This window comes from Aethalodelphis obliquidens, unplaced genomic scaffold, assembly GCF_003676395.1.
Source record: "Aethalodelphis obliquidens isolate GAN/ISIS:26980383/991018 unplaced genomic scaffold, ASM367639v1 scaffold27, whole genome shotgun sequence".
Classification (NCBI taxonomy): domain Eukaryota; kingdom Metazoa; phylum Chordata; class Mammalia; order Artiodactyla; family Delphinidae; genus Aethalodelphis; species Aethalodelphis obliquidens.
The window spans coordinates 8,155,030-8,227,118 of NW_020837971.1; the positions used below are offsets into that span (position 1 = coordinate 8,155,030).

At 41.7% G+C, this 72,089-nt stretch overlaps 1 protein-coding gene across 3 annotated transcripts; it reads right to left on the minus strand.

Annotated features, from left to right (window-relative positions):
• Window positions 1–1,591: 1,591 nt before the first annotated feature.
• Window positions 1,592–27,246, minus strand: SYPL1 (synaptophysin like 1). Of its 3 annotated transcripts, none has more exons than XM_027123887.1 (6): window positions 27,092–27,246; window positions 11,798–11,890; window positions 11,196–11,320; window positions 9,674–9,881; window positions 4,765–4,953; window positions 1,592–3,184 (listed from the first exon to the last, which is right to left on the minus strand). In XM_027123887.1, exons 1-6 carry the CDS (start codon window positions 27,158–27,160, stop codon window positions 3,050–3,052), a joined length of 819 nt encoding a protein of 272 aa, XP_026979688.1. In that variant the 5' UTR covers window positions 27,161–27,246; the 3' UTR covers window positions 1,592–3,049. The 3 variants fall into 3 exon arrangements, with proteins under 3 accessions (XP_026979688.1, XP_026979690.1, XP_026979689.1); XM_027123889.1 differs by having other exon boundaries at window positions 11,798–11,858; window positions 27,092–27,205; XM_027123888.1 differs by lacking the exon at window positions 11,798–11,890 and having other exon boundaries at window positions 27,092–27,243.
• Between the last annotated feature and the right edge of the window lie 44,843 nt (window positions 27,247–72,089).

A 72,089-nucleotide genomic window follows, 5' to 3' on the forward strand; every position in this document is an offset into this window, starting at 1 on the left:
AGTGAAATCAGTATTACGATAAACTTTTGTATGACAAAAATCACAAAGTGAAAATACAAGCTATGGACAGGAAGAAGACATCTGCAAAGGATTAGTATCCAGAATAAAGAGCAACTCACATCAATACGAAAATGACAACCACAACGGAAAAATTGGCAAAGGATATGAATAGGCAGTGCAGAGTAGGGCAAACCTAAGTGGCCAATAAATACAGAAAGGGACCACCAAACTCAAATAGTAATCTAAGAAATACAAATTTAAAAACATCAAAGACACTATCTCAAATCCATCATACTGGCAACAGTACAATAACATCAAGCATGGACAAGAATACAGGGCCACAGGGACTCTTACATATTGTTAGTGGGAGACTAAACTGATACGATACATGCACCTTATTGATCAATTCTGTAATACCTAGGTTACAACTGAAAATGTGAATACCTCACATTCCAACAGTTCTACTTCTAGTGATATGTCCTAGAGAAGCCTTCACACGTTTTGCAAAAGTATTTATTTCAGTGCTATTTGTGCTATTTCTAATAGTGAAAGGTGAGAAAAATCTACTTCAGTAAGGAAAAGGCTGTATCTGTAATGTTTTATTTCCTTAAAAAGACAAAACCAAATCTGACATAAATAAAACAAAATGTTAACATCTGTTTTCTTTAGTGGTGGAGACTTGGTTATATACTATTTCTTATACTTACCCATCTTAAATGCTACACAATTTTAAATTTTTAAATTAAGTGTGAAACATAAAGTACATAACAAGCAACTGACCTTAACATTTACAGTAGACTAAAAATTAAGTATTTTTATCCAAGTGACTTCAATTCACAAAAACATTAGTAATAACGCTGTTTACAAAAAATTCTTTGCAACCTATCACCTAGTAAGTCAAAGCTTTTATTGCTTCTGTCCTGGAAATTATCCTATAAATCACTTAACCCTGTAATGTTGACTCAAAATCAGAGAGTGAAAGGCAACAGAATCGACTCTTTCCTAGATCTACTGTGATCTCATTAGCTATTAACATTTAATGTCATTAACTTTACGTACATCTAACATCAACAGAAAAATATACATCAAAACATCTAGGACTCTGAGGAATATAAAGGGAGACCCATGTAATCCTGAAGCTCATCCTACCTCTCTGCCCAAGACCACCACCCTCCCCCCACCTTAGCCCTGTGGACTCAAGAATCTCTATCTTACATGCTATCAGAATTTAGTAGTCATAGGCAAAATTTATAAAGTAATGCTAAACACTGTTCCAAGGACTTTATATTTATTAACTCACTTCAACCTCATAAATACTCTGTGAGGTTAGCATTCTTATTCCTGTTTTTCAGATAAGCAAACTGAGGCATACAGAGGGTAAGTAATTTGCCTGAAGTTAATGAGCTAGTAAGTGGTGAAGCCAAGATTCAAATTCAGGCAGTTTTGCTCCAGAGCATATACTCTTAATCAAGAATCTTTGCTGCCAACTGGACAGTCAATTAGAAAAGGTTTGTCAGTAAAACTTAATCTGAAAGTTACAAATAAGCATTTTAAAAATGAGATTGAAAGAAAAAAGGATAGAACCAGTGTCTCCAAAGCATTTTTTCTTTTATTTGTTGCCAAATATTAAAAAAAAAACTATTGTAATATTCTATTTCTTGCTTTGTAAATCCATTCCATTTTGCATTGCTCATGCCTTTAAGAGGAAAGTTCCTTTGTAATATAACAATCAGTGCACTCTTTCCTTTAACTTCTTTATTAAGCTGGTTGCATAAAAGATATACATTCTCATATTGACAATGCTTGTCATGAACAAAAGCAACAAAAATAAGGCAATAGAAAGATGTGCTTCACATATAAACAATTATGTGGTAGTAGGAAATCTGGGCCTGTACAGCAAAAATATTAGGTAGCAAAATGTGAATAAGCCCTATATTCAGAAGACACCCAAATGTGTGAGCAAAGACAGCACACCCATAATAGAGCCCCCTTAGGTTCCCTGTTTATTATGTATAATTCCTTAATTATCCATTTGTGAAATAAGAATAACATTAAGAAACATGAGATCCAAATTGCATTCATTTTCACAATACCAATACTAAACTCAAAATAGCAACTTCATTGAATATAAATGTTAAATGTTTCAAAAGTAAAAGGCAACCTTCATTTTTTGTAACCCTATGAATAGAGTCTGCAAAAAAAGGTAGATTATTTTACTGTACTTACAAGGAGATGAGGCCTCAGCCTGCACTGAAGGAGTATGAGCAACAAAGGACAGCAAACAAATATCACTAGGAGTAATGCCCATACATATCAAAACAACTCGGTGAACCATGTTCTACTTATATAGCCAATCTATTAAATAACCAGCATAATGGAAGCTTATACCTCATGCAAGAGAATTACTAAATTAACTATACATCTAATAGAAATTTCTAAACCCCACTCCCAAAACAACTTTAGTACGCCTGTCAAGTACTGTAGGTCATTTAGAAAAACAGAAATAAAACATACATGCAGCCTTTGTATTAAAATTTTTTCATAACATATAAACAATGTTCAGATATAAACTGTGAACTAAATGTTTTTTCTAAATATGATTTACGTAATCAAGACTTTCTTAAACAAAGACAGGTCTTAGGAATATGATCTGTACAAACTTACAGTAGTGTATATTCCAATAGAGATTTTCTTCCTATTATGATATAACAATATAACTCTTTTCTCAGTGAAGATGTATGTTAAGGCTTAAGGTGTAAACACTTTGGAAGGCAAACAACTTAGTGAAGAAATTATTGTTCATTTAAAAATGTGTATCATCTCATAATAGACCCCAGAATTTTCAAATTCACATGTGAGAATACATTTACATCTTAAATTTCTAGGAAAGGCACAAGCTTTATGTAAAAAAGCAGCAAAATTTTAAACCCACCAATTTATTGAAAAAGCCATTACTTTTATTAGAAACAAAAAATGCTTCTCAAGATGTTGGCAACAGGTCATAGTATAGACATCTATTTCAAACAGTGTACTGTACTTCTCCCTTCAATTATATTCCAGTTGGAGGAGGAATACCTCCTTGGCTATGGGAAGTAGAAGTATTTGAGGGACTGTGTAAGCTGGTCTCCTTGTACACAAACCATGCATTTCCTCCCCAAAGTATCATATTCAGAAAGCCAAAGATCTAAGAAAGAGAAAAATAAACATGAAAATCTAGTATATAATTAAAATTTCATAACTATCTTTGTTTTCCTGTAAATATTAAATATCTACAGGCTGTCTACCATTATTTCATTTAAAGTTTGAACTACACATAAAGTGGAATTAAAAAAGGAAAACTTTGCATTTCAATGCCAGATTTGGATACATAATGACTTATTCCCAATGAAATCTCTAAATTTGTAACATATAAAATCATGACTAAAAGATACCTTATTTTTGCATGCTCATTATTACAAGATGGGATTAAATTTGAGAAAAGTAACTAAAACCTTCCTTTTATTACTTTATATTTAGACTTCAGTGCTTCCAGGTGAAGAGGAACACAGGAATCCATGGTTCCTTCTTTGGGAGGGCTTTTACTTTTCTCCCATCTGAATGGTTATAAACATCCTTTGTGCATCTTTTCCTATTTCCCTACTTTATCCCCCTACCACCATCTCCCTTACTTGCACAGCTGCAGCCAGAAGAGAAAAGGAGTCACAGAAGAACTTTACTTCACATCCTGCATTAGTCAACCTAAAATAAATTAGCCTTCCTAGGTATAAATCTGAGAAGATGAAAGTCTCAGAGATGAACAAACTGAAGATACCCTATTTTTGGTTTTTTATAAATACAAGAATAATAGTGACTTATGAGGTAAGAGTGAGGTAAAAAGCTTGAGCACTATCATATTACTGAAGGCCAACTGCTTTCTATCTTTTTGTATATTTGGATATAAAAACAACATTTCTGAAACTGTCCATCTCAGATCACTGTCAATATATATATATAAAGACTTTTAGATTACAAAGTTATAAAACAGAAGTTTGATCAAATTGCTTTATAAGGCAGGACTGACCTTATCCACTGGAAAAATATTTTCCTGAAAAGACATGAGACCTCCCTAAAAATAATACCCTTGTTATATTAATAATGTATCTGTATTTGGATAAAATAACAGACAAAATAATATTGAAATTTAAATAGACCAAAATTTTAGGATTTTTTAAGGAACTCTAAAAGTATTTTTTCATACACCCAAAGCAAATCAGATTAGAGAAGGGGCTTGCTTTAAAGTCAGATCTGGTTCAAACCTTGGCTTTGCCAACTTACTAGTTGCATCACCTTGGGTGAATTAACATATGAGCTACGTCTTTTCCCAGTTGTAAAATGAAGACAGTAATACCACTTTCCACATTCCTCTCAGAATTGTTGGATAACTTAAATAAGATATGAGTGTAATGACCTTAGCATACAGCCTTAGTAAATGTTAGTGACTATTATTAGTGCCTTTTGGGTCAAAGTCTTGCCTAATCAATGTTAAGGAAAAGAAAGACTCAACCATGATCTTGTTCAAACCTGTTTACAAGTAATAATTTTCTTTAAAAACTTTTTTTTGTTGTTATAAAGGTAAAGACTATATGATAACTAGGATTCTGATAAGGCTGGTAAAAATAAAATACATTCATCCAGAGATTTATTAAAAACTACTGTTTTCTTGAATCACTAATAAGGTTTTTCTAATAAGTGAAATAACATATTTTATAAACACTGCATACTTACCACAGATACATTTAGGGATCCCATACTAGTCACAGAGCCAAAATGACATATCACTCTCTGTTGAATACAAGGCAGAAGTTCCTGGACAATATTGTGACCGGTAGCTGTTTTAATATCTGTAAGAGCTTTAGCCCAGGCTGAAGTGCTCACCAACCACAAAAAAGTGGCAACAAGAGTAACAACAAAGTCCTAAAGCAAAAAATAAGCATGAATTAATAATGAACAGTTAATTTAAAGATACTAAATTTCAAATCCATGATGAAGGAATTGAGATCACAATGAACCCTATGGTACTGAGAAATGGCCTTCATGACATACTTCATCAAAAAGGCCACAGTCAACACAGCAAACACTGCTGTTTACTATTGCCAGCCCAGTGCCTGAGATACAACAGTAAACAAGACTTAGTTATCTCCTGAGGAGTCAGATTTTCACATGGAGAAATCAAAGTTTTACACAGCCCTCACCACAACTTATCTAAGCCTCTCCCTCTCAGGATCATATATTGGATCCTGTTATCACTAATAACTGTATACCTCCATCATCTCTGTTTTAATCACCCCCTCTCCAGTATCACCTCTCTCTTTCTAGCTTACTCCCTCTGACACCCCAACCTCAAAAATCCTTTGACCTCACTGAGACCTACAATCTCATCTTATTTCCCTCTTTAATTTATATTCTGAGGTCATTCATTATAATCTCTTATATATACTCTCAATTCCCTTACCCTTCACCTGCTTCCTCATACTGCTCTGGCAAACCTCTAACTTTAGTTAAATCTACCTCTAATAATGAAATCGTGAAAAGCACACATCCTGGATAACTAGTCTCTTTTTAAATTCATGACCACAAAATTTTAAGAATACGCATTATATTAAGAAAGGGACAACAAAAAAAATCTCTCTCAAGACACCTTGTCACTATGTTTTCTAAGAAAGTGTTTGCCACTTATTACATTCCAAGAATAGGACTGAAGTTTTTAATATTTTGGATAATCTTTTACTGAACTAATAAGATAAAGAAAAAAATTTATTTTCCTTAATCTATTCTGCTGGGGAACTAGAATTCTGTCAACGAGTACTGGCTACAAAGATCTAAGTAACACTTTTTTAAAGTCTGCATTTGGATAGTGTAAAGTATAAGTTCCACCTCATTTGGTATTCCTTTAAATTAAAAACCAAAGTGGGAACAATATAAAATTTGTATCTTTTAATGTTATGTATTCTAAGCATTCCGATATGCTCAAGACTATGAGTTCTTACATATCTGCAGCAAAAATCTTTCCAAGCTCAGAAATGGGTTTTGGAGCTTATCACAGAATTGTTTTCTTTTTTAAATAAATCTGGTTAGTTTTAAATTACTTTTGCCAACGAACTTTTAGTCATTTATGTCGAATAAATACCAGTGGTCATGTATGAGATATAGAAACTGTGATATATATAGCTTGTCCACCGAGTCAAGATGGCACTGAATAAACGTCTTGTAATTAGAGAACCAAAACAATGACTAATTTTACAAGCATGGTGGTACAATGTATTTGCATTTTGCATTTGAGCTCCCCACTGCTACTGGCCCTCTTAAAAAATGTATATCAAAGAGAAAATAGAAACATTATAGCTTAAATATTTTGCACTGGGGGAGTACTCCCTTTCTTGCTGCTGTACTCTGCTGTACTTTGTGCTGCAGGTAAACATTTTCTAAGCACTTGCTAGAAATACAATGCCTTTTGAAGAACTAATAATTAGTATGAGGTTATCAGATGTTAAACAAGTTCTCTCTGGGCTAAAGTTCATAGTTTTGACCAACAGATGTCAAATTCTCTTAATTTTTAGGTTTCTTCCTTCCAAATTCCTAATTAAAAATATACTGTTTTTTTCTGATTATGCTCTTTATGTCCACGTCGTTGATGGCTTAAGGCATGACATTCTTGTATTTCAAAAGCAGGTACTTTTCTGAAAATGATGCACGAAGTAATCTTAGGGTGAGGGGAAGAGGGAGAAATGTGGGCCTCTGAAGACAGTCTGTGCGACTCAGGACTCTAGTCTCGCACAACCTGCCTGTGACAGCCCTAGTACTACCAATAAGTTAGGATATGACTCATAACAGGTCTTTATGATTTGGGACACCCTATCTTTGTTTAGTTTCACTTTATGCTATTTCCGACCCTCCACATGGCCTAGAACCCTTACGCTCCTCCTACTTACCATAAAAAAGTGCTACATTTACTTAAAAACTGAAGTTGATTTTTAAATGTCACAGTTGAAATTCTCCTAGAAATACCTTAGCAGAGAATTGAGAACATTGATAAAAGAGCATACCCTCATTAACAAATAGCACTTAAAAAAAAAAAATCCATGTCGTATTTGGCTATAGTTAAAAATTTAGTTATCACACAAAAAACTTTTTTACATTTATACAGTTAAATTAAAAGTAGAATCCAAAATTTAATTTAGAGGCTGGACTTTTACAAATAAGAAGTATCCACCATACATTATACCAACAAAAAAACCACTTACGGAACTAATTCTGGATTATTCCTCTATATGACCACTAATTGATTACTCTGAGGTGAAAAGTTACTTTTGACGCTCTGAATGATGCAACTAGATCAGTTTTATAGTTTTATTAGACAGAAAAACCCTCTACAAAAATAGACCTGAATGCTGCTTTAAAAAGTGTCATATTTTTAGGGCTTCCCTGATGGCACAGGGGTTAAGAATCCACCTGCCAATGCAGGGGACACGCGTTCGGGCCCTGGTTCAGGAAGATCCCACAAGCTGCGGAGCAACGAAGCCCGTGTGCCACAACTACTGAGCCTGTGCTCTAGAGCCCGCGTACCACAACTACTGAGCTTGTATGCCATGACTACTGAAGCCCGCGTGCCTAGAGCCCGTGCTCTGCAAGAGGAGAAGCCACTGCAATGAGAAGCCTGCGCACCCCAACGAAGAGTAGCCCCCGCTCACCACAACTAAAGAAAGCCCACGTGCAGCAACAAAGACCCAAGGCAGTCAAAATAAATAAACTAATTAATTAATTAATTTTTTTTAAAGTGTCATATTTTTAAAGCTTACTAATCAAAATACAAGAAATAAAAAGCTCATTGCTAGATTTAACTTAAATTTGTTGGGATAATGACAAACTGGCAAGAAATGTCTTCATTTGGAATTTAAACTATAAAGAATTTTAACAAAATATAATAACTATATGATCACCATAGTTTTTTTAAAATAAGTCTTATAAAGTTCACAGAAGTTATAAATTACTGATACATAATTTCTGTTGATTAGGCACTGCAAAGTAAAAAAGTTGATGTCGGGGCTTCCCTGGTGGCGCAGTGGTTGAGAATCCGCCTGCCAATGTAGGGGACACGGGTTCGAGCCCTGGTCCAGGAATATCCCACATGCCACAGAGCAACTAAGCCCGTGCGCCACAACTACTGAAGACTGCGCACCTAGAGCCCGTGCTCCACAACAAGAGAAGCCACTGCAATAAGAAGCCCGCGCACCGCAACAAAGAGTAGCCCCTGTTCGCAACTAAAGAAAGCCCGCACACAGCAACAAAGACCCAATGCAGCCAAAAATAAAATAAATTTAAAAAAAAAGGTGATGTCTATCTTTTTGAAAGGCACCTAACAACCAAGAAATATTTTATGAAAATGTCAGGTTTGAGAATTTCTTCTCAGATATATGAAATGGAATAAATATGAAGGGTAAAATATTGTTTTATTCCTTACTTACCATCTGCATTCTTATGATCCAGGCAGCAAAAATTAAAAATAAGTAAATAAATAAAACCTGTTATTTAATAATTTGGCCTACCCTTTCAAGTAACTTCACAAATAATAAGCAGATGTCAGTGGTCAGTGTTTTCTCAGGATATAAATGACCAGTATCACGAAAACACCTCTGTTGTCCCTTCAAGTCAGTAACACTAATACTGACTTTGTAGTTATTCTTTGGTAGTGGAGGTCCAGTTTAAAACCACAGCTTATCTCTGGATTGGCCACCAATAATCCAGGGCAATTTTACTAACTAAGTCTCAGAGATTATTTTTATATCTAGCTCAGTAGACCCTGAAGCCAAAAAAGGTATCAGGACTTCAAATCCAAATCCTTTGTTGCCATTTTAAAGATTCAAAATTAGCTCATGAATGCCACTAATGCCAAATTTTATAATTCTTATAGAATTACCTGGGTCAGATTGTAAATTAAAGAATTTAAGAACACAGACCAGGAGTCAGCAAACTTTTCCTGAAAAGGGCTAGACAGTAAATATTTTTGATCTCTGTCACAATGACTTAACTCTGACACTATAGCATGAAAGCAGTCATAGACTATCTGTAAATTATTTGGGTATAGCTCTGTTCCAAAAACCCTTTATTTGAAAAAAAAAAACCAAAAACAGTGAGTCAGATTTACCTTGTGTGCCATAGTTTGTGGATTTCTGATATAGACTATTAAGTTGTATTAAGGCATAAAGGGGGTCTCTTTGAGAAGAGAGAAAAAAGATAAGAAATAGGAACACAGTTATGGGACTACTAGCATGGTCAGCAATTCTTCAAATCAAAGGCATTAATTTCTACTTAATTTCTCTGCTACTTGCAACCTAATATGCTCTATCACATATTTGAGTTCTTTCCAGGTTAAAACAGAGTTAGAAACAAACAAAAAAACCTCTGTACTCGAGAGAGTACAGAGAAAGTGCTGCAAACAGGCTACAAGAATTGGGTTAAACATGACAAGGAGAGCAAGCTCAACCTCTTGGCAAGCACAGGTCAAAACACAATGAAACTTGGTTTATGCCAAGAACTTTTTTTTCCAGTGTAAGAAAATCCATATTTAAATTCAAATATAATGTATACTTATATCTTATATAAATTATTTTTTTATAAAAAGAAAGTGATTACTTACAATCATGGGAAGTTTTCGACTATCACGATACAGGTTCGTGTAACCAACATAGAGCAGAAGAGCAGCAATGCAGTACAGGAAGACAAAGACTGCAAAAGTAACATAGAATTCTGCAGCAGAAGAGTAATCTCCAATAAGGACATGACTTTTCCAATCTACATCACACACATTTACACCTTGAGGTGTCTGAAATGATGCTTCATTCAACCTATTAAAAAAAAAAGTCTCAAATAAATTTATGAATTACTTGGACTCTTCCAATAGAGACAGAAATACATCTTCTGTATTTCTAATACAGAAGTATTAGAAAGGCAGAATACTGAAATAACATTTCACAAAAATACTCCCCAAATATATTAAAACATTCTTTAAAAAAAATGAAAAATTCAAATATTTAAGTAAATTAAAATTTCCATAAGAAATGTACATAAATCATAAATTATACCTCATAATTGGTTATGATAGACTGAATATAGACTGAATTAAACACTTTCACACCCAGATACTATCTTACTGTAATAAAAACTTAGCAGATTAACAGCGTTGTTACAAAATGGTTTACAATTTGAGACATGATATTCCATTCTAGGAGGGAGAGTCTGTGTTACTAGCACCAGGAGAATCAGTTGTAATGATTCACATTTTAACTCTGCATTAATTAGCTGCTAACTCCACCAAGTCTTTAATTTTTCCTATCCATAAATCACAAAAGCACTTATCACCAAAGAGGCTGTAACTGTTCCTTGTAATGGAATTTTATAAGAGAAGGATTGAGAGATGGAGAGGAAATGACTGATTACCAAGCACTTGCTATTTGACATATCTTTAATGTAAGATTTTATTTAATCATCAAAGCAACCTTAGAAGATTTAAATTTATTGAACAGAAAAATTGAGTCCTGGAGAGGTCAAGTAAGTAGTTAGTAAGTGGAAGAGGATTCACACCCTGACTTAAACACAGGACACACCTAATAAACCTTTTAATGAATACTGAGGTCAAACAGAACTTACAAACAAAATAGTCATAAAATAAATATTCAGAAAATAAAGTTTTATGCTAGTGAAAGAAACACAAGGAGCTCTTCACTTTATATAAATACATGTCTTAAAGCTATATAATGCACATTATTATTTAGTAATTGCAAATACATGAGAAATTTGGATTTTTCATAAGTTGTGTTTGCTTCCACAACATGGCTTCTCAAACTAAGGTGATAGAGCAAGCTTGTTTTGTTTTGAAATTTCCAGTCCACTGTGGGATGATAGAATAAAAGTGTCAAGGCAACATCATATGAAAGTTTCTTAATGCTTACTGTCATTTTCTGTATTTATTTCATCACAGTCCAGGAAAATAGTCTGCAGACAGGTACTGGTCCCACGCACCACACTTTCAATAGCAATGATCACTACTTACAAATGAGCATGCAACTAAAAAATTTCTACCCCCCAAGATCAGTAAGTTGTTGGAAATTTTAATGAGTCAAAAAGAGTTGTTAAACCATAAAAACAAACAAATAACTCACCTGAATGGATAACCAAAAGTAGCTGTAATCGTTTTATTGTCAGATTTATTAGTTAGACAAGCCACTTGAATTTCTGTTTTGCCCTTAAAACCTCCACAGGTGGCAAAAGCAAAGATAGAAGCAATCTACACAAAGTGAGACCAAAAAAGAAAAGAAGCATTACTGTACCCAAACATAGGTCATTAAAATTTTAAATATAGTGATTATTAAAAATTGGCTCGCTAACATTCTTAGAATTCTTATTTACAAATTAAGATTGTACAAATTATTTAAAAATTTATTTGTAACTCTCAACAAATGTGATTTTATTTTCCCCTGAGTATAACATAGAAACTGGTATAACAGCCCATATAACAATACATTTTAACACACCATTGTAAAGCAATTATACTCCAATAAAGAAGTTAAAAAAAAATACATTTGCTCAAATTACAGTGTACCCACTAAATATTAGTATGAAATTCAGAGGAAGTCTTATTTATTAGTATCAAAATCAAAAGGGGGTAAATTGGAGGTATTTTATTTGGAACCTAAGGGTAACTATAAAGCCAAGAGACAACAAGCAAAGAAGAGATCTTATTTCATGAGCTTATAAGCCTCACCTGTGGGTATTTCAAGGTCTCAAAAAGTAGTTGGAAATTTGTTTTCCTGGTCATAAATATGCTTAAAGAAATGTAATGGTGTTTTCTCAAATTCTATTCAAACAGGAAAAAAACTGAAAGCATCCTAAATATTGACAGGGAATCAAATATACTGTAATTCAATTCCACAAGGGAACATTATGCAGTCATTAAAATGTTGGGAAATATCTAACGATAAAGAAAATGGTTCAATACATATAAAGTTTGTTTAAGCAATGCGTTGTGCATGAGTCTACATCTATGCATACACACACAACAAAAATTAAAAAGTCTATGCATTAAAATTTTAAGTGGTCACCTCTGAACAGAAGACAAAAGATAATTCCTTTTTCTATTTGTATCTTACGAATTTTCCACAAAACAAAACAAACAAAAAGCCCAGATACAGTGTAGTGACCAAGAGCTCAATCCTTCAGCAAATGCTGATGGCTCTATTTATAAAATATATTTGGAATTTGATCACTTTTTACCACCACCATCACAACATCCTAATCAAAACTATCACCTCTTGCCTGAATTATATGGTGACAGCCTTTGAAACTGATGCTCCCTACTTCTGTCCCTGCCCCTGCTTCAGTCTACTGTCAACACATCAGCCAGCGTCATCTTTTAAAAATATAAGGCAGAAGGGCTTCCCTGGTGGCGCGGTGGTTGAGAGTCCGCCTGCCGATGCAGGGGACACAGGTTCGTGCCCTGTTCCAGGAAGATCCCACATGCCGCGGAGCGGCGGGGCCCATGAGCCATGGACGCTGAGCCTGCACGTCCAGAGCCTGTGCTCCGCAACGGGAGAGGCCACAACAGTGAGAGGCCCGCGTACCGCAAAAAAAAAAAAAAAAAGATATATATATATATATGGCAGAAAACTTTATTGTCTGCTCAAAACTCTCCAATGGCTTCTGAGTTCTCTCCAAATAAAATCAATGTTCATATAATGGTCTACAAGATCCTTTCCTCCTTTAACATTTCTCATCTCACGTTGTTACTTTTTCCCCTGCCAAATCTCTTTACTATTCATTAAAGACATGGGATAAACTCCTTCAGAACCTTTGCACTGAACTATTCCCTCTGCCTGGAACACATGGCTAACTTCCTACTTCACAGCTTCCTGTTCCAATGTGACCTTATCAGAGAGCCCAGGCCTTTCCCTAACCTTACTATGTTAAATAACAGTGCCCCTCCCACCCCACACTATCTATTCTCTTTATTTGTACTGCTCTATTTTTCCTCCATTGTAATTACCAGTGCCTGACAGTACTTCATTATTTGTTTGCCCACTTTTCTCTAGGATGTAAACTCAAAGAGGGCAGGAACTTTGTTTTGCTCAAGGTCACAGACATCCAGCAAATAGATACAATTCAGTACAGGTCTGGTATCAAAGCCTATACTGTTGAACACTGATATAATGCCTCTCATGGATTCATCCAGGACCTTGAATCAGGCCATAATCAGGATCATAACCATCCACGAAATTTTTTTTCCATGAAGAAGAGATATATGAAAAGGAATCTGGTTATAGATATGAAGAGTTTGGTATAATGTCAGCACATAGTTTGGAATCTTCAGTTAAAAGAGTTAAAAAATAAAGAAAGAAGAATAGATACCCTCTTAGCATAAATGTGCATGAATACACAGAGTGAAAACAGAAGGCCAGGAAATGAGTCTTGGGTATGTACCCACGTTTAGAATTAGAAAAAAGAAACAGGATACACAAATTGAATCAATGGAATAAAGAGGCCAGAAACAGATCTGTGCGTATAGACAAATTATAGCTAACAGAGCTGGCATTGTAGGGCACTAAGGAAAAGAGAATGGTGGTTTTAAAGATGTCACCACAAACTCCTTGATACTCCTCCCCTCAAGAGGTGGAGATTAATTTTCCCCCCTTAAATGTGGATAGGACACAGTGACTTGCTTCTAGTGAACAGAATATGGTAGAAGGACTGGGATGTCCTTTCTGAGGTAAGGTAATAGAGATTACAGCTTCTGTCTTCATTTCTCACTCCCTTGAATCACCTGCTCTGGGGGAAGCCAGCTGCCATGTTGGGAGGATACTCAGGCAACTCACAGACTCATGTAGTAAGGAACTGAGGACTACCATCAACCATGTGAGGGACCTTGAAAGTATACTGTCTGAGGCTTGCCAACAGTCATATTAGTTAACTAGAGGGGGGCGTGAGATGACTGCAACCCCAGCCAACCTCCTGGGAGACCCTGAGCTGCAACAACTCAGCTAAGCCACTGCCAGATTCCTGACCCACAGAAACTGTGAGATGATAAACTGTCTATAGTTTTAAGTGCTAAGCTTGGAGTAATTTGTTATTTGAAATCGATAACTAACACAAGGAAGGACGGTCCAGATGGGCTAAAGTCTTAACTGTAAAAAGTGAGTCTAAAAATTATGAAGACAACATAAAAGAAAACTTGTGATCACAAAGAAGGGAAGAATTTCTTAAGAAAAAAAAAAAAGCTAACCATAGAGTAAATTCAACTACAGAAAAAGAGGGTTTTTTAAAAATCAAGTCAGCTTCTGAATGTAAAACAAGCTATAAACAAGGAGAAAGTATTTGCGATAATGTCACAAACGATTAGTATCTATGTTTACAGACCTAACAGAGACTCTTGCTCATGCGTACTACATGATGTGCACAAGAATGTTCACAGTAACATTGTTTATAATATCAAAATATGGGGAGGGGAAGCAACAGGAAAGTAGATAAACTATATTGATATACAGTACTTACAATGGGAAGTTACATAGCAATGAAAATGTACAAACTACAGCTACCTACTTCAACAAGGATGAATTGTAGAAACCTAACGCTGAGTGGGAAAGAAAAAAAGTTGCCTAAGACTACACAGGGGGTATTCCCTGGTGGCGCAGTGGTTAAGAATCCGCCTGCCAATGCAGGGGAAACGGGTTTGAGCCCTGGTCCGGGGAGATCCCACATGCCGCGGAGCAACTAAGCCCGTGCACCACAACTACGGAGCCTGCACTCTAGAGCTCACGAGCCACAACTACTGAGCCCACGTGCCACAACTACTGAAGCCCGCGTGCCACAACTACTGAAGCCCGCGCGCCTAGAGCCCGAGCTCTGCAACAAGAGAAGCCACGCAACGAGAAGCCTGCGCACCGCAATGAAAAGAGTAGCCCCTCCTCGCTGCAACTAGAGAATGCCTGCGCACAGCAACGAAGATCCAACGCAGCCCAAAATAAATAAATAAATAAATTTCTATTTAAAAAAAAAAGATTACACAGGGTATAATGCCATTCTTTTAAAAGCTCTGTTTACTTGTCTACATCACTCCTGCCACTGTCTTTGTTCAGGCCCGCACCATTTTTCCCTGGGACTAACCCAACAGACTCCTCCTTTCACTTTTAAACTCATTCCCAACACCATTCATCTTTTACTGTGGGCTTTAGAGCTGCAGTGTCCAGTAAGGTGCCATAAGCCACATGTGGCCACTGAGCACTTTAAAAATGGCTAGTCTGAAATGAGATGGCTGTAAGTGTAAAATATACCATGGTTTATGAAGACTTAGTATGAAAAAAGAATGTAAAATATCTCATCAATAACTGTTTATATTACTTGTTGAAACAATAATATTTTGGATATACTGGGTTAAGTAAAATGTATTATTAAAATTAATTTCACCTGTTTCTTTTCACGCTTTTAATGTGGCTAGTAAGATGCTTAAAGTTACTGTATGGCTGGCATTTGTAGTTTGCACTGTGTTTCTATCGGACAGAGCTGTTTAGAGTGATGTCACACTGATATGAAATAAAAATCTGGTCATGTCACCCCCCTGTTTGAAGAGATTTCCTCAATGGCTTTCCAGATCTTTTTAGGCCCAAACTTCTTTTTTTTTTTTAAGAAGATGTTGGGGGTAGGAGTTTATTAGTTAATTGTTTTTTTTTTTTTTGCTGTGTTGGGTCTTCGTTTCTGTGCGAGGGCTTTCTCTAGTTGGGGCAAGTGGGGGCCGCTCTTCATCGCGGTGCGCAGGCCTCTCACTATCGCAGCCTCTCTTGTTGCGGAGCACAGGCTCCAGACGCGCAGGCTCAGTAGTTGAGGCGCACGGGCCTAGTTGCTCCGCAGCATGTGGGATCCTCCCAGACCACGGCTCGAACCCGTGTCCCCTGCATTAGCAGGCAGATTCTCAACCACCGCGCCACCAGGGAAGCCCATAGGCCCAAACTTCTTAATTTGGCATAAGAGGCAGGGCTGAGGTAGCCTCAACTTTATCCTTCTAGATTTATACGCTATACTCCCTGCCAGGTCCTGTACAACTCTGTCACACTGCACTATATACTGTACTTACTGTTCCTGAAACACACCAAGTATTTATGTCTTGGATATGCGTGTTTATTCTGCCAAGATTCCCCACCTCTGCCCCCACCCTGGTTCTCCAACAAGCTCATCCTTTAAGGTCCTGCCCAGTTCCTTGTGGTGGTACTGTTCTGTCTCCTGGGCTGAATAGATAGACTTGAGTTCACTACCTCTATTATAGGCATTTTTCTTGTGTATCTTGCCTTATTAGAAAAACAAAACAAAACAAAAACCCAAAAGCAAAAATGATAAAAACTAGTTTCCCATTTAATACAAAAATTAGTATATAAATGGTACACTGTACCACAGCTTATTGCTTTTAAGACTACTGCCTTTATCTCTCCCTTGGCAGACTGTCATGTCTTTGCATTTGCTTTTATTCAGGATTTTCAGTGCCTACCTAGTAGGCCTGACATACACCAAATGCTCACTAAATAACTGCTTAATTAAAGGAAAAAAAATCAATTGCCAATAATGTACAAATAAAACCATATTTCAAGTCTTAAATACTCATTATTTCAAGCTTGTCTTTTTGTTATGAGGATAAATAAATGTCATGTTTGCCATTTTGGTCTTTATCTTATGGGAAAAAAGGGATAAGGTACACACTTTTTACTAAATGAAGTACAAACAATCTGAGAGTAAACTATCCAACCATCTCACCTCTCCCTATATTGCACTAGTACTCTGATTTCGATCAGAAGTTATATACTGGCAGCCCATGGGTGAAACCTGGCCAGAAGATAGATTGTGGTTTTCCCAGTATTCATGAAAAATGTGAATTTGTTGTCAATATTTTCATATCAGCATGCTGCACATAAAAATTTGGATTTCCTGTGTGGGTGTGGATAAAGATATGCCAGTATCAGACCTATATCCCCATAAAGCAACAATCACATGGAAATGCATGACAGATGACACCTAAGACAGGGTATGTGCTTTCCAGACTGCTGTCACTCTCTATTGTCTCTACAACCCTCAGAATGCGTGTTAGTTACCAGTAATCAATGAACTTCCACTATTCTTTTTTCTCCCAAACACTTGTTTCACTCATTTACTTTATGAGGGGTTCCTAGCAGCACTTTCGTTTGTACTTCTAGTCTAAAATGAGGTGTTCTAGTATGCTGATTTATATTTCCTTGCCACTTATGAAACTAATTCCCCCTTCTCTCTCTATCCCATAAAGAATGACTGAAACTGCTGATATGAAATTCCACCTGTACAGTAACTAGTAAGAATCCAGGGACAGGATGACAGCAAGCTTCTATTCAGGTCAAAAGGTTCCATATTCATTATGACAGTCTCAAGTTCTACTTATCTCTCTGCCCACTGGACCCACATTAGTGACACAAGACATGCCTCACTAATTTAGATATCTAGAATATCTATATTCTGTATCTAATATCTGGTCCTCTAGAATACTACTCTCTAAAATAGACTGGAGTACTCATCTAACTGGTGTACAAGAAGAAAATATGCCTATTTATATCTACTTTTAGACTTAAACAAGGAAATAAAGCTTTATTAAAATTAACATACTGCTGAAACCCATGCTGGGTCTGTATGTCAGAGAGTCAGATGTCGGGGCAGTATGCTGGGTATCCTGAAGGTAAGGAAGTCCTATAACAGGGAAGGACAGACAGTGATACCTTCACCTATTCTTCCACTTTTAGAGTTCATTTAATAATGTGAGTGTGCCTGGCTAAGTGTCTTTATGGAATAAATTATTTACTTTTAACCAAACTAACCTTCACAAAATGGACTGGTGGCTTAAAAATGTCTTCACAGGGGCTTCCCTGGTGGCGCAGTGGTTGAGAGTCCACCTGCAGATGCAGGGGACACGGGTTCATGCCCCGGTCCAGGAAGATCCCACATGCCGCGGAGCGGCTAGGCCCATGAGCCATGGCTGCTGAGCCTGCGCGTCCGGAGCCTGTGCTCCACAACAGAAGAGGCCACAACAGTGAGAGGCCCACGTACCGCAAAAAAAAAAAAAAAGTCTTTACAGAAACTACTGAGTGATAATACAAAACCTCATGTCCAAAAGAGAAAGTAGAAGCATTAATACCCTCTATGAGCTGCATTCATGAGTCACATTACCAGGTAAAAACAGATTCTACTTAATCAGATCAGAAGTTGGCAAAAAAAAAAAGAAAAAAAAGAAGAAAGAAAAAGAAGAGAAAAAGAAATTATTAGACAAATATCTGAAATAAGGATTTTTTAAAATTTGAATGAAATTTACCCTGAGTGTATATAAATAATATGTCTTAAGATAATGACATAGTAAAACATGCATCTAAATTATAGATGCATACTAGGGCTTTGTGTATAAAATCTTACAATGACAGAGTCAGCCAGAGTTCCTAGTTCCTATTCTCAGACCCTGCTCAGCTCACAGAGGGTTCTACTGGGGAACACTGGTACTCATCTAATTTATGGGTATCTTTCACGTTTCTAGTTGCAGGGTCCTCACTGCTATTTAATTTCATGATTAATCTGTTCAGGAAAATGATGTAATTGAAATCTTCAGAAATATTAATAGATCGAAAAGTATATTGTATATGAGGGTTTATGTGCCAAATCAAATGCATGCTGTTTTACTAAATCAAATAATCATTCAGTACTTAAATGAACTATCATAGCATGTTTGCCTTTTCAATCAGTCAGATTAGAATGCCTAGAGCCAAGGTATTGATTTTTCTAAATCAAAGTCTGAAGCATTTACCAAAGATATTCATTTTAAAAAACATTTTGTTATTGATGTTAATATTTCAGTTTACTCCCACTGTGCACTGAGCAGTGAAGTCAGTTTCAAAGTTCTTCAATTTCACTCTTCTATTATTTCCCTCTGCTTGGAAAGTACAATCATAGAAAGCTCTAAATAGCCTTCTAGTACAGTTCCAAAACCCTTAAGAATTTGGATCATGAGAAGTAAACTTGAGTTCCTGCTGAAATAAATAGCTAGAAGATTTTTGCTAGCTCAATTATTACTGTTGAAAACATCTTTATGTCACCTTTATTCTTAAACAATTGTTAACCTGAGTATGGAACTAGAAATCTCTGAGGAACCTAAATATACTTATTTTAAAATCATTTCAGACAGTTCTATTATTTTTATGTCTTTTGGAGCGAATCAATATTCTGATTGTTGATCTGGATGGCTATCTTGAAGTGAGTCTGTCACTTCACGGAAAACTGATAGTATTTGTTGCCACTGATATAATTTGAGCTTTTAAGCAAACATTAGTTTTCTTCACGTATTTTTTTTAGGATATTTGATGTAAGCTCAACTTGAGAGTATGTTATTCCCCGCTTCCCCATCCTGGTCTAGTGGTTTTATAAGTCATCTCCCTCCCAGTAGTTTTTTGGTCATTTCTACCAGGCCTTCTTAATCCCCTACTCCAGCGGTCCCCAAGCTTTTTGGCACCAGGGACCGGTTTCGTGGCAGACAATTTTTCCCTGGACGGGGGTGGTGTGTGTGTGGGGGTGGGATGATGGCTCAGGTGGCAATGCAAGCGACGGGGAGTGGAAGATGAAGCTTCGCTCGCCCGCCCACCGCTCACCTCCTGCTGGGGTTGGGGACCCCTGCCCTACTCCACAAATACCTTATCCTATAATGGGACCGCAAACTACCAACATAGGAGAATATTGCAGTTAACACAAATCCAGACCTTAAGCAGGTAGGTTGATTCAGGTCTTTGTTAGGGGGCCATTTCTCTCTCTCTCTACTTCTTTAAGTACTCCACTCCATGGAAGTTATAAAGCCAAACAATAGGTTGAAGCTTTTTCTCAGATTTATTTCCCAGATCCGGGAACAGTCCTTCTCCCACCCATATTTCCATTCCATTGCTGGTTGCCAATGATGTTTATCCTGTATTAGAAAAGCAATTCTCAATGTGTGGTCTGTGGACCCCAGGGAATACCCAAGACTCTTTCAAGGAGTCCATGAGGTCAAAAATATTTTTACAATATTATTACAACATTTTTTGCTTTTTATACTACATTGACATTTGCGCTGATTTGCGCAAAAGCATTGGTGGGTAAAACTGCTGGGCTTTAGTAAGAATCAGCAAAAGCATCAAACTGTTATTTCACTGCCATGCATTTGCAGTTAAAGAAAAAAAGCCAGTTTTACTTAAGAATGCCTTCGATGAAGCAGAAAAATTGTTATTTTTATTAAATCCTGACATTTGAGTCTTCTTAATATTCTGTGTGATGAAGTAGGATGTGCAAATACTTTTATTACTGAAAAGACAACCTACAGACTGGGAGAAAATATTTGCAAATGATGCAACCGACAAGGGCTTAATTTCCAAAATATACAAACAGCTCATACAACAAAACAACAAACAACCCAATCAAAAAATGGGCAGAAGACCTAAATAGACACTTCTCCAAAGAAGACATACAGATGGCTGATAGGCACATGACAAGATGCTCATGCTAATTATCAGGGAACCTCAAATCAAAAGGACAATGACGTATCACCTCACACCAGTCAGAACAACAGTCATCAAAAAGTCTACAAATAATAAATGCTGGGGAGGATGTGGAGAAAAGGGAACCCTCCTACATTGTTGTGGGAATGTAGACTGGTGCAGCCACTATAGAAAACAGTATGGAGGTTCCTTAAAAAACTAAAAATAGGGCTTCCCTGGTGGCGCAGTGTTTGGGAATCTACCTGCCAATGCAGGGGACGCGGGTTTGTGCCCCGGTCCGGGAGGATCCCACATGCTGCGGAGCGGCTGGGCCCGTGGGCCACGGCTGCTGACCCTGCGCGTCTGGAGCCTGTGCTCCGCAGCAGGAGAGGCCGCGACGGTGAGAGGCCCGCGGAAAAAAAAAAAAAACAACTAAAAATAGAGTTGCCATATGATCTAGCAAATCCACTCCGAACAAAAAACCCCACTTTTACGGCATACCTAAATACAATGGTGGTCTGCAGGGAAAGCATTTAAACAACTGAGTTCTTTGCTGAACTAGTCACTTTTTTCGTTAAATACTATTTTTACTTGAAAAAATAAGTAATAAACAAAATATAGGTATTCAGACTTGCATATTTGTCAGATCTTTTTCTTGAAAAAGATGAGGCTTTCACTTCAAGGAAAACCAGCAGCATTTGTTGCCATTGATGTAATCAAACTTTCAAGTGATTAATTATCGTTATTTAAAAAAAAATTTTTTTAATGTCTCAGCTAAATTTCTAACATGGTAAGTATCAATTGATACAACCCCATAAACAAAAGCTCTTTGAGGCACTCAATATTTAGGAGTATAAAGGGGTTCTCAGACCAAAGTGTTTTGAGAACCACTGTATTAAAGCACTGCTGTTATCTTAATTTTCCCTTTAATGTTTTATAAGAGATTGCTATTTGTATGTGTGAAGTGAGTGTGTATGTGTATATATGTACATTCTAAAACCACTGACAACATATATATATATATATATATAGTCTATGAAAAAAACATCTAGTATATCCCATGAGAGCGTTCAAGGCAAACACTAAGAGGATTCCGGGTAGAAGAAACAGAGAGCAAAGGCATAGTGGTAAGTCAGTAAGTCTATTACAAGTTTTACATGTATATAGAGTCCTGGTAGGCACAAAATGCCATTTGAAATCCTTTTTTCCCTTTCTACAATAGGGGAAAAAAGTGAACACAAATGGCAAGGTTAAGAGAAAGGTAAGTTTCTTAAAAGGTAGTCTGTGCCATAGACAGCCTAAAAATTTAAGTATTAAGCAAATGGATGAAAAAAATATCGTTCTGAGTATGCCTCATCCCCTATACTCTGTAATATCATTTGTATTTTCTAGGCTGCTCCTCTGTGCTATGTTATAACCACAAAATTAGAATAAAACACGGTCCCTGTTTGTAAAAATCCTATAATCTACTTGGGATGACTAAACTTTTAGAGTATTTTAGATAAACTAGTACGTATTTCTGAAAGTTTGTTTTTTAAACAAATTGATATATGTAATGCTCAAACGGTTATGGGTTTTCTTTCTCATCGTTTTTCACACTAATTTTCCTGGATAATAATTTACCCCAAAGTAATGTTTTTAAATGTTCTTTTGAATTTGCTCATTAATTATAAGTATAAAATCAGAAAAAAAATTCAAACTTGATAAATGAATCAAGAAAACCCTACTTGTTTTTAACTCCTCCTAAGAGCCTGTTATAAACATGCATGTAACAAGAAAAAAATTACTTCAGGTACCTTATGTTTTTGTTTCTTAAGCCTGAAATTTTGGGTAATCTCTTCATTAATTTATTAAAAGACCAATCAGAAACACAAAGGTAAGTTACTGAAAAGACTAAGAACAGACTGTTTGAGTCCAGGATGTAGTAATCACAATCATGGGATCTGAGTACATTACTTAATTTCTCTAAGCCTCAGTAACATGGAGATGACAACGGTAACATGTAATATAGAGATAACAACCCTCATAGGTTGTCAGAAAATTAAATGAGAAAATACAGGTAAAGCCCTAGAACATATATTGAACTCAATAAATATCTCCTGTTAACACTGAGAGTAAACTTGGCCAGCACAAAAATATTCATAATTCTAAAATTCAACTTAATTAGTCTATAATTCCTTTATATACTCCCAAACAGTATCTCTTCCACAATTTTGTGTGTGTAGAATTAGGAAAGCATATTACTTAGACTTATTTAGAGCTAAACATTTGACCAGTGTTCACCCTAAGTAGCAAAAAAGTCCAAAACACAGTGTTCAATATTAAAAGGAGATAGTCATTTTAATGAAAAACTTTAATCTAAATACTAGTGATAACTGACTACAAAGTAAGATCCAAATTAAAATTTACTAGAAAAATATTAAATAATTGAAAAAGCTGCTTTGATAACATTAACCCTTGCCTTTTACTTCCATGTTCAACTCCCACACATGGGGCATCTAATCTCACCTAAATTTTATCTTATTACCTTGACAGGCTGCTAAAAGCAGGAAAACACGCAAACAAATGAAAAGTCTACAATAACCATTTCTAAAGTTTAAAATATGTAAACGAGAACTTAGTGATCTTGAAGGACCGGAAGATATGTTAGTCATATAGGGCTCAAATTGTATCCACTGTCTGGATCTAGTCTTCCTAGAAACATAGCATTTCAGTTCTGAAGAACCTACTAAGACCTGTTCAAATACATTATCATTAGTCACATATTTATAACTCAGTCATTCCAACAGCCCTGTGAAGTATTGCTATTCCCATATAAGTACAACAAAAATTCAACCTTTACTGAGTACTTATTACACAAACAGAACTAAGGCAATGTCACTGCCAGGCACTGTAACTAAGGGCCAGAAGTAGATTAAAGTAGATTCATATATATATATATATATATAGAGAGAGAGAGAGAGAGAGAGAGAGAGAGAGAGAGAGGGAGGCATGGTGGCTACAGTTCAGAAGCAAAATAGAAATGCTTCTGCTTTGGTGACTGTATTTTTATTTTGTCAATAAATATTTACTGGGTACTTGCCTTCAAGTCTATGAGGCCTTCATATTTGTGACCCCTTGAAAGTTACATATTATCAGGTTATATCTTAGTCTAACATCTTCTAGAACATTGCTAAAGGTAAGCTGATTTGGGGAATTATTCTTCTAGTTATATGGATAGTAAGCAGCCTTTATCTAGATTTTAGATTTGTTTGTAAATGTATTTATTGACTATTTTTAGAGGTAATCTCAATCAACACCTTATGAAACTTGACCAATTCATTCAAAACACATTTAAAAATTCCTACTATGAGCCTTTCTCCTCTAGAGCCTTGTCTTATGCCTCTCTGCCTCTGTTTTAGACCTTCTATTCACAAGTCTCTTCTCTACAGCGCACACACACATTCACTCATTCCCATCTTTAAAATAGGTTACCACCCAATCTCTCCCATCTTCACAGTCAAATAGTGGTTTACTCTCACTGTCTTCTCTTTCTTACCATACATCCATTCAGCCTACTACCATCTGGTTTCTGATTTTACCGAAACTGCTCTTACTAAAGCCTCTTGATTACCCAAATCAAGGGATGCATTTTAGTAATTATTTTTCTTAACCTATTGCACCTAATATTGCTGAGTACTCTCTTCTTGAAATATCTCTAACAGTGATGCTAAGATGTTATTTCTCTCCAACTTCCTAACAATACCTTTTTCCTTTGCTGCCAAATACCTGCTGAATCTCCAGTCCATACTTGTCTTCTAAACTCTAGATCCATGTATCTAACTGCCTACAGGATACCTCCACTTATATGCTTTAAAGAGACCACAAACTCAATCATTCAAAACTTACTGACCTTCCACCAAACATCTGCTGCTTCTCCTTAGTGATCTGTCTTAGACAGATGTGCCACTACTAATCCGAGTCAGAAATATGGCAGTCATCTTACAGTCCTCTCTTTTCTTCACCCTACAAATATATTCAAATTTCTAAACCTCTCTTTTCTAGTCCCACTGCAATTAGTTTTAGGCCTTCATTATGTTTCAAATAACAGATTTCCCTTTCTTCAATTATGACCTTTCCTCTCCAATTCATTCCGCACACTGCTGACAAAATAAAAACTTCTAAAAGGCAAATATAATTATATTATTCACTTGTTTATTTACTCTTCAATGAGTGAATCCACCCTACACGGTAGGAATTCTGGGCTTAGATGGAAGCTGTACGATAAACAACCCCAAATTCTGTACCTGCACATATGCATTTTCTTAAGGAACGGGCCCAGATTATCAAAGGTTAACCCAAAGGATTAAGAACCACTGGCCCATAGGATAAACTCCAAACTATTCTGCAAGCCCTTTGAAACCTTTCAGAATCATCTCAAACCACACCCTCCCTCCCGGTATACGTTCCAGTCAACCCCAATTACTTTTAAATTCGCAAATAGGGTTATGCTGCTTCAACTTTTCACACCACTGAACGTAAGATTCTCTTTGCCTGGAAAGCCACTCCCCAACCATTCCCCAAGTGAACAAGTACTCATCCTTCAAGTGTTCTTTCATCTGAAATTCTCTCTAGCACCTCCAAGCAATCGATTTCTCCTTCCTTTCACCTACTACACTTTGCCTATACCTTTATTATAGTATTGGCCATATGGCATATTCATATTTGTTTTCATGTTTTTCTTATTAGGTCATGAGGAAAAGACCATGTTTTATTCACATGGTCTAGTGCTAGTGCTTAGCTCAGCACCTGTATATAATACACATTCAAATATTTGAATAAATATTCTCTACACCATGAACAACGAATACTCTTTTCATAAAAGATTCTCTTGTGTGATAGTAAGTTGTTCAAACTGAAAGTAGTATTTCCTTAAGCTTAAAAAGGACATTTTTCAAAATATGTCAGACCTATGATCACTAATAAACTTATCACTGTTTTAAAATATTAAGAAAAAAATTAAGTCTACATTTAAAAAAACTGACGAATAATATAAGCATAAATATAAACAACTGCCTCTTCATTTATTTAAGTGAAATTTTAAGTTAATTATAAATTTAATTATAATCCTCAATGATATTAAACTACTAGGTATAAAAGACTTTTTCTTAAACCTGATATTTGATTAGCTCAGTTAAATGTGTTTTTCATCCTGCAATTTAAAATTTTTATATACTCAAATAAGAATCTTCTTTATATTTAAATCTGGGCTTAGGCTTAACAGAACCCTAAATATATACATTTAGGTGTCTTTAAAGTAAACATTTGTGTGAAATTAGCACTATTTCAGCTTTCAGAAAACACCAAGTAAAACTTTGGGGGAAACGTAGGAACCCTTGGGTGCAGGAAGGAAATCAGGACTGAGCACCCATTAGAGAATGTGAGCTTCTGTGTTACTTTTAAAACATCCTCGTAGGTTATTTAAAACAGAAAATCCTAAGTTCTTACTCTTCACCACTTTATCACTAACATACGGGGTTGAAGAGTTACGGATGTAAATGCTGCTGGCTAAACAAGCAACTTGCCTGCACGCTGGACAGATGCCAGCTGCCTATTAATACGGGCCTGAAAACCACCACTGGAATATGTCCTAGGCCACGAACTCCGAAGGCACTGTGCAGTGCCTGGTGTATTCACCAACTCCACCAAAGTGACTGATCATCACCAAGGTCGAAGTAATAAATCTGCTTTGATGCTAATGACTGAGAGTGTTCCCAGGGAAGCACTAAGAGCTGACTGCAGGATGTTGCTGGGAAATACCTAAAACAAACTGGATGGCGATTCCTAACTTGTGTTTCAGTCGACCGGACTAACAACGCATTTTGCTTAGACCTTCTCCCCTACTCCGCCCACCCCCGCCCGCTTCCCTGACCCACAGTTTATTTTTATCCATTTTTAACTTGGGGCCAATCTTAAAAGCAAATTAAGACCCGAGAGCTCGTCAGATCACTTAGGGAAGGCACATCAGCTTTCGACGGAGCGCGGCCTCCAGTCCGCACGGGGCAGAAATGCACGGGCTCTACCGGAGGCGCAGAGGCAGCGCCGGCCGGGGTGCTACTCCGGCCCGCCGGGTTTCGGTTAGACCGCAAGAGGAAGTTTTCTCTTCCCTTGCGGAAAGCAGTGAAGCCAAAGAGAAATTTAAACCACCACTCCCCGAGGGATACCCAGAGGTGAGCTTCGGTGTGGCAGGGCGGCTCCGCCTGGGACGGAGGCAGCCGAGGGACCCGTGATTCGACGCCGACCGCGGCGTCCCCGCCCCGCGCAGGCCCAGGCCGCGGCCTCCTGTCCCCTCCCCGCGCTTCCAGTCCCGTCCGGTCCCGTCTCGGGGACAACGGCGGCTTCGCTCCCCCGCGCGTAGCGAGCTGCACCCCGTCTCCCGGAGCCCCCAGCCGCCCCGCCGAGGACGCCGGCCGGGCCGGAACCGGAGCGGGAACGGCGGCGCGATTCCCCGCCCGGGGGTCGCAGGCTGTACTCACCCACTCGAGGACCTTGATGAAGCCGAGCGGCTCCTTGAGCGGGTGGAGGTTGAGCTGGAAGGAGGACATCCTCTGAGGGAAGGAGGGAAAGAGAATCAGGACAGCGGGGCGGAAGAGGAGGGGGACCGACAAGACAGAACTGCCCTGCCGCGAGAAAGGGCAAGCGGGGAGGGCTCCGGGAGGCGGGCCTGGGAGGCCGCGGGGCGGGGCGGGGCGGGGCGGGGCGGTGGCTGTTGAGCCGCACGCCGAGGCGCTGGGGCGGAGACGGAGAGGGGCGGCCGCTGGAGGCAAGGGCGGGCAGAGGCAGGTAAGGGGAGGTGTCTTCCCGGGCCACACCTGGCCCAGCCGGCTGATCCGCTGGCGAACTAAGTAGATGTTGGACGCCATGCTGCGTGCTCCGCGCCCCCTTCCCTCAAATCCAGCCCGCGGCGCTCGGGTTCCTGTCGCGCATGCGCGTGCCCAGTTCCAACCCTGCGTAGCGGGGGCCGCTGACCAGCGCGAAACCCCAGGATTCAGTTAGGTCTCGTCACGCCTCTCCGGGCAACAGCTGTCTTCCCCTGGCTTCCCTTCACAGTTCCCAACTTTTACCTGGATTTATAAAATATTAATACAGATGAAGCCGTGATTCAAGGCTGGTGTTAGGGACCTTTAATTAAAATGGTGGAAAGTTATTGCAGAACAACGGACTTTGAGCGACCTTGCCGTAGGGTCTCTCTCAGAACCGTGATTCACCAAACATTCTTACAGAAATTAAATTTATTGTCAGAATTATCATTGGAGTCAGGGTTGGAGGAGGTACAAGGAAGGTTATACCTAACGGAAAAAGGCTTCGCCGGACAGGCGTCTCCTGTTACCCAGCTCTCCTACCCAGTCGGTCCAGTTGTCTCCGTGGGGCGCTCTTGGAGTCTTTCTACAGAAGGCTAATGCCTGCTCCCCCTTCGAGAGTCGCCTTAGGTGACGCCTCCCTTCTGGCACCCAGTTATCAGAGCCCCGAAGAAGTGATCTTCTTACTGGCTTCCCCAGTATCCTGGAAGTTATTGGAGAGTTGGAATGCTGGCCTTCTGGCGTGTTTGATAAGGGGGTTGACACCACGTAACACTAAGTAAATAAGGAAGAAAGGCGTTTAGCAATGGAATCTCAATATACCAACTTCGAAGTACCTACCTATATATACTAACTGATTTTCCAAGCACTTACTATGAATTAAGTTCCTTGTCATTGAAGTTATTCGTTACTGACCATCTTTTTAGGAAGCTAACCCTTTCTCATTTGAGACCTATTTACCTCCTTGTTTGCTTCCCAGAGAGTACAAAGAGCATATTTCAATTCCCTGGTCCACAGAGACAACCTTATCCTTTTGATCCTGACTTCCATTCCTCCATCCCCAGCACAGTGCCTTATGTTCAGTGGGCACCTGCTGAATGACTGCAGATTCCTCTTACTTAAAAAGAAGGCATCAGAAACACCCCTCAGGGCAGAATCAGTGGAAGGTGACCATGCATTGGTATCCAGGGCACCTGAGACCAGTGTAAGTGATACTTCAGGTCTTCCTGCTTCCCCCCCTTTTTTAAAATTTTCTACTTTGTTTCTGCACCTTTTCTCCTGGCACCCAGTTATGGGAGCCCCAAGGTAGTGATTTCCTTACTACTCTTCTCGTTGTATTCTCTTTAGTCCATTTTTCTCCCATTCTGTTGAGGCTTTTGGGTTGGCACTGGAGTTGGGTTGTGGATAGCAATGCTATTTGGCTTGGCCTTCATATTCACCAAGATTCAAATTAGACTCGCATGTTATATCCAAATGAGATGTACGCTGACAAATCAGAACGATGCTCACTTTGCAGCTTATACTGTAATGTAGTAACCCAGTTTGGGCATTTCTCCTTTTTTTTTTTTCTTTTCATTTTTTGAAGGTCTCAGAAATCGGAATTGGCCCGGCCCTTTCTCAACTTCTGAGAAGCTTAACTTTCTGTTTCCTCTCTTCTGCCTCTTTTTGCTTTCTCTCCTGCTTCTGGTTCACGCCCACCAGTGGAAAGCATGGTTGTTTCTCTTCAGGAAACCCTTAGTGCCAGAGTATGCACCTTGAACATTAAGAAGTTCTCTCCTCCTTGGCCATGTGCCACTAGTTTGGAAAAGATAGAGATCACTTAAGGTAGCAGAAGAGTAGTGTCTGGTCACTTATCAGAACTCATTTACGGGCTCTGACTGGGCAAAACCAAGCAGGAGTGAGCTACTGCTGTTACCCTCAGTGATGTATAGCCCAGCACTGCTTGTGCCAGTCGGGTGAACTCAGAGGAGCTCCTACTTTCCTGAGAAGGAGCTGGTACTGTCTGGCAGAGCAAGTGAGATCTGATTAGGCCACCTGATAGTTGTGAATTTTTTGAATGCTGGAAAAACAAGAGTGTTTAAACAATAGCATCTCACTGAAGGCACAACTGTTCAAAATCTGGGAAGAATGTTCAGATGACTCTATAACATTGACTACAACACTGGTCATAGTCTGATTTGTTCTTCAAATCTGAGGAAAGAGACAGAAGTTCTGGGCACAGCATCTTCCACCCTCTACCAGGGCCATAATGGAAAATAATACTTGTAATGCAAAATTTCCTCGGCTGAGGTAGTATTATTGAGAATTATCTCTGGTAGTATAATTATGGCTAAGTTACCTCCATAATTTGTTATTATTTTACTCTCTCTTTGCTGTTTATAAAACATGTGCCAGATTATGATATTGGGATTTAAGGATATGCCAGAGGTCAGGAGGAAGCTGTGTTTAGGGAAATCATATCATTGGCTAACTATAACATTCTTTTGTGTTTCTCAATGGCAATACAGTGTTCTGATCATTTCATTGGGAAAATGAGATAGTAACTCATTCTCAACCAATGTTTATCCTTTTTTTTTCTGAAAAGATAGTGTTTAATACCAATGAGTTCAAAATCTGAGTTTTGCCTTTAAACACAGTTCTTTTCACTGATGAATTCAACAATCATTTTTAGAAAATTCCAGAAATCACTCTAAATTTGTTTAAATTGTACAAGCGACTGTAGACTGACTCAATGGACCCAGTAAATTAATCTCAAAATAATTAAACTGAAGTCTTTTAAATTTTAAATGTAATTTTAGATTTAAATATAATTTTAGATCTAAAATATAATTTTAGATCTAAGTCTAGATTTAGATTTTAGATTTATAATTTTAGATTTAGATTTAGTTGCAAAATACAAAGGGTTCCTGTATACACTTCAGCCAGTTTTCCCTAATGCTAACACCTTCTATAACCAAGATACATTTGTCAAAACAAAGAAATTAACATTGGTATATTACTGTTCTCTGAACTACAGAATTTTTCAAACGTCACCAATTGCCCACTAATGTCTTTTTACTGCTTCAGGATCTGATCCGGGATACCACACTTAATCTAATGAGCTCTTTTTGAAGGGGTATTCAGGAGTGGAGGGAAGTGTGTGAAACAAAATCATTTTACATTCCGTTGAAAATTGAACAAAATGTATGAGAAGGTTTCAGTATATGACAAATTGCATTGAGCCCAGTAGCCCCCTGCTCTGTGGCTGCTGCCTGGGTGTCAGCACCTGCCCCACTTTGCCTCTCTTAGGTGATGGTGTCCAAATTTGTGGCCGTGACCTACTGCAGCATATGACTGATTCAGGCGCATGCCTAAAGCATGGCGTCTGCTCTCATAGCCCTGGGCCTCACCACCCATTGTACTAAGTGTAAGTTTCTGGAGAGCAAAGGAGCCCTCCCATTGCTCTGCAGTCCCTCCGAGATGTGGTAAAACTCAGTGGTTAGCAGCAGGGCTGTGTTCTCAGATGCCTGGCTTTAAACCCTACCTCTACTTTGTGACTTTCAGCAGGGGGTTTAACTTACCTAAGTTTCCATTTTCTCATTCTTTTTTTTTCCCCCTATTTTTTTCATTTTTATTTTGCAAAGAGGAAATGAAAGTTGTAGTGAGGTTTAAATTTTACAATCTTTAGAGATCATATAGACGAGTACAGAGTAAGCACTTACTAAGTGTTACCTGTTATAATCACTGTGTTCCAAAAATAGTGGGTGGATCAATCTCCCAGCTGGGTGGTTAAGAAGCAAAAAAGACTCAATGCGAGAGGCGAAAGTCATTTAAGGAAATCAAACTTTTATTTATTGGCGAGAAGAGAATTAGAGTTCTAAGGAAGACTATTTTTTTTTAACATCTTTATTGGAGTATAATTGCTTTACAGGGGTGTGTTAGTTTCTGCTTTATAACAAAGTGAATCAGTTATACATATACATATGTTCCCATATCTCTTCCCTCTTGTGTCTCCCTCCCTCCCACCCTCCCTATCCCACCCCTCTAGGTGGTCACAAAGCACCCAGCTTAAGGAAGACTATTGCATTAATGAAAGAAATATGAAACTTGGGAATAGAATTCCAGAAAACAAAGAAAATGCAATTTTTCACTACTGAAAATCGTGGGGCAAAGGTCATGCTAATCCTCTCTGTACGGGTCCAGTTTTAATCTATTTGTAGCTGAAGTAAGCACAGTTCTCATCACGATTTTAAGTTTAGCTCACATTTAAGCAATGAAAAACGAGAAACATATTCTACTTTGTAGAGGCTAATTTCATGCTAATCATCACAAGTACTGTAATTAGGTTTCTAAAGAAAAAAGGCTTATTGTATAACAACTTTTATAATAACCTGGAGTTTATATAGTGTTCTGTGTTTTTCAGAGACCGTTCATAGTCATTTTTTTCACGTGATCCTGGAATGAAGGGAGGGTATAGGAATTATGATCCACATTTTGCTGAGAGGGAAGCTCACGGGGAAGAGAGCCTATCAGGAAAGGCCTCATAGAAGAAGTGACACTTGAGTGAAGGGAGTTCCACAGGTAGATGAGGGGGTTCCCTACAGAGGTGCAGCAGAAGGTAGGGCATGGTGGCAGAGGAGAGGGGAGTATATTGAGGCACCAGATACCTCAATACGGGTAAGGGGAGCAGTGTGGAGGCAGGGCTTTATATGCCAGGCTAGGAGTTTGGACTTTATTCTCTGTCAGTGAGTTGCTCTGAGGCAAAGGAGAGAAACATGGTCAGATTTCAGTTTAGGAAAGTCACTACAGCAGTAGTATAGAAGATAAACTCGAAAGATCTTTAGCAGATAGGTTCAAGAGAGCTGATATTTTCCAACTCTATTGGTCATGAGATCTCAGGTCCCAGATGTGGTGACTATGAGGAAGAGCAGACAGCAGGTTTGCACCAACAGCACTATACTGCCTGCAGCAAGAGCGCGAGATTTAGATGCCCGGACCACTGGTTCCTGCCCTGGCTTTGTCAGATCTACAGATTTTCCTGGAGCATTACCATTTGATTTCCTTTGGCGTACTTCTGTTTGATGGGAGTATTTGTAAGGCACCAACTCTGCATATGTTGATAATATCAAAGGAGTACTTCTTTTTATTTTTCTTAACATTTTTATTGGAGTATAATTGCTTTACAATGGTGTGTTAGTTTCCGCTTTATAACAAAGTGAATCAGTTATACCTATACATATGTCCTCATATCTCTTCCCTCTTGCGTCTCCCTCCCTCCCACCCTCCCTATCCCACCCCTCTAGGTGGTCACAAAGTACCGAGCTGATCTCCCTGTGCTATGCAACTGCTTCCCACTAGCTATCTATTTTACCTTTGGTAGTGTATATCTGTCCATATATACACTACCGCTCTCTCACTTTGTCCCAGCTTACCCTTCCCCCTCCCCGCATCCTCAGGTCCATTCTCTAGTAGGTCTGTGTTTTTATTCCCATCTTGCCCCTAGGTTCTTCATGATCTTTTTTTTTTTAGATTCCATATATGTGTGTTAGCATATGGTATTTGTTTTTCTCTTTCTGACTTATTTCACTCTGTATGAAAGACTCTAGGTCTATCCACCTCACTACAAATAACTCAATTTCGTTTCTTTTTATGGCTGAGTAATATTCCATTGTATATATGTGCCACATCTTCTTTATCCATTCATCTGTTGATGGACACTTAAGTTGCTTCCATGTCCTGGCTATTGTAAATAGAGCTGCAATGAACATTGCAGTCCACGACTCTTTTTGAATTATGGTTTTCTCAGGGTATATGCCCAGTAGTGGGATTGCTGGGTCGTATGGTAGTTCTATTTTTAGTCTTTTAAGGAACCTCCATACTGTTCTCCGTAGTGGCTGTATCAACTTACATTCCCACCAACAGTGTATGAGGGTTCCCTTTTCCAAAGGAGTACTTCTGGCAATAATTAGGACTTGGGAATGAAGCCAAACGTGAAGATATCACAGGCTGGTCTCAGAATCATATCCAGGGATGGAGGGGTAGAGGCAGCCTAGGCTATGTAGCATGGTGGATATGGAGATTTTAGAGTCCAATTCTGAGCCGTTTTTAGCATAATTAGTTATTTTTCCATATTTTATTGTCTCTCTGGAAAGCAGAGTGCCCCCTAAGTTTTACACAGAGATTTTAAGTTTAGTATTGTATTTTACTCCCTTGAAATCAGGTGGGAAACAAAACCCAGAATGTCCACTAGTTCTGTATGGATGGTTTGTTTATTCTGTTTGAAGTGCAGAGAGCTGACTTCCTGCCAGGGAAAGAGCAGGGCTTGATAGATGTGGAAGAGTAAAGTGAGCAGATGGAATGCTTTGCTTTTAGCGAGCTGGACGGGCTCGCCTCAGGATCTGAACTTCCGGTACCTAACATAGGAAACCCAAAGAAATGCACGGGAACCCTTCCCTCGTGATTCTTGCCCTGTCGATTTTGTGTCAGGACCACCATGATCTTCTGAGTGACACTGTAGCATTTATTAAGAGAGAACAGATCACCAAAATGACCACTTTCAGTGTTGACCAGTCACATGCCCAGGAAGTCTGTCATCTTATCAACAACAAAAACCAATCTTCTAATGTGATACAAAAGGGTAAAGAAAGGCCCAAGCAGGGACTGGCCAGGAAACATCTGACGCTGATAGAATGATGGCAATGGAAGTTTGTTTATAATTTCTCTAGGAGGCAGAAAGAAGTGTTTTATACAGTAACTTGTTTTCTAGAAAGTCAACTGTAAATGTAATTTTTGTAAATGGAATTTTACTTTAAATACACTTCAAGAGTTGGCCATTTAAAGTATTCTTTTGGAGAACCTCCTTGTGATCATTCTTTTTTTTTTTTTTTCTTGTGATCATTCTTTATGCTTCATAGGTTTGTATTTTTTATGCTCTCCACCCATCCCAATTTTTTTAAAGCAACAATCACTTGTAGTTTTCTTACAAGGTAAATAAATTGGTCTTTCCTTTCTGAAACAATTTCTTTGATTATTGTTGTTATTTTTCTTGAGGGAAAAGCAAAGTTTGTTGTTGAATTCTTCTGATTTCTTATTTGTCTTCATTTTTATTTCATTTCCTAGAATGACTAAATGTTGAGAAGCCTAGGACTTTATTGACTTTGACTTTGTTATCAAGGCATAACCCTAAGAGAATGAGGAAAGCGCCAGCCACCACCTGCCCCCCAACACTGGAGAATTATTGCATTAAATAATCTATTACAGCATAGCACTTTAATGGAAAATTATCTGATTATTTTTTTCTCCTGGCAGTGAGAAAAATGGGAGTTTTAAAGGGAGTGTAGGAAAGAAGGACTAATCTTAGAATCTGGGGCACCATCCCAGGAGGACAGTCTTAAATAAAGAAAAGGATCCAGGCTGCCAAGGAATTGCAAAAGGGATTCTGAAAGCCTGGGAAGTATGGTGGAGAAGCGGCTCAGTGTTGAAGAAAAGGAAAATGAGAAAGCAGAAATAAAGCAAACTTGGATTCCTGCATAATTTAGTTTAGGGAAGACTGAATTTTTTTAGCATATGTAATTTCAATGGTTGCCAATCATTTGAGAAGGAGACCTGAAGAGATACCTATTCCTTCCAATATTTATTGATCACCGATACGGACCAGGCACTTTGCTCATTTTCAGTCATAGAAAGTGGAACAAGATAGTCTTGTCCTCAAAGAGTTTACTTTCTAAAAGGAAAGATAGGCTGAAAGAAAAAAGTGGTAAACAAAAATATTTTTTCAAGTTGTGGTATGTGCAATGAAGAACACAAAACAGATACTTTTTATATTTCTTGTTTTCTGTTCTTCAATTTTACTGCCCTGCAAAATTTGTGGTAAAACAGAAATAAGTTGGCAATGACTGCCATCTTCATAATTTACATAATCAACTACCGTTGGCTTAGATCCTCTGTAAGTTAGGGCCTATGTAAGAAATTCCATGTAGGATTTCCAGGGATAACATGATGACACTCGCAGAATCTTTTGATATTCTGTAGACTCAACATTTTAAGCACTGAGGGGCTCCTCAGAGCCAATTCTAATAATTAAGTCGGTGAGGATGACTGCTGCCTGTGAGGTTTATATTAAGACCAACTTTCAGGGACTTCCCTGGTGAGCAAGTGGTTAAGACTTTGTGCTTCCAATGCAAGGGACGTGGGTTTGATCCCTGGCTGGGTAACTAAGATTCCACATACCGTGCAGTGCGGCCAAAAAATAAAAATAAATTAAAAAAAAAAAACTTAAAAAAAAAAAAGACCTACTTTCTGTTTGCTAGCCCCACCACCAACAATGCCCATCCTTTGGCCAATTTCCAGAAATTTCAGGGTTGAGAATTCTAATAGACTGTCCTGAAGGAGAGGAAAACAGAGAGGTGTTTAGTCATATGCTGGTGACAAGAAAGAGAGAGAGGAATAAGGAATATACCCAGAGGCCCACAAAAAAGAAAACTGACTGAAAATGTTCCATGTAGGAGAGTGAACTCACAACAGTTCCAGAGGAGTAACCAAGGTAAAGAGAAGAGGCAGAGTGGAGAAGAGAATTCCTCCTAAACTGAAGGGTAGAGTGTGGGGAGCCACTTGTGGTCCCCGCTCGCTCAGCTGTTAGAGGGGACTGAAATATATACTATGGTAGGCTGCAGGCACAGTCCTAAACATCCTTTTACGCATGTGATTACTAAAGCTATTAGAAATAGGAAGATGACTTATGTTATTTTTATGTTGGAAGGATAATTGTGCTGTAGTTGATAGAATGCCGAGGGACAGCATCCTTTTGGGAGAACACATCCTCCACCCTCATTCCAAAGTATTCCTGGTCAGGTGGTTTGACCCAAGGATGGCTATGTGATCCAGGCTCAGTCAATCAGAGTATTTTATCTCCCTAGTCACCGTGATTGGCTCATGAAAGAGTATGTGATATAAGTTGTACCAGTCAGAAGTCTTTCTGGATATTTTACCAGCTATCCAGAAAAATACCCTTCTCTAGGACCACAGGCTCTAAGAACTCTAGAGGTCTGGGACAGCCAGTAGTTCATCTTTCGGCCACATGGAGTCAACATGAGGATGAAGCCCAGCAGAGGCAAACAATGGATAGGGAGTGGGGGGAGAGAGGTCCTAACTGATACTATTGATACATCCATTCTAAGAGATTCTTGTGTGGGTGAAGCTGAGTAGAAGGCCAGGTTTCTAGCAGTCTCTGAGGATGGGGCAATCAGGGCTGTGGCTCACTATAGGACCAGTTGTCCTTGTCAGGAAGAGTTAAGCTCTCCCAGGAAATCTACAGCAGAAGGGGACTGATGATAGCAAGTAACCAGGATGGGACTGTTTGAAGCTACTTGCCTTTGTGCAACTTCAAGATTAGTGTATACCTGCCTACTCTCCTTGAAGCTTTCCTGTGTCCCCCACTGCCTTATGTCAACCAGAATTACTCTATTCACCTGGGAAAGTTTGTGAAGAAGAAATAGGAAGACCAAGATAGCATCCAAGTCCAATATAATTAGTCTACTTATCTTTCTCACACATCAGACTTTAAGATGTTTGAAGGCAGGTCCTGTACCTCCCACTAGTGGATTTTCACGCCTAGCACAGCCCCGGAACTCAAGCATTTCAATGAAGCATTGAGTGAGTGAATCTGATATAGCGTATAGAGTTAGAGGCCCTGAAATATTCAGCCTGAGAAGTTCATTGCTTTGGGTTAAAGCACTGCCTCTCCAAGCATCCTCTTTAAAAATGCAAATACCAGAAGAGACATGAGGTATTTCCCTGTCAGCCAGCAATTCTCATTTTTTGGCAGCTATCAGAGCAAGGGGAACTATAAAAATTGGATTTTAGAGAACACTCTTAGTGTGATTAGAAAGGGCACAAATTTGTGTAGCTAATTTGGAAAACACTTTGGCATTACCTCCTAAAGTTGAACATTCATATACATATGACCCAACAATTAATTCACTCTGAGGGATGGACCCAGGGGAAACCCAAGCAGATATACAGCAGGAAACATGTGAAAGAATGTTCATAGTTGCACTGATCACGATGCAAAAACCTGGAAACAACTCAAATGCCCATCAACAGGAGAGTGGATGGATAAATTGTGATATATTCACACAACTGAATATTTTATGGCAATAAAAACAAATGAACTACACTAATTCTCAGCAATGTGGATAAATGCTAGCAATGAAACAAAACATTAAGTGAGGAAAGTAAATGCTCAAAATGTATACAATATGATATAATTTTTATAAAGTTGAGAACAACTAATATGAGTATACTTTATAGAAAAATATGTAGATGCAATAAAACTATCTATCTGAAAAAGCAAAGGAATTCTGGATCATGGTTGTATTTGTGTGGGGAAAGATGGGGAACGGGATGGGAAACCACATGGTTAGATGACGGTTATGTCAAGGTTCTAGCATTTGTTTTGAACGGTAGGCTTGCAGCTACTTATCACATTATTAAGAACCATGAAATAAATACACAAGTAAGTGAAAACAAAACCAGAAAGCCTGGGTTCCCTAGGAAACAGCCTGATGCTGGTGCTTTACTTAGAAAGTTCAATCTCAGAGTAATGATGGTAAGGGAAAAGGGAAGGGAGGCAGGAAAGAGTGGGAAGTGATGCCAGGAATGTTTTCACGAGCAGCTCTGAAGACACAGGGCCAGTGAGTCCACAGGTGTGTCTGTTTAGCCACACGGGAAGTCTTCAGGGAGGATGTTCAGAGAGTCTGTGCCTTGGAGCAGTCCTTGGGAGGGAGGAGAGACAGGAAAATTGTCAGTCTGGGTCTCTCCAAAGGGAAGGTAACTTTCCCTGGGCACCACTTCTGGGTTGCTTCTCTGGCCCCTTTTGGTGGCAGTTAGGGAAACCAGATTTCACAGCCTGCATTTTAGCTAAGTCCAGAAGTGGTGGGAGAAGAAGCCAAAATCTCAGGGCATGTGGCTTCTTGGCCCAGCTGCCCAACAGTAGCCCGGGGCAGGTCCTGACCCTCCCAGGCAAGACTCTGGTTGACCCCAGGTGGAGTAAGTTCCTGTGCTGTGGAGGCAACTGAGCCAGAGCTGGTGGCCGAGTATCCAAGCCAGGATGGCACGGACGGAGTCCGAAAGTGCACGAGACATGTCGCATATGAGCAGGGGCTTGAGAGTCAGACCCAGGTTTGAATCCTGTGTGAATTTGGATAAATTCCTTAACTTCCTTTGAACCTCATATGGAATATGGGAATAGTGACAACTGCTTCCAAGGGTTGTTGTGAGAACTCAAAAGAGATCATGTTTATAATGCAAACAGCAGAATCTTTGGCACCTAAGAAGTCCTAAAAAAGTGGTCTTCCCCTTGATCCTGCCGCACGGCATCAAGCAGAATTGAGACAGTACGGGGTGCAGGAGCAGACCTGGCTTCCTTCCCCTTCACGTCTCCTCATCCCACCTCACCCTTTCCTGACTCTGGGCAGCCCGAGGGCACTGGGCACTTGTGTGTTAGGATGAGGGAGAAAAGACAATTTTTACCCCCTTTCCAATACCCGTAGTCCTGAGGCTGTACCTCTCCTCTGCATTCTCAGTTTGAAAAGCTATTATGTTTACAGAGATGGGTGCTTCAAGCAGGCAAATAATCTGCCACCACCTCAGAACAATATTCTTCAAATATTTGTCCAATATTTACTTTGGTTGCGGGCAGAACTGGCCATCTTTCACCAGTGTAGCCAGAGTTGGACATGAGAATCTGAGGTCACCAATGGCAGATTTCCAATTCACTTCAAGGATGTGTTTGCCGTTGATGACTTGCTACCCTGGCCACCTGTCCACCTGGTCATTCCTTTACGTGTCTAGAGCCCCTCAAAGGGTGACTAGGTCAGCTGGACCCCTTGGCAGCTGATGGGCATCACTTGAATTCAGGATCCCCTTTGTTTCTGGTCATTTAAGAATATCCATTTCCTGAGTTGCTTGCCTTATACAATGAAGTGCAGTGCCTTTCGTGATACCTCCAAAGGTTCTTGTGTTTGAATACTTGCCACCGACTAAAATAAACACACACTGCTCTTTTGCTGGCAAAATATAGTATTGCAGAAGTGGAGGTTTTAATTTGATAGGTTCGAGCAACTTAAAATTTTCCTTTCTTGTTCTTAATTTCTTACCTAATTTGTGGGGAAAACGAAGTTCCTTGGGGGCTGGAAGAAGCTTTCAAAAGGGGCTCTCCTTATCATTAATGCATATTTTACACATGCTGCAACTCTGAGACACTCCTCCTGAGAGGCTTTCTGAGGACAGAGAACATTCCTAATCGCTAGGTTGCCTCTCTTCCCTTGGAATTAACCCTGTGGCCTCCATAAACATGTAAAAAACTCTGGAGGAGTGGCACTGTTGAATGCTCTTCACAAATTTCCTTCAGCCTCCCCCTCCTGGCTCACATCCTACGTCTACAGATGCATTTGGCTGCAATTTTTCTCTAGTGGGCAGGGGGCAAGGGGTAGGAAGTCATTTGAAGACCTCATACCACTGACCCCAGTATTACCGGAGAAATTATTTTCTGCCTGTTCCTGTAATGTCTCTTGGGCCCTCAGAAGCATGGAATTCTACTACCAGAACTTCTTTCCTTTGGCTGAATTTTGATTGTTACTAAAAACCAAGTGCACTGGAGGACAGCTTTGATAGCAGCCATCAGGACCTGTTACAGGCGGCAAGATACATTTGGACCTTGATTTCCCCCTCTCTTGCTGGCATAGCTGTTCCCTGCCTTTAACTTTCAAATTAGAAATGTTTGTTTATGGTAACCATGGAAAATGGTGTAGATTAGCGAAGTCAGCAGAGGTGGGGGAACCCATAAAAAATAAAACACCAGAAAAGTGTCACCCAAAACGCAACATAAAAAAAAAAAATTGAACATTGAAAAAACCTGAGAGGGACTTCCGTGGTGGTCCAGTGATTAAGACTCTGTGCTTCCACTGCAGGGGGCTCCGGCTCAATCCCTGGTCGGGCAACTAAGATCCCACATGCCACGTGGCACAGCCAAAAAAACAAAACAAAACAAAACACCTAAGAGCCAGGAAAAAAGGCTCCTCAAAAGAAGAAACATACACTATGATATTTTCTGCCCTCACTTTTTTAGTTTTTGCCCCGTGATATTGGGCCATCTTTTATGAAGGTCATTGCTTATGAAAACCAATAACTCTAATGTTAGGATGTCTCCTGATGCAACATGAGATAATATGGTAAGTAAACAGTAGGCAGTTGCTGAATCAAAGGAAGGGCTCATTCAGGAATGAAATTGGCCCAGCACAGGAGCCCCTTTTAAACATTTTGTTTTGTTTTGTTTTAATTAATTAATTAATTTTATTTTTGGCTGTGTTGGGTCTTCGTTGTTGTGTGCGGGCTTTCTCTACTTGCAGTGAGCAGGGCCCACTCTTCGTTGTGGTGTGCCGGCTTCTCATTGCGTGGCTTCTCTTGTTGCAGAGCATGGGATCTAGGTGCGTGGGCTTCAGTAGTTGTGGCACGTGGGCTCAGTAGTTGTGGCTCGCTGGCTCTAGAGCACAGCTCAATAGTCATGGTTCATGGGCTTAGTTGCTCTGCGGCATGTGGGATCTTCCCGGACCAGGGCTCGAACCCATGTCCCCTGCAATGACTGGCGGATTCTAAACCACTGTGCCACCAGGGACGTAGGGAGCCCCTTTTAATCAGACTCTTCACTCTCTGTGGGGCTAACCCTTTGGCCTGGACTTTATTTAGGCGTGTGAGTCAAGCCTCATTTTCTTCCATTTCTAATCTTAGAGAATCCATTTATTCCTTCTGTCAGTTGTCAGGACTAGACCCAGAAAATGTTAAGACTTTGGTGTGGATAATAATTACTAATATTATATGGCTCCTTGTAGTGTGCAAAGCATAATGTACATGCATTATTGCATTTAGTCCTTTCAATCACCCTGTGAAGTAGGCATTATTATTACTACTATTATCACAATTTTGCAACTGGGGAAACTGAAGGTTAAAGAGGTGATATGACTTGTCTAAAATCATAGAGAAAGGGAACGGGTCTAAACTCCGATTTTCTCACCCCGAGTCCTGTTGTTTGTGTTGATTACACCCCTCACTCTTACATTATTACTAAGAACAGTGGTATGGTGGCTGGCATTTGGGGTAGTCACAGGATGACAGGTACATGTCATTTAATCCTCATACCAATGCTATGATACGGACTTTAAACTTATTTTACAGTTGAGAAAACTGAAGCTCAGAGAGGTTAGGTATGTTATCTCAGGCACATAACTAGTAAGTGATGGAGACAGGCTTCAAACCCAGGCCTGTTTGATTCCCTAGCTCTTAATCACTCCACTCTATGACCTTGCTGTGTCCTTTGGTTTCTCTTTCAAGGTTTCCAGCTCTTTCCAAATGTTTGATTCAACAGAGCAGAAGCAAACAGTGTGCTCTCAAGGGCAAAGAACTGAATTACAGGCTGTGGGAGGATACAGAATGAACCATGTGTCCTCCAGGACTTGTTCTGGTGGGAAACATAACTGACCAGTAGAGCAGAGCTACAACATGAATGCATTAGTCAGGAGGGGCATGGAGCCCAGTGCGGGGACAGGAAAAATGGGGCTGAACAGTGCACAATGAGGCATTAAGTCCCCCACTAAGGGACTTACTATGGATCCTCTACCCTGAATCGTTTGCATTTTGTAGGCAGATGGGTTGCTTAACACCGAGATACCCTTTACTAATGACCTATGGCTCAGCGGGTATAATGTCACCAGCGGGTGTGAAGGCAGCAGCCTGTTCTGAACACGGCAGCACAGACTGAGGATTGTACGATCCTCTGGTTGGTTACAAACGCTCCAATACTGAGTAAACCCGAAAAGATAAACTTCTTGGAGGTAAAGGCCTTAATACCCTTAAATGCAACTTAGGAGTTTGCGTTAATTAAAAACCATAAAAAGTTCTCAGTCACCTTTTCAAGATATTTAGCTCATTCCCTTGCTGAGCGATGCTGGCAGAGGGGTGGGGGAAGTTGGTGAGAGAAGGTCTGGGAATGAAGGTTTGCCCAACCCCATGAAGATCTGGAGGAAGTGGGAGCACCCACGTGTCTCTCATTTTCCTCCATTCTCCTGGGAAGCAGTAGAGCTCCTTTTCTCCCCGTCATGGCTCGCGGTTCTCAACCTTGGCTGTACATTGGGATCACCTGGAGGGCTTTTAAAATCTATGTGTGACTGGGACCCACCACCCAAGGATCTCTAGTATTGTAATCCCAGGTACTTGTAATTCTTACAAGCTCCCCAGGTGATTGTGAAGCACAGAGGGTATTAGTGCTCTAGAATTTCACAATCGGAAACAAAGAACTGCCGCAAGCGTCCAATTAAACTTTCCACCATTTTGATGAGTTTGAAAGGGAAAGAGCCATTGCAGACTGATTTTAAAGACAGGGAAGAGAGGCACAAGGAAGAGAAACAATTTGCCAAGGCCAGAGGGCTGGTGAGGGCAGGGCTGGGGTAGGAGACAGCCTCCTTTTCTCTTAGTTCTCCCACATCCTTTTTTCTGGAAGTATATTATAGTATCAACTGTACTGATGGCTTTGTTTGCACACACCCAGGAGTGAGATTTCTTCTCTTTTTCCAGACGGCCTTTCCGATTAGACCCATGATCCTGTTTTCATGTGTTTCCTGGTATGGAAGCCCAAATCTTTCTTTTGTAATTCTTACCACTTTGCCAGCCCGAGCAGTGGGTTATCTGCTTAGAAGGGGTCAGGGACCGCCAGTTTGGTGTGTTCTGTACAGAGCATAACATGTGAACGTGCAGTGAAAACCCATCAGTGAGGGTGGAACTCACACCTAACTCAGTCTCAGCTTTCAAGCCACTGGATCTACAACAGTTAATTCACTTAGAACACAAAGCTAAGTCCCCAAGGAGGCCTGGCCTGGAGAGGCCACCTGAATTGCTGTCTGCTTAAAGGTGCACTCATGTTTCTTGATTGAACTGGGTTAGTACGTGTGTTTATTTTTGCCATTTGACTTCAGGGCAGGGCTGGTTCCTGTGTGCTGGCAGTTCCCAGTGAGTGCAGGCTCTGAGTGACTGGGGCAGGTGTGCAGGAACCCTCAGTGACTATTATTTCATTTGGTTCCTCCCCCAGCCTCACAGTTTATGTATGAGTTGTTATGTGACCAAGTCCTTTTTTTAACTGCCAGCATGTTCTGTTCAACTGGAATCATGTTCTTTAGACACTGCAATATGCAGGCTGGCTCCCAATTTTGCCAGGAGTGCTAAACTCAACTGTGACAATTCTCAGCCGTAGTCACCGAGCCGCCCTCAGTGAAGCAAACAGCATGCTTACTTGCTGCAAGATAGAGTTGCAGTAGTATTTAATAACTGTCTATTGCTACCTGAGGAGAAAGCTATGTCTGGCCACTTCGATCAGCTTCTCTCATCTTGTCTCCTGTCTAATCCCAGAATAAATCCTGTGGGCCTTGGGGGAGGGCATTAAAAAGGCTTCTGGGGAAGAAGATTAAACTTGAAACAAGTGGCACAAGCAATGTAATGCTCATTGTGTTGTATCTTCTCCGGCGTGAGCAGGAGGGAAGGTGGTTTCAATGGAAGGCATCCAGTTGAGGGGTTGCTCTGATGTATGTAGTGTCCTAGCTGAGCCATTTACTATCCAATTTTGGACAAGTCCACTGGTCGGTTCTCAGGTTTTTCCTTGGGGTAGTCACAGAGAAGTGTCTTTCAAGAACTGCACAGAGCTGGGATCTTTTCCTCTGACTTCTTCTGGAGGACTAGCATCTGGCTTACCCAAGATGACCCAGGGAAGGGGTAGAGCTAGCATTCTCTGGAGGGAGAATGTTAGTATCACTTAAGACTCTTTGGTGGCAAGCAAAAGAAATCAACTCTTTAATAAGAGTTCACCTACTTAAGAAGAAATGGACTTGTTAGAAAATAAGTTCGGAGGGCTTCCCTGGTGGTGCAGTGGTTGAGAGTCCGCCTGCCGATGCAGGGGACATGGGTTCGTGCCCCGGTCTGGGAAGATCCCACATGCCGCGGAGCGGCTGGGCCCGTGAGGCTTGGCCGCTGAGCCTGCGCGTCCGGAGCCTGTGCTCCGCAACGGGAGAGGCCACAACAGTGAGAGGCCCGCGTACCGCAAAAAAAATAATAATAAAAAATAAAGAAAATAGGTTCCATGAGCGCAGGGGCTAGCTTGTTCACTTCTGTTTCCGCAGTAGGACAGTATCTTGAATACATAGTAGTCATTGACTATTGACTATAATACGTAAATGTTTGTGGAACTAAAAGAAGATAGAGGGTGGATCAAAGAATTGTTAGGAAGACTGAGAACCAGCTTCAGAAAAGGATAAAAATGAGAATATCTCTGGAGGGGTTTAGGTAGCAGGAACTCAGTCCCTGACAGTTCCCATCAGGACACCACTGCTGGAATGAATGCTCTCCAACTATTCTTATGTTTTTGAGTGTCTGTACTTATGCATCAAAATCCAGAGGGAGAGTGTATTAGACAGAGTTTTCCAGAGGAAAACAGAATCAATAGGATCGATCGATCTATCGATCTATCTCTCTCTCTATCTATCTAGAGGCAGAGAGAGATTGGTTTGTAATAAGGAATTGACTCACACGATTATGGAGGCTGGCAACCCCAATGTGCAGCTGGGCTGGCAGACTGGAGTTGGAGACCCAGGGACAGCAGATGTTTCAGTTCAAGGGCTGTCAGGCAGGAAGCGTGATGTTGGAGATGAAGCCCAGAGGTAGTATGATGGAGAATTCTCTCTTACTCGGGGAGGTCAGTCCTTTTGTTCTGTTCTGTTCTATTCAGGAGGAGGCCCACCCACATATGGAGACCAATCTGTTTTACTCCAACTGATTGAAATGTTAATCTCACCCCAAAAGACCCTCGCAGAAGCAACCAGAATCGTGTTTGGCCAAATATCAGGGCACCCCACGGCCCAGTCAAGTTGACACATAATATTACTCCCTACAGGGAGGACACAACTGGCCTAGCTGGAGTCACGTGACCACCCCTCCGGCCAGCACAAGGCAGGGTGTTTTGTTTGGTGATTCTGGAGACCTTGCACAACGGGCAGATTTTATTTCCCGAAGGGGAAGTGGGAGCTATTACCAGGAGAAAGGGGAATGGTTACTGGGGGGTCAGCTGGCTCTTCTCTCAGGAGAGTCTCACTTTGGCAGTTGCTTCGGTGGGACTGACATCAAAACACAGTCCTCTGTTTTGTTTTGTTTTGTTTTTGCGGTACGCGGGCCTCTCACTGTTGTGGCCTCTCCCGCTGTTCCGGACGCGCAGCTCAGCGGCCATGGCTCACGGGCCCAGCCGCTCCGCGGCATGTGAGATCCTCCCAGACCGGGGCACGAACTCGTGTCCCCCGCATCGGCAGGCGGACTCTCAACCACTGCGCCACCAGGGAAGCCCCCTAGTCCTCTGTTTTGACAGCCTCTTCTGGCCCTTCTCTGTGGGAAAGGAGAGCAGTCAGGATGAGGAAAGAAATAATTTCTGTGCCTTTGCCCCTTCACCTCCAGTCACGAGTAGAGGAGACCGTTAGAGGGTAGACAGTCAGCTCTGGGCCCTTACCCTTAAAGGCTTGTGCTCACGATTCAGCACTCAAACACTGGCTCATTCTGAAAGGTTCCCACCACACTGTAAAGGCTGCTCCCAAGATACCTCTGCCTCAGAAGAGTTTTAATCGATTGTATTCTGTGTATTTCTCTTCTTTTCTGTTCTTTACCTACCAGAGGTGTCATATAGTTGTGGCTGCTGCTAAGCCATGCAGTGTGGAATTAAAAAGGCACCCTTTCCTCATGATACTTTACATTCATGGGTCAGAAACTGTCATAATGTACTGATCTAGTTAGAACAAGATGCTGCTATATACCAGAAAATTGACATAATAAAGTCATACCATAACTATGTGAACGATACCACCTTACTTATGGCCCCTTGTGCAGTGTACAGTCTGTTCACCTGTCCATGGCAGGTCTGACTACCAAGAAAGAGGGAGACCACCAGAGGCCAAGGAAGCACAACTTGTTCAATGCTCTTGTGAATGGTGTATATGTGTGTGTGTGTGTGTGCGTGTGTGCAGGGGCAGGGGTGATGGCGTGTTCCCTTTCTTTGGGTTCTGACCAATAGCTGAGCCACTGATCAGATTTAAGACTGTGAGTCTAAGACTCCTCTAGTATGACAAGTCCACCATACTCCCCAAAGAAACTGCCTTCGAGGAATTAGGAACCACAGCTCTCTCCTCTTGGGTAAATTCCAGGGAGACATGCATAGCTCAGACTGGACCAGCAGGGAGAGGCAATGGGCAGGTCTTGCCAATCGAGGGAACATCTGCTGTGGCATTCTCTTCAGAGATTTGTAAGCCTGACTTCTAATTAGTACATTATACAGGACTGACTCACTGTAAATTCCATGGATCCATGGTGAAGTAGACAAGATCAATAGTCTAATATGAAAACAGATTAGATAAAAATAAATAGAAATTCTAATTTTTTTCACATAACTTAATGAATCATGTGGTACACATCCCGGGGGGGAGCACAGCTCACTTTGTGGACCACTGATTTAGAAACTTACTCCCCTTACAGCACCTGCGCAGACACTAACTGATTACAATCCTCCCCCTGAGCTTGGAGGCATCTTGATACTCCGTTACAACACAGTGGTCAGTGGTTGCTAGAAGGGGGGCAAGTTGGCAAACTATGGCTGGAAGGCCTTATCCTGCCTACTGCCTGTTTTTTTGTTTGTTTTGTTTTTTGGTCGCGCCCTGCAGCATGTGGGATTGGATCTTAGTTCCCCAACCAGGGATTGAACCTGTGCTCCATGTAGTGGAATCATGGAGTCCTAACCACTGGACCTCCAGGGAAGTGCCTACTGCTTGTTTTTATGAATAAAGTTTTATTGGGACACAGCCACCCTCACTTGATTATGTATTGTCTGTGGCCACTTTCCTACTCCAGTGGCAGAGCTAAGTAACTGCCACAGAGCCCATACAGTCCAAAAGCCTAAAATACTTATTATCTGACCCTTTACAGAAATGCAGGAAAGCTGATCCCTGCTCTAGGAAGCCAGTATTGATCACTGTGTGTTGGTAATGAAAGGTACACTGGTGTGCCATGCCTGCTCTGGAGTTAGGCTAGAGTTTAGAGAATAGCTCATAGTGCTAAAGAGGCCAAGTTTGGCCTTGCTGTCTTCTGTAGGTACTTAATCTTTGCTAGCTCTCTTAGAAATAGAATCCATTGGTCACAAGGACACAGAGAAGTGAGTGTGGTTGAAACTGGTCACCTAAAGTCCATGTCCTACACAGTACGGTCAGCAGTGTCCACTTCACCCTCTGCTACTTGCCTCCAGGTGGATGTACGCGCCCCTCAACACAGGTAGCACCAACAGCCCGGAGGCCTCCGCCGCTAGAGGGCTGCAAAGACGCTGCACATCAACTAGGGGCCGCGGGAATCTGTGCCGAAATGTTTAAATTTCTCAAGAGGAATTTTTTTAAATTCAAGATTTGAGGTAGCAATTGGGAAAGGAACTGAAATGGTTTGTTTCCACTAGTTCGGACAGTTTCCAACTCTGACAACACTACCCTACCCCTTCCTCTTTGGCTTCAGCCACTGCAAGTAGGAAAGAGAAGAGAATCAGTAACAGCTGGTACAGGAGGTGAAGAGAAAAGGAAGGCAAAATAACAGATAATTATGTTCTGAAATATTAAAAGTGTTTATATATACTAACGTGGTTGAATTTGAACCTAAGTAAAGTCCGCCCCTGTCGCGTTTGGGCAGTTCTCACAAACTGTAAGGTACCAGCCTAAGTCCTTACACAGAGGCTAAGAAATCTCCCGGGAGAGAAACGTCATCCGGGAAGAGCGCAGCAAACGAGCTGACCTTAACCTGCTGAGCGCAGAGTGTGGGCCACTAGGAGCTGAGCGCGGGAGGCCTCCTCCCCTCCCTCGCGCTCGGCCTCGCCCATTTCCCCGAGGCCCCGCCGCCCCCACGCGCCGCGTCTGCTTTCAACTTTGAGGAGAGGGCCCGAGAGCTAGAATAAGAACGGCAAAATCTGCTCCTTGAAAGCTGTCCGACCCTGGGTAATAAGAATACCGTTTTGGGCTTCCCTGGTGGCGCAGTAGTTGCGAGTCCGCCTGCCGATGCAGGGGACGCGGGCTCGTGCCCCGGTCCGGGAAGATCCCACATGCCGCGGAGCGGCTGGGCCCGTGGGCCATGGCCGCTGAGCCTGCGCGTCCGGAGCCTGTGCTCTGCAGCGGGAGAGGCCACAAAACAGTGAGAGGCCCGCGTACCACAGGAAAAAAAAAAAAAAAAAAGGAGTACTGTTTTGGCCACGCCTAATGGACTGGAATGCAAAGAAAAGGGCGGGAGCTCCCTGTTCCCTGGGTGGCCACCTGTGGCTGCAGACATCACGTTTGAGGACCTCGGAGATTCCCCTGGCAGCCGCTCTTCTGTGACCCCAGGAGGCAACGGCAAGGCCATTCGCACAGTTTAGCAGGAGCAAAGGGCTTGGCAGAGGGTGTTCCTGGAGAGAGCCAGGGCAGGAAGAGAGCAGTGGACACTCCATTTCCTGACGGGATCTGCTGTGCGCTCACAAGGGGACACTGGTTAAGGTACGACCCCGCTCCAGCTAAGTTAAGGCTGGGCCATACCTGATTTTGTTATGTTTTGTTTTTGTTTATGACTGCAACCCCTCTTTTGGGAGCTGCCACTTTCCTCCATGAGGCTCCAGTGGGGCTGTTAATCAGGTGGCTTTGGCTAACCAGTCACAGAGGTGGTCAGTGTTGGGAGACAGGGTCCTCCCTGGGCTTCTTGTGCTCACATGCTGGGCTGCGCCTGCCCGGAATGCAAAGTCCTGACCAGTGTATTATCTCAGCCATTTCTCACGCTGTTTATGTGGTTGGTAACCTTGTGAGACAAGATATTTTCTCCTTCTGGACAAAGAGCAGGCTTGCTTGCTATAAAACCAGTGGGTTCCCCAAGCTCAGTGTTCCTCGGCTGTGGTGCACACAGCTGCGTGCGTGGTGTCCCTCTGGGTTATGTCATCTGGCTGCTCCCATGAGGCTGGGGGAGGCCCAATGCAGTGATGCTGATGTTTACGCTGCATGCTGTGATGTAATTAGGTCTCTTATCTCTGATCTGTCCCTTGTCTTTTGGCAGCATGAAAGAAACAGCAACAGGCTAACTTATCAGCTTGAAAATAGGGTAAAATGTAATCACAGAGAGGGTGGACATTTGGTTTCCAGAAATGGACCCAAACAGGACTTCTCTCAAGTCCTTTTTAGAGATTGATGTGGATTTAGGAGAGAAAATATTGTGTGCTTCCCCGAGTTACTGCCTGTTACTCAGATTCCTTCCCATTAGAGCTTTGGTGGGCTATAAGTTACACATATGAAGAACGGGGATTCAAATGCTAACCTTCTGTGTGCTCTCTCTGCCCCAAACTAGCCCCATCTCCACCTGTATGCAATGAACACCGCTCCCCTCCTGATTTTTTTCCTGTTAGCAAGGGAACTTGCCCCCCTGAGGTCCGAGAGAAAGCTGACCAGAGTGTAAAAGTGGATGCCACAGCAGAAGTGACATTTTGTACCCTGCATAGCCTAGAGTACATGTCCACAGGCACTGAAACTGCCATGCCATTGAACTTGTGTCTGAACAGCTCGGCACCTGCCTCTGTGGGGACACCTGCCACACTCCCTTTCTCCTCACACACCCAACTTGGGAGTGAACCCTCTGAGCCCATCTGATGCATTGCCTAGGTCTTGCCAGGAAATGGACCTCTAACTATTTAATTTCCAACAATCACTGTGGATTTGGGATGGTGGTCATTTTAACTTCAGAATTTAGGTCCTAGGCTTCATATAATTCAGATTTCAGTACTATATGAAAAACTCCTGAGGTTCATTTGAGATGTCTTGACCACGTTGATGAGTATGATAGTGACAGCTATAAAACCAGGTTTGGTTGGTGGGGTGTCCATCAGTAAACCGTTCATCCAGGGGTGGGGTGAGTCCTGTTTCACCTGCTCAGAAGGACGCCTCTCTTGTACTTTGCACAAAGGCGCCACATGTCCTAATGCTGGCCCTGGTTTGGGGCCACAAAGAAAAGGCTGAGAGAATAGCAGTGGTATCCTGTCCCCCACCCCACCCCACCCAATCATTGAAACCACACCAGCAACGACTTACCTGAAGATTCATTGTTAGATGAAAGAAAGTGGAAACCTCACCTGGTTCCACTGGTTTCCATTACCCACAGCTGAATAAAATTCCTTAATGATGAATGAAGACATTAAGGAAGATCTCCAAGGGGACAGAGACAGGAGAGAAGCTTTCCTTCTAGGAGCATGGGCGATGCATCTGGCCTGGGTTTGAGGTCCCGATCTGTTATCCTGTTGTGTGCCCCTGAGGCTGTCACTCTACCCCCGGCGCCCAATGTGCAGGCAGGACCACCTCCTTCTGAGCACCAGCCCCCCTCAGTGGGGTGATGTCCTCTCTGTTTCGCCTTGGGCTCCAGGCCTTGTGTATAACAAATACGGGAGATTTTCATCTTCCCTCACAAAGCTTATAGGCTGGAGGAATGAGAATTACCTCTCGTAGGATGGGCACAATTCCAAAAGAAATAATTTAGCTTACTTCCTAGACACCAAAACTCAAAGTCTGGTGACAGCTATCCTATTCCTCTGCAGCAAGGCCAGTGGAAAGGCTTTCCCTGAAGGAGCCCAGAAACCTGTGGTTTCATTTCAAAAGCCATCTTCTGCCAGGCAAATATGGTGCAAAGGACTTCTGCGCAATAACATTGACAGATTTTAATTTTTTCTGCAGACGGTTTTTGCAATTTACTTTAAATCTCTTCATTGTGAGCTATAGCACTCATAGAGAAAAGTATATTAAACATAATATACGATTTAATTTTTTATGTAAAGTAAATGTAACAGGTCAAGAAATAGAACACTGCTAGCCCCCTGGATCCCTCTTGCTTATCCCTTCTCCATTGTAGTTCCCCCTTTCAAAGATAATCACTGTCCCTACTCTTATGGTCATTCACTTCTTTGCTTTTCTTTAAAATTTGACTAGGTAAATAGACATCCATGGACACTGTTGTTTGATTTTTATATCAAACTATTTAAGTGTATAGAAGTGGATCCATATAGTGTGTGTTCTTTGTATCTGACTGTTTTTACCAACATAGTGTTAGACCTTCGCGGTCTCCTAGGAGTTTCGACTCGCCCAGGAAACAACAAGAGTCGGAAGCCGATGCAAAACGCAAGAGGTTTATTGAAGGCCGGTGCACCGGGGTTCCTTGGTCCTCACGCAGGAGGTCGAAGAAGGAACCCTTTTGGGCGCGAATATGTCAGTTTTATAGGTTCCCACTGCCCCGTATGTAAGTTATAGATTTGGTTGTGTTCTCCTGCTGATTGGTCCCAGCTTAGGCTCGGACCAGAGAGGGAACTTGTCCCTAGCTGCCTGATTGGTCTTTGACAGACACCTTTTTTACATTTTGTTATCTCCCTCCTTCTCGGAAGGGGGCCGGACATCCTGGAAATTTACCCATTGTCTAAGAAGCCCCTACTGTCTGGAGAGTTCTTAATCATTAGCTGGAACAATGTCCCTCCAGTCCCACATTCCCCCCTTTTTCTTGTGACTATTGATTCCAATCATGGAATCTCAACCTTCTGTTCGTAAACTTTGGTACTGTTGTCTTAACATTAGAACTTGTACAGTACTGATACGTTCTCTAATAAATGTTATCAAGCGATTTAGAATACATGGTCCAAAAGTTAAAATCAACAATAAAACAATAAGAGGTCCCAACAGAGTAGAGATTAAGGTGGTAAACCAGGGGGACTTATCAAACCATGATTGAAACCATCCTTTTTCGTTCTCTCTCTCCCTTTGCCTTTTATCTAAGGGTTCCCTTAGTTTATCCATGGTTTTGGTAATGGTTCCTGAATGATCAATATAAAAGCAACATTCTTCTTTTAGAGCGGCGCATAATCCCCCTTCCTTAAGAAACAGCAAATCTAGGCCTCTTCTATTCTGCAACACCATTTCTGAAAGTGAGGTGAGTGATTCCTTTAGTTGAGTTATGGAACTTTCTAATGCTCGAAGGTCGATGTCTACAGCCTGTCTTAAACTTGCATAATACTGGGGTTGTTGTATGAGGGCTGTGGTTCCTGTTCCTATCCCGGCAGATATTTCTAGTCCTAGAAGGACAGCCAATGTGAGGGTTACAGGTTCTCTTTTGTTTTTTGTTTTTCTTACATATTCATCTAAAAAGGATGAGTCTGAATGGTAGATAAGTCTAGGGACTAATTGCACTAACACACAAAAGTCAGCTGAGGTATTAAGAACCTCTAAAGAGACACAAGGGGTGAGCCCCGTGTTACATGCCCACCATCCATCTTGAGGAGGTACAAGATATCCTGAGCCTGAAGGGAGGCTAAAATCATGACAAAGGTGTCTATGGGACTGGGGAGGTGTTCCTATACAAGTACCATTTCCAGAAACCGAGGACAGGGTTAATTTACTGGTCCCTTCTTGTTTCCATCGACATTGGTCTGAGGAGGTAGAATTAGTATAGTTGGAGCTATATCCTATAGCATCATAATAAGGGGGAGGGGCAGCATAGCAAAGCCAACATGATTTTGTAGCCTCTGGGTTTGTAGCATTGAGAACCGTAAAGGCTGCCTGCACCAAAGAAAGCATCCTATCCCGAGGAGTCCCAGGCTTAACTGTGGGTTCTTTGGATCCAGAGGTTTCATTAGTCTCATTCTTTGTTGATGTAGTTGAAGGGGCCGGGGGAAGCAAAGGGGGGCCAAGTACGGGATTTGGGCCTATTGATATAGGAGCAGGAGTCTCAATCTTTAGCTTAAAGGTCATTAATATTCCTAAATCATATCCCCTCATGTAAAATCTAACGCCCCAAGAATGACCATTTATCCATTTTTCATCTCTTTTTCCGGGATTACTAAAGGAAATTTTAAGGGGATGACACCATCCTGAACATTTACTCCGGTGTCCGGTATCCTCATTATGAGAATAACTAGCCGTTACAGTAATAAAATCCCAAGTTGAGGTGGGTTTTCAATTAGTATCCCCGGTAGTTTCACATCCCCAGCTTTTGCAATAAAAGTTTTCAGTTCCACCACATTTATAATTCAGAGATCAAGGGCGGTGGAACCCGGGGCATACGTAGAAAGTGAGGATACCAAGCATCATTCTTTTGCCTGCATTTTTGCAACCCGGCCCAAACCAATCAGTTTCCGAAACTTTGGAAGGGGCAGTGTTCATATCATGAGAATCTTCTGTATCCCAATAAGGTGCTCCTATAGCCAATTTACAAACATCAGGAAAAAGATCTGGCCACCAGGTCCAGGGGGGTGCAGTATGACTAATGGACCAGGTTACATCTCCAGTCTGAGAAATTACCTGCCAAGTTAAACGTTGGGGGAGGTGAGGGCTAATCACTTACAGTCAATAAAGGCAGTAAAACCAAAATTATAAGTCCTAGGTTCGTAGAAGCTTGAGTTTGAGCGGGTTGTCGGTTCTTTGGGCCCGCCATCCTGATGATGCCGTCGCTGGTGCAGCCTTCACATGTGAAGCATGGATCCAGGCAGCGATGCCGTCCACTTTTATGGCCGTTGGGGTGGTGAGGAGGACGGTGTATGGTCCTTTCCATCGAGGTTCCAACGTCTGGGTTCGATGCCGACGGACGTATACGGAGTCTCCGACTTGGAAAGGATGAGTTTCTCCGGGTGTTCCCGGTTGGTAGGCCTCGGCGAGTTGGGACCATATTTTTTTCTGGACCAATTGGAGTCCCAGTAGCCTAGCATATAAGTCAGTGTTATTTTGACAATCAGGTTTTATTTCTTTTCCTAAAGTGAGGAGGGGAGGCGGGGCACCATATAATATTTCAAAAGGAGTAAGATGGTATCGGGAAGGTGTATTTCTAACCCGGAATAGGGCCAAAGGAAGGAGCACCGTCCAATCGGTACCGCCAGTCTCCAAGGACAATTTAGTTAGGGTCTCTTTTAGAGTCCTACTCATTCTTTCTACCTGACCTGAACTTTGGGGTCTATAGGCACAATGTAATTTCCAATCAGTCCCCAAATATCTGGCCACATCCTAACTTACCTGGGCGACGAAGGCTGGACCATTATCAGACCCTATTACCTTTGGTGCTCCAAATCGAGGAAAAATTTCTTCTAAAATCTTCTTGGCTACTACAGCAGCTGTTTTTTTCTTTGTTGGGAAAGCCTCTATCCATCCTGAAAAAGTGTCTACAAAAACTAAAAGGTATTTATTACCGTACCTTCCAGGACGCACTTCGGTAAAGTCCACTTCCCAGTAAGTTCCTGGGCGGTCCCCCCTGAGTCTCTTTCCAGTTTCAAGTTTCCCTTTGTGAGCATTTACCTGTTGACATGGGACGCATTCCTGCACAATTTGTTCAGCTAATTTTGTCATTCCAGGGGTTTCGTACCCGGCTTTTTGTAACAAGGCTACCATCTTTTTAGTCCCCAAATGTGTCCATCTGTGCATCTGTTGTAACACGGATTCTGCTTGCTGAGGGGACAAAGTTCCTTTTGTTGTGGCCGGGATGATTTCTTCATCGCGGCCTGGTTTTTCAGGAACTTTATCTGACAGTCCTAAAATGACTTCTCCCGATGCTATTTCTCGGGCCACTTGGTCAGCCATATTATTTCCCCTAATTATTGGGGTATTTCCTTTTTGATGTCCAGGGCAGTGGATGATACTGCCCGTTGTTCCTTATTGCCCCAAACGAAAGGAGTGCTGTTTTTGGTTAGGGGGTACAATGGGGCCGCCAGCTCAGCAAACCCTGGAATCCATAGTCTACAGAATCCGGCCGTCCCCCCAAATTTTCTAACCTGCCTGGCGTTTTTGGGAGCCGGAATTTGGGCCACCGTATCCTTTCTGCTCTCCGTGAGCCCTCTTTGCCCCCCTTTTAATAGATACCCCAGGTAACTGACCTGTTGTTGGCATATTTGTGCTTTCTTGGCTGAGGCTCTATATCCCAGGGTTCCAAGTTCCGTTAACAGTTTTTCAGTACCCTTGATACAATCTTCTTGGGTCTCAGCAGCTAATAAAATATCATCAACGTATTGGAGTAATGTTACCTGGGGATTTGATTCTCTATATAATGCCAAATCCTGATGGAGGGCTTCATCAAAGATGGTCGGGGAGTTCTTAAATCCCTGAGGTAGCCGTGTCCATGTCAGCTGACCAGACATTCCCGATGTTGGATCTTTCCATTTGAAGGCAAAGTAGGGTTGGCTCAGGGGAGAGAGTCTTAAACAAAAAAAAGGCATCTTTAAGGTCCAAAACAGTATACCACGTATGTTGAGGTGGAAGAGTGCTCAGGAGGTTGTAAGGGTTTGGAACTGTGGGGTGGAGGTCTGCCACCCGTTTGTTTACCTCTCGTAGATCCTGCACCGGCCGATAATTATTCGTTCCTGGTTTCTTTACCGGCAGGAGAGGGGTGTTCCATGCTGATTGACATCTTATTAAGATGCCCAAGTCTAGTAGCCTCTGTATATGGGGACGGATACCGTCTTTGGCTTCTCTACTCATGGGGTATTGACGGACCGTTATTGGGGTGGCAGTTGCCTTGAGTTCCACTAGCACCGGGGGCCGATTTTTTGGCCATCCCCATACCGGCAGTTTCTGCCCAGGCTTGAGGGAACCGAGTTACCCAATCTGTAACATTAACTCGTGAGAATGAAGGCTGCTCGTATAATTTATATTCATCTTCTAATTTCATAGTCAATATTTGAAGTAACCTTCCTTTATTATCAGTTATGGTGGGACCTTCTGGCTGAAAGTGGATTTGAGCCCCTACTTTGGAGAGTAAATCTCTTCCCAGCAAAGGATAGGGGCATTCCGGAATAATCAAAAATGAATGGGTTACTCGTCCAGTCCCAAGATCTACTGTCCTTCGTGTGGTCCATGAATATTGTTTATTCCCAGTGGCTCCTTGTACCCATGACCTTTTAGCTGAGATAGGACCTTTTGAGTGGAGAAGGACGGAGTGCTGGGCTCCGGTATCCACCAAAAATTGAACAGGTTCCCCCTCCACTTTAAGAGTTACCCGGGGCTCGGGGAGAGGGTTCGAGCCCTGACTTTCCTAGTCTTTTTCTTCCAATGTTAAGATCTTGTTTCTGGTTGGCCTTTCTCCATTTTTTTTCTTAGGGCATTCTCTCGCCCAATGTCCTTTTTCTTTACAGTAGGCACATTGGTCCTTGTCTAATGGCCGCCTTCTGTCTGCCGTTCGCCCTTCCTGCCCATTTCTATCCCCTATATTTCTTCCTCCAACCACAGTGGCCAGTATCTTACTTAAATTTCTCTCTTGTCTCTTATCTCGTCTTCTTTCACGGGCTGCCTGCTCTTTCTGCTTGCTTTCTTCCTTCTCTTCCTCTGTTTCTCTTTTGTTATATACTTTATCTGCCTCTTTTACTAACTCCTGAAGCGAAAATCCCTGCAAGCCATCTAGCCTCTGTAATTTCTTCTTAATATCAGGGGCCGCTTGATCTATGAAAGCCATTGCTATAGTAGCCCTATGTTCCTCCGAAGTTGGATCATAAGGGGTAAAGCGTCTAAAGGCTTCCATTAAACGTTCCAGGAACACAGTTGGAGATTCCTGGGGCCCCTGAGTGACTTCCCTTACCTTAGCCAAATTAGTGGGCCGTCTGGCCGCTCCATGGAGACCCGCCACCAGAGCCTGGCGATACGTTTTCAGGCGCTCCCTACCTTCCGGGGCATTGAAATCCCAGTTTGGCCTGACGAGTGGGAAACCAGCATCAATCTCGTTAGGCAGCTGGGTAGGTTGCCCATTGGCGCCTAATACATTTTTTCTGGCTTCTAAAAGAACCCGTTGCCTCTCCTCAGTCGTTAGGAGAGTCTGGAGCAGCTGCTGACAATCATCTCATGTGGGCTGGTGGGAGAAAACAAGAGATTTTATTAAAGCGGTAAGGGCCTGTGGATTTTCGGAAAAAGTTGGGTTATGCATTTTCCAATTATAAAGATCTGCAGAGGAAAAGGGCCAATATTGGAGAGGTCTATTCCCTTGGCCGTCGGGGGGGCCATACTCTCTAAGAGGTAGGGCAGTGGAGTCCGGGGAGATAGCCCTCCGGCTCCTAGTGCCCGCTGAGGGACCCTTTCTTCTTCCATCATGGATGGTTCCCTTGGTGCCGAGGGCAGTGGAGCTGGGGGTCCTCTAGGTGGTAGGGGATTTGGGGCCGGAGGATAAGGGGGTGGGGAATCCAAAAGAAGCAAATCGGACTGCGGGTCAGGATAAATCGCCTTCGGTGGATCCGGGGCGTCGGGTAGCTTCTCCGTGTTGGGGTTTTTCTTTAAGGCTAATATCTCCGACGCTGCTGATGTGTGCGCGGACGTACCTGTTGAGGAAACAAAGGGCCGGACCCACGGAGGTGGGGAGAGAATTAAATCTTCCCAGACCAAGACATATGGTACTTGGTCTGGGTGTCCGTGGGGATCTATATTAAATATCTTAGACTTCAGCAGCTTAATCTTGTCTAATAAAAAGGATCCTTCGGGGGGCCATCCTATCTGAAATGTTGGCCATTCAGAGGCACACAAAGTCTGCCACTTTCCTTTCTTTACTTCTACCGAAAAATTATGGGCTCTGGCCCGAACTTCGGTCCAATGGCTTAGGGTAAGGGAAAGAGGAGTCGTCATAGTTTGTCCCATTGTCGTCCGTCAGAGAAGAAGAATAGACCACAATACAGAAACAGTTAAAACTCCACGAAACACATATACGCATGGGCCACCGCGAGCTCGCTTCAAAACCGAAACTTCTTCAGATGGCAGTTATCACCAAGGGAACTGCCGAAACCGAGTGAAGGGGAGACAGAGTTTGCCTCTCCTTCCAGATGAGCCACCAGGGCGTCCCCTAGGGCTCATGGACGCCGGCTATTAGCACGTCTGCCTAGCCAGAGGTCCGATACAGATTCCATAATAAGCCGATTCTTACGGCTTTCCTCCGATAGTGGCCCACAAAGAACAAGGGACAAACAGACAATCAAGCTCGAGCTTACCTGGTACCTCCAACTCCCGATGTTCTTGTGGTCCGGGGCGAGTGGAATCCCGGACGAGCCCCCAAATGTTAGACCTTCGCGGTCTCCTAGGAGTTTCGACTCGCCCAGGAAACAACAAGAGTCGGAAGCCGATGCAAAACGCAAGAGGTTTATTGAAGGCCGGTGCACCGGGGTTCCTTGGTCCTCACGCAGGAGGTCGAAGAAGGAACCCTTTTGGGCGCGAATATGTCAGTTTTATAGGTTCCCACTGCCCCGTATGTAAGTTATAGATTTGGTTGTGTTCTCCTGCTGATTGGTCCCGGCTTAGGCTCGGACCAGAGAGGGAACTTGTCCCTAGCTGCCTGATTGGTCTTTGACAGACACCTTTTTTACATTTTGTTATCTCCCTCCTTCTCGGAAGGGGGCCGGACATCCTGGAAATTTACCCATTGTCTAAGAAGCCCCTACTGTCTGGAGAGTTCTTAATCATTAGCTGGAACAATGTCCCTCCAGTCCCACAATAGTGTTTGTGAGGTTCCTGCACGTCGTTGCACACGGCTGTAGTTAATTCATTGTCACTATTATTGGATTGAGTAATCAACAGGTGTTTACAAATCCACCTAGTTGTAGACACCTGCTTGTTCCCAATTTGGGGATTTTATGAATACATCAGCTCTGAGCATGCTCATCGATGTCTCCCTGTACTCAAGTACACACATTTAAGTAGGGTAGATACCTTGGAGGAGAATTGCCAGGTCATTGGATATGTCCAGGCAAGTTGTCTTGAAGAAGCATCACATTCCGCGTTTGTCTGATGTTGCCTCTTGGTGTCTCACTTGTTCTTCCCTGGTATTTTCTATACATTGGAAGTTAGGTGTAAAGGCTTGATTAAGCTAGTCTCATTGTGATTTTAATTCACATGTGTTGGATTTCTAACAAGACTGAACACCTTTCCATATATTTGTTGGCCGTTTGGATTTCTTCCCTTGTGATGTGTCTATTCAAGTCTCTTGCCTACTTTTCTGCTCTGTTGTTTCTCTTTTTCTTACTGATTTGTAGGAGTTCCTTATTCTAGATATGTGTTGTGTCAACTGAAAAAAAATGCACAACCTAAAAGTTGAGAATTATCTTTTATTTGGTGGATAAACTGAGGACTTAAGTCCAGGAGACAGTCCCTCAGATAGCTCTGAGGGACTGTTCCAAAGAGGTAAGGGAGGAACCAGGATACACAGGAGTTTTTGCAACAAAAACCAGGTGGTCAGAACATCAAAAATTATTGCTAACTAAAGAAAAAACAGACATCTCAAGTTAATGAATTTAGCACTTTTCTGTGTATGGGAAGATGCAAGAGTCTGGGCTCACTGAAATCATTCCTTTGATATGCTCCTTAACTTTCTAGGACTGGTATCCTGTTTTCTTCCATCCTGTATCCCCTGAGGGTGCACAGTCCAGGCAGTAGTGGCTGATGGCTTGATGGCCTTACTGATATGGCAGGTGACATTCTTTGTCAACAGTTGAAAATATCTTCTCCCATTTCGTTGTTTGCCGTTTTACTTTTGTAAGAATATCTTTTGACGAGCTTAAGTTTTTAACTTTAATGTCCAATTTATCAATATATCTATGACCTGTTGAAGGAACTTTTCCTAACCTGGGGTCAAAAAGATATTCTTCTAGATTTTCTCCTCAGTTGCCTTTAATCATTGGATATAAAGTCCTCTGGGAAGTGTTTTTTGTGTATGGTGTGAGTTACAGGGAAGATTTCATTTCCTCCCCACAACACCATGTTTATTAAAAAGATGGTCCTTTCCCAGGTACTCCATAGAGCTACCTTCGTCATGACCCAAGGGTCCCTATGTGTGTGGGTTGGGAGATCTCCATTCTGTCCATTGTCCTATTCTTCTACCCTTGCACCAACACATTTTCTTAGTTACTCTAGCTTTATACTAAGTTTTGACATCCAAATGTTCACGTTCTCCCTCTGTATTACTTCGAGAATGCCTTGGCTAAGATTTTGACATTTTGCACAAGAACTATCTCCAATTTGGAACTTCCCTTTTGGAATAAGGATCATGGGGTTATTATTCTTTCCTGGGCTATGTTCTCAGAAGTGATTTACCTAAATCCCCAGTTGGTCCTTTCCAGGAACTTTGCCATCCGTGTCCTAAATAAGTATCTGATTTGAGTCCATGCAAGTCCGATGTTTGGAATCCCCATATTTGTTACATTCTACTTCTCGGAACAGGCTGAAGTGTAGCAACTGAATCTGAAATAGCTGGTGAACTTTTTAGGACAAAGCACCTGATCTTTGGAAATGGATGGCTGACTGAGAGGTCATCCTCCCCTGGGGACTGCACCCTGGAGAGAGAATGAGCTCTGGAGTCAGGTTTTTGGGTTCACTTCTCGGGTATACCAACTGCTAGTCTTGTGACCTTGGGCAAGTTAGTCAACGTCCCCATCCTCAATTTCCTCATCAGTAAAATGGGATAATAATAGTATCTACATCATGGGTGTTTGTGAGGATTAAATGAGATAATACATGAAAAGTTCCTAGCATAGAATAGGTGCTTGGTAAATGTTAGCCATTGTTCTTTTTGAGAAGAATTCCTCTTCCCTCCCAGGGCTTTGAGACTCACATAGGAGAATGGAGGACCAACATTCCTCTTGCGTTTCTAGATGCAGAGGGCTTTCCTTTGCAGTCATTGGCAAGGTGGCCTAACGTTACTATCTGTCACTCAGCAGTATGAAGGGAAAAAACAGTTGGTTTATGTCCTTGGCTGAAAACTACCTAGCACACTCAACTCCTTCAATTCTTTGAACTTAATGTTTCCAAGGTCATAGAAATTACAAGTGGAGAGGGTCAGGGTGATGCCCCAGGGTCCTGTTCAACAGCAGTTTCAGATCAGCCCTTCCTTACTTATTGGTGCAGTGGGGTATTGACTGCCCCGGGGAGCTCTCCCACATCAGGGGTGTGTGCACCGCTTCAAGGAGAGTCAGGGTTGTTAGGGCTGCTATATATGTCAGGGAGAAACATAGAGTGTACGTTTAGTTTATTATTAGGGAACCAACATGAAAGAGCCCTGTGGAGCAGAGCAATGAGATTATACCTCTGTCTGGAGAGCAATGAGAGAGAGAGACAGAGACAGACAGACAGAGACAGGGAGGGGGCGTGCCCTGGAGCACACTGGAGAGGGCTGAGGGCCTGGAGGAGGGCAGAGATGTGATCCTAGGGGAGTCAAGGGGCTGGGGTCAGGAACTGCACTGCGTAGTTGGTGTCAGAACAGCCTACACGCCCAGGGGCAAGCCAGCCAGCCTGCCCCTCCCCCAAGCCATACCCATTGGTAACAGTGCAGAGAAGTGGCTTTGGCTGTCCTGGCCTCAGGGCCATCCCCTGACGGTCTTCACTACCTCCGAAGCCCTTCTAGAAACAGAGAGGGAGGTGGCGGTGTGGGAGGGACAGTTCTAGGTCCAGTATCTGGGTGGAGCTGGACGGAGGAGGGTGCACTTTTTGCAATGAAATGGAAAGATGTTTGCCATGCCCTGAACAGGGGTTGCAGCTACACAATTATACCTATAGCATGATCCTATCTAACGATAAATGCATGTATTGATATGTGCATCTGTCTCTCTCAAAGGATCCGAGAGGTTATTTCCATGGCATAAAAGTTACTGTTTCTGGGCTTCCCTGGTGGCACAGTGGTTGAGAGTCCGCCTGCCGATGCAGGGGACACGGGTTCGTGCCCCGGTCCGGGAAGATCCCACATGCAGCGGAGCAGCTGGGCCTGTGAGCCATGGCCGCTGAGCCTGCGCGTCCGGAGCCTGTGCTCCGTAGCGGGAGAGGCCACAACAGTGAGAGGCCCGCGTACCGCAAAAAAAAAAAAATTAAAAAAGAAAAGTTACTGTTTCTGGGTGGAATTATTGGTGCTTTTTTATGTCCTTCTGTTTTCTGCATTTGTAGTATGTATCTGCAGATTTTTGTAGTTAAATGGGTTTTTATATTATTTTTGTAATTAGAATAAAAAGGGAAGGAACATTATTAGGACGTTTCCTTTAACTTGTCTGGGATGAGGGTGGATTTGTGGATTCCCATTAGAATCAGCATTTGGAATCAAGCCTCACTCGTATTATACTCGTAATAAGTGTCATTCACTTACACACCTGTAACAGGTTTACCTCCACATGTTGGCCACTGACCAGCTGCTAAAATGTGGGGCTCCTTCCAGTTTTAGGCTGAGAGCCAAAAGATCCCCCCGACCCCAACTCCTTAAATGTTCTGGCTAAGGTTGTTTGCATAGCAATATGGGAAAAAAATAAAACCGGAATATTATGTCTATCTGGATTGGGGAAAGACTAAAGGGGCATCTTTTGTCTAATTATCCTCAATATCTGGCAGTGATGTTCGTTATAACATCAGTCAGCATTGCCTTCTGCAGTTGTTAGTGGAAGCTAATGTCAGTGACCCAAGAAAATCAGGGGTCTGTTCTCTCAAGTAGCAGAAGGAGGGAGGAGTCCAGGGCTCGTGTGGTGGCTCCAGAGATCCTCAGTGCCCAAGCTCCTATTGTCTCTGCCTCACCACTGGGCTCACAAGACCACAGCTGGACCTTCAGCCATTGTGTCCTTGTTTAGGCTGGAACTGGACGAGGGAAGAGGAAGACATGCCTTCCAAGAGGCCTCACCCCAAGGTTTGCACTTGTATCTGGTGACATCCAATCCACACAAGAGACTCAAACTTGTTAATTTAGTTTATTTATATATAAACAAATATTTATTTATTTTATTTAAATATTTATATAGGTAGACAAACAACCTGGCACATAGCCCTGAGGTCTGTTACTAAAGAAGGAGAGAGACTAGGCCCTAGGCAGGCAACTAGCAGTCTCAGATATTCTAAAAGCTTATTTATTTATTTTTTTGGCCACTCCCGTGCACAGTGTGCGGGATCTTCCCTGACTTGGAATCTAACCTCTGTCCCCTGCTGTGGAAGCACGGAGTCTTAACCACTGGACTGCCAGGGAAGTCCCTAAAAACTCTGGGTTTTTTTGCAGCAAAGTCCATAATTTATAGTGTTCCAGAGATCTTAGGATCAAAGTGGACTTTGGAAAAACTGGGGAAAACCAAAGGTGTCACAAAGAGTCCCCTGGGAAGCGTCTGCTCAACAAGATGGTTCTTTTGCTGCAGTTGGTCAGCCCCATGTTCCCCCTCAGGGCAGAGTGTAGCTGATCTGCCCCTGGGCTGGCATCTGTCAGTGCTCAACGGTCTCAGTACAGATGATCAAGGAGAGCTAGCACAGGAGCAGGAGATTCTTATTTGTCATTCCCCTGTTCCCTCTATTCACATATGGTTGGGCCCCCTGGCATTCTTTTGACAGTCGCTAAAGTTGCAAACATGCTTGGCATTGCAGTTTTTAGAGGGAACACTGTACCCTTTTTGGGGGTGGGGAGAACCTTGAGCCGTGAGACCCAGGGACCCCCAATGGCCAGAGATGGGCTTCGTGTAAAAAGAAGAACTGTCATGGAATCTCTCTTTTAAACATGTACTCCTTAAAGTATGGGAAAAAAATTGTGCGAATATACATTATCTGGGCCTGAAAATAATGATGGTCCCTTTCAAAACCTGGGTGGGACAGACCTTAACTGCAGAGAACCTGCTGACCAGAATCAGGTAAGGCAGGGGGCAGTCCACGGAAGAAAACATAAGGCTGCTTCACGAACTGGCCCTGTTCTTAGAGAGCATAGGGAAGCTGCCCCTAGGAGGAATTCCCAGGGAGAGGCGGGATTTAGAAGGAAGATGGTTTTCTAGGAGGCCAGTTTTGAGTCAGGAGGAAGGTTGCTTCAGGACGTTACATAAGAGGAAACGGAGCCCTCTACTCCACTCCCCCCCCAACCCATCCTCATCCCCTGCAGTCTAAACTTTGATTAAGTACAGATCACATCAGGGCTGTGATCGCTTTGAGATCTAAGAGGCTCGTGGAGCATTCTAGCTTTGCTTATTCTCTAACTCTGGAAAACTTCTGCCTTGAAATAGGAAACTCAGGACTTCCCTGGTGGTCCAGTGGTTAAGACTCCATGCTTCCAACGCAGGGGGCATGGGTTCGATTCCTGGTCGGGGAAGTTCTGCATGCCCCACGGCCAAAAAAAAAAAAACAAGCTAAAATGCCTCCGCCCCTCATCGATCTCCCAAATGCATACTGGAGTCCTCCAACAGGTTACTGCCCTTCGCTCGGCCCTCTTCTGCCCTCTGCTGGAATGTTACTGCCAGCACCACTAGAGTTTACTCTCAAAGCTTTCTAGAGCTTTAGGTCGATTCTTGATACTTCTTTTTGGTCTATAACAGAGAAGCTGACATACAGTTACAGACCTTTGTAACTTATAACTGAATACTAAGTAAAATCAATGCTATATTTACACAGAATGAGTAACATCACTGTTAACAAGCAACTGATGAAGACGGTTGCTTTTTAACTGAACTTAACTATCAATCAAGAAAAAAGAGGGGCTTCCCTGGTGGCGCAGTGGTTGAATCTGCCTGCCGATGCAGGGGACACGGGTTCGTGCCCCGGTCCGGGAAGAACCCACATGCCACGGAGCGGCTGGGCCCGTGAGCCATGGCCGCTGAGCCTGCGCGTCCGGAGCCTGTGCTCCGCAACGGGAGAGGCCACAACAGTGAGAGGCTTGCGTACCGCAAAAAAAAAAAAAGAAAAAAAGAAAAAAGAGACAGTAAATTTCTTGTACTTAAAAGAAATGCTTATTGATGGCTATACTATACAAGATATTGTGCTTGTCCTTAGAGGGACACATAGAATGAATTATACAGTTTCTGTTTGCAGTGAGTTTATAATCACATAATTCAGGAGGAAGGGAAGTAATTATAAAACCAGACGGCTCAAGGTAGGTCCCATGAGACAGTACGAGACCGTGATGGGGCTCAGATGACGGAGTGCTCAGGTTCAGTTAGAGATCAGAGAGGTCTTGGACAAGCAGCAAATGCAGGTAGGCTGTGAGGAGGTGTGAGTGTTCCAGTGGCAATGAACAATAGGAACAGGTCTCAACAGAGGGGAGAATGGGCTATCTTGGATGAGCTGTGAATTGGAGAGTGGTCAAGTGTGTCTAGAGAGTAGAGCACATGTAGGGTGGCAGGGAGAAGCTGGGGAAGGCAGGTAGGAATGTAGTTCTTTTTTCTCTCTTTATTCCATATTCTGGTATTGTTTGAAGTTCATGGTTAATAAACTGAATTTACTTATTGTCACTCTACACACATACACACTCACACACTTACATAACACATGCATATATATATATATACACACATACACACACACAAGTATAGGAGACCTATATATATATATATATATCTGTGCCCATATGTTAGTAAAAGAGTGGAATGAGATTGTCTTAGCTTTCTTAGAGACTAATGCTGAGATCTATCAAATAGTTCATGTGGGATTGGATCAGTAAAGGCTATGCAATGAGATAATATTTTGAGATAGGAATCATTTCCCCCCACTTTTATATTTTTATTGTGAAATGAAACCAGATACAGAAAACTACAGAAGTATAGCTTAATGAATTATTACAAAGTGAATATCCACCTTGTATGAACAAACATCCAAACACAACTGCTTCCTCCCCCTGAAAGTAACCATTATTCTTCTATAGCATTTATCCATACTTCCTCACGTTTGTCTTTCTAGTTTGTCAACCAGGTGTGTAATTCTAGACACTGTAGTTTAGTAGTGTCTCCCCTTTGAAAGTTTATTTGATATATCAAGTCACTTTTAATCTACAGGTTCCCCCTCCATCCTTTTCTTTTCCTTAAAATTTATCGGTAAGGGCTTCCCTGGTGACGCAGTGGTTGAGAGTCCGCCTGCCGATGCAGGGGACATGGGTTCGTGCCCCGCTCCGGGAAGATCCCACATGCCGTGGAGCGGCTGGGCCCGTGAGCCATGGCCGCTGAGCCTGCGCGTCCGGAGCCTGTGCTCTGCAACGGGAGAGGCCAGAACAGTGAAAGGCCCGCGTACCAACAACAACAACAAAAAATTTATCGGTTGAAGAGCCTGGGCCACTTGACCTGTAGTTCGCGGGGTTTTTTTGTTTTTGTTTTTTTGTTTTTCTTCTGGCCACACCCCGAGACATGCGGGATCTAAGTTCCCCGACCAGGGATCAAACCAGTGCCCCCTGCAGTGGAAGCATGGTGTCTTAACCACTGGACCGCCAGTGAAGTCCCTTGACCTGTAGTTTTGACCCTGTGATGGCGTGTGCATGGCATGTCTTGTATTCCTCTGACCTCCGTGTTCCCTGCAGATTGACAACTGGATCCAGAGGCTCGATCCCACTTGGGTTTGAACTGTTTAGCAAGATGCCAGGTGGTGAAGCTTCTTTTATCTCCTAACCTTTGACTGTGTGATGTTAGTAGCCATTGATTCTCAATATCTAGATCCACTAATTTGTTGGGCATTACGAAATGGTGATATTCTGCAACTATCATTTCTTTTTCATTTCATTTATCAGTTAGATTATATCTATAAGAAGATGCTTTCCCATGGCAGTGGTTCTTTAGAGAAGGGTACTGCTAACATGTAATCCTCGGATATTCACACCCTTCTAAGTCCGACCCCTTAGCAGTCATCTCTTGCAGGACTTCGCAGAGCCCAAACTGGCCCTAGAAACACTGGCTCAGTCTTTGTCTGGCACTGGCCACTGGTGGACCCAGCATCAAAGGATCCCTACCCCCTTTGTGACCCACTCTTTGTGGGGTGGGATAGCTGTCTCAGTTCATATGGTGGGTTAGATACTCTAAATGATCTTCCAGTTGGAAAACACCAAAATGCTAAGGAAATAGTTTTAAAATATGTTGTTGAGATTCCCTAAAATCTGCAAGGGTCAAAAAAATGAAAAGAAAGCAAGAATCTTGTGAGGTAATTGAGTGACGAAGCTGGCTTCTGCACAGAGAGTTTCTTTCTTTTTTTTTAAATTTTTATGTTATAATAGAGTATAGTTGATTTACAATGTTGTGTTAGTTTCAGGTGTACAGCAAAGTGATTCAGTTATACATATACATATATCCATTCTTTTTCAGATTCTTTTTCCATATAGATTATTGAGTAGAGTTCCCTAAGTCCTTGTTGATTATCTTTTTTTTTTGGCCCCAACCCCGAGACATGCATGATCTTAGTTCCCCAATCAGGGATAGAACCCGTGCCCCCTGCAGTGGAAGCACAGAGTCCTAACCACTTGGCCACCAGGAATTCCCTACTTTATATATAGTAGTGTGTATATATTAATCCCAAACTCCTAATTTATCACTCCCCCCACCTTTCCCCTTTAGTAACCATAAGTTTGCTTTTGAAGTCTGAGTCTTTCTGTTTAAATAAGTTCATTTGTATTCTTTTTTTAGATTCCACATATAAGTGATATCATATGATATTTGTCTTTTTCTGTCTGACTGACTTCACTTAGTATGATCATCTCTAGGTCCATCAATGTTGCTGCAAATGGCATTATTTCATTCTTTTTTATGGCTGAGTAATATTCCCTTGTATATATGTACCACATCTTCTTTATCCATTTCTCTGTCCATGGACATTTTGGTTGCTTCCATGTTTTGGCTATTGTAAATAATGCTGCTATGAACATTGGGGTGCATGTATCTTTTTGAATTACGGTTTTCTCTGGATATATGCCCAGGAGTGGGATTGCTGGATCATATGGAAGTTCTATTTTTAGTTTTTTAAGGAACCCCCATAGTGTTCTCCATAATGGTTGTATCAAATTACATTCCCACCAACGGTGTAGGAGGGTTCCTTTTTCTCCATACCTTCTCCAGCATTTATTATTCATAGACTTTTTGATGATAGCCATTCTGCCAGGTGTGAGGTGATAACCTCATTGTAGTTTTGATTTGAGTTTCACTAATAATTAGCGATGTTGAGCATCTTTTCATGTGTTTGTTGGCCGTCTGTATGTCTTCTTTGGAGAAGCATCTACTTAGATCTGCCCATTTTTTGATTGGATTGTTTGGTTTTTTGATACTGAGCCGCATGAGCTGTTTGTATATTTTGGAGATTAATCCCTTGTTGGTTGCTTTGTTTGCAAATATTTTCTCCCATTCTGTGTGTTGTCTTTTCATTTTGTTTATTGTTTCCTTTGCTTGCACAGAGAGTTTCTGCTAAAGGGTGGAGATCTTGACTTTCCTCTTTGATAGCTGTGGGTGGCTCAGGGATAGGGGATAAGGCTAGGGCATGCCCAAGGGGGAAGTTTGTTAGGAGACCCTTTTGCTTAAGGTTGGGAATCCAACAGGTTACAATCTAAGGGTAAGTGTGAACAAGAAATAAACCTGATGTGCTACAGACGATGGCAAGGAGACTTGCCTGTTTCAACCTTGCCACGAGGAAGGAATAAAAAGTCTCCCCTGAGAATCTCTAATGACAAGCTGGTTTTCATAGAGTTATGATCCAAATTTATGTAACCTGTGTGGTTAAAAAAAAAAGTGAAACATATAAATTAAGAATGGTTCATGGTTGATTGTGTCTTTAGGAAAATGGTAGAATTAAACATAAACCCTTTCTGGAGGCATACAACCTCAACAGCTCCAGAGATTTTCTATAGTGAATTTCTTCATTTCTAAGTAAGTGAGCAGTTCAAGGTCAAAAATTATTTTTTTAAAAAAGGGGCTGGTGGATATGAGGCACATGACTGAGGTCTAGTTGGAAAAATAGATGTCAGAAACAGACCTGAAAGACTTTGGATATTGTAATTTATCAGATGCAAACTATAAAATAGATATGTCTAATGTGTTTAAATAAAATAAGCCTGCAAATATGATTAGAAAAGAGACTGTAAGTAAATTTGAAAAAGGAACAAATAGAATTTTAGCACAAAAAAGATAATCATTAAAAATTAAAATTCCAGGGATGGTTTAAATATCAGATTTTAGAGGAAGCTGAAGAGAGAAATGATAAACTGGAAAAGAAATTCAAAGAAATTATCCGTAATGCAGATCAGAGGCACACAGACAAAAAATGAGACAGGTAACAAGACTTGGAGGAGAGAGAGGATCTAACAGATGATCAGCCAGAGTTCTAGAAGGAGACAGTGTCAATGAGGTGACATTCAAAGAGACAATGGTTGAGAATTCTCCACATCCGATGAAAGCAACCAATCCTCATACTCAGGAAGCCCAGGAAATCCCAAGTAGTATAGATAAATCTTCCAAGATACATCATAAGCAAACCAAAATAGTAGCACAATAGCTTTAATTTGCTAATAGAAAATAACTTTCAAACTAGAATCCTGTACTCAAAATATACCTCAAGTATTAGGACAGAATATTTTCAGAGAAACAAAATTTGAGAGTTTACCAACAGACCTTCATCAGAATCAAATTAAAGGAAAAAGTTCTGGGGCTTCCCTGGTGGTGCAGTGGTTAAGAATCCGCCTGCCAATGCAGAGGACACAGTTTCGATCCCTGGTCCGGGAAGATCCCACATGCCACGGAGCCACTAAGCCCATGCATCACAACTTCTGAGCCTGTGCTCTAGAGCCTGTGCTCTAGAGCCTGTGAGCCTCAACTACTGAGCCCGCGTGCTGCAACTACTGAAGCCCACGCAACTAGAGCCTGTCCTCTGCAACAAGAGAAGCCACCAGAGTGAGAAGCCTGCGCACAGCAACGAAGAGCAGCCCCCACTCGCTGCAACTGCAGAAAGCCCGTGTGCAGCAACAAAGACCCAACACAACCAATAATAAATAAATAAATTTATATCTAAAAAAAAAAGGATAAAGTTCAGGAAGAGAGGAAAGCTTCCAGAGATGCAAAAAAGAATGATGAACAAAAATAACTGTATGGGTATATATAAACTAATATTGACTCCTTAAGATAATGATAGTAATAAGTGTATATTTGTGGAGGCAAATAGAACCAAAATACTGAACAAAAGTAGCATGTAAGTTATAAGTGTGTGATTGGAATTAAAACGTTCTGTTCTTCTTATGTGATTTGGGTGGTTAAGGATATTGATTAACGTTAGTCTTTGTAAAAATGCGCATCTTAAAACATCTAGGGGTAGTCATTAAAAGAAGATAGGGAGAGTGAAAGAGAAGTAAATGGACTACAATATAGTTGACAGATACAGAATGTCAGACTGGATTAAAAATAAAATCTTACTGTTAAATGAGACATAAGGATACAAAAAGGTGCAAAGTCACAGGAGAGTAAAGCTGGTTACTGCATAATGATTAAAGATCTACTTCACTGGGAAGTTATCTAACCTTATATGTATCTGATCACACAGCATCTCAGTACTTAAAGCAAAATGACAAATCTACCAGGAGAAAGTGACAAATCCATTATTACAATGCAAGATTTTAACACATCACTTTCAGTAAGGTTTGGATGAAGTAGTAAGATATCTGAGATTTGAATACCATGATTAGCAAGCATTATATAAAGAACATATGTGAACAATTGGAGAATACGCATATTTTTAAAAGAGTGTATAGAATTTGATAAATTTACCCATATACTAGGTCACAAATCCAGCTTTTACAAACTTCAGAGGTTCAGTATCATATAGAACACATTCTCTGACAACAATACAATTGTGAGATGTAAATAGAAAACACTAAAAAATCATCTGTATCATTCAGCATTCAGTGATTCAAAAATCTCTATTTTAGGCAGAAAAGGAATTAATACTGGGAATTAGGTGATTATGAAATTGTTGAAAGGGATGGAGAAGTGAACTATAGGTGGGACGTCAAGAGACGATTTCCAGAACAGAAGCCCTGAGTGGACCTGCCTTCACCTCTGCCACGGGCAGTAGGGTGGGAAGCAGAGGTTATGCAGGTGGGGACCTGTGGCAGTCTGTTGTGGCATTGGGACTTTTGAGGTGAAGACAGACCACCAGGCTGCAATCCAGGGATCAGGAAGCAGTCACTGCTGCTGTCACAACTGTCTCCCCACACCCTGAAGCCAGGGGCTGGATGTGAGAACGCTGAGTTCAGTGTTACCACCATCAAGATGAACTCTCAACACTCAAAAAGATCGAGACCAGACAGACACTGGAATGCTGCTGAAGAAAAAACAAACATTCTGTGAATTTGTCAGTAGGATGATGCTGCTTACTACTTGTTTTAAAACCACCCCCAGCTTTATTAAGATATAATTGACATATAACTGTATACGTTTAAGGTGTACAATATGTGTACAATATATAAATGTATAAGTTTAAGGTGTACAATATATAAATGTATTTATATATTTAAGGTGTACAATATATAAATGTATATATAAATGTATATAAAAGTTTAAGGTGTACAATATATAAATGTATATATATTGCAAATTTATATATTGCAAATGATTTATATATTGCAAATGATTACTATTATAGCTTTAGCTCACATCTCTATCACATAATTACCGTTTCTTTTTGTAGTGAGATCATTTAAGATCTACTCTCTTAGCAACTTCCAAGTACGTAATATAGGATTATTAACTATAATCACCATGCCGCATATCATATCCTCAGAACTTATTTATCTTATAACTGGAAGTTTGTACTTTGACCAACATCTCCCCATTTTTCCCACCCCGCCCCTGCCCCCTCCCAGCCTCTGGGAACCAGTATTCTACTTT

Bases quoted from the DNA above. Each gene is read 5' to 3' on its own strand.
- SYPL1 (XM_027123887.1), bottom strand. From the start codon at position 27,160: ATGTCCTCCTTCCAGCTCAACCTCCACCCGCTCAAGGAGCCGCTCGGC. The intron at 9,882-11,195 runs GTGAGTTATTTG...TTTTTTTAATAG, and splicing joins ACTTTTGGTTATCCATTCAG to GTTGAATGAAGCATCATTTC. The intron at 3,185-4,764 runs GTAAGTATGCAG...TCTCTTTCTTAG, and splicing joins GATCCCTAAATGTATCTGTG to ATCTTTGGCTTTCTGAATAT.